The sequence below is a fragment of the Denticeps clupeoides genome, chromosome 3 (assembly GCF_900700375.1).
Source record: "Denticeps clupeoides chromosome 3, fDenClu1.1, whole genome shotgun sequence".
Taxonomy (NCBI): Eukaryota; Metazoa; Chordata; class Actinopteri; order Clupeiformes; family Denticipitidae; genus Denticeps; species Denticeps clupeoides.
In genome coordinates, this window is record NC_041709.1 from 36522508 (window position 1) to 36593534 (window position 71027).

At 50.0% G+C, this 71027-nt stretch overlaps 4 protein-coding genes across 8 annotated transcripts in view; 1 reads left to right on the top strand and 3 right to left on the bottom strand.

Annotated features, from left to right (window-relative positions):
- The first annotated feature begins 4956 nt into the window (after positions 1-4956).
- Positions 4957-42000, top strand: grin2ab (glutamate receptor, ionotropic, N-methyl D-aspartate 2A, b). The gene is given in 16 exon segments (XM_028971981.1): positions 4957-6040; positions 7164-7283; positions 7770-8165; positions 26101-26256; positions 26452-26894; positions 31152-31266; positions 35493-35695; positions 35804-35969; positions 36885-37038; positions 37139-37264; positions 37330-37559; positions 37825-37985; positions 38163-38350; positions 38491-38729; positions 38932-40632; positions 40634-42000. Coding segments are annotated over 14 exon segments (4503 nt in total). The 5' UTR covers positions 4957-6040; positions 7164-7283; positions 7770-7784; the 3' UTR covers positions 40874-42000.
- A 14031-nt stretch (positions 42001-56031) lies between these two features.
- LOC114785843 (UPF0472 protein C16orf72 homolog) lies at positions 56032-60679 on the bottom strand. 2 transcript variants are annotated; one of them, XM_028972476.1, is made up of 4 exons: positions 58750-60679; positions 58355-58438; positions 58012-58272; positions 56032-56812 (listed from the first exon to the last, which is right to left on the bottom strand). In XM_028972476.1, the coding sequence occupies exons 1-4, from the start codon at positions 58943-58945 to the stop codon at positions 56571-56573; spliced, it is 783 nt and encodes a 260-aa protein (XP_028828309.1). In that variant the 5' UTR covers positions 58946-60679; the 3' UTR covers positions 56032-56570. The 2 variants fall into 2 exon arrangements, with proteins under 2 accessions (XP_028828309.1, XP_028828310.1); XM_028972477.1 differs by having other exon boundaries at positions 58355-58537; positions 58624-58889.
- A 3011-nt stretch (positions 60680-63690) lies between these two features.
- fbxl18 (F-box and leucine-rich repeat protein 18) lies at positions 63691-69172 on the bottom strand. 4 transcript variants are annotated; one of them, XM_028972186.1, is made up of 7 exons: positions 69115-69172; positions 68829-69026; positions 67705-68073; positions 66462-67631; positions 65040-65086; positions 64566-64784; positions 63691-64460 (listed from the first exon to the last, which is right to left on the bottom strand). In XM_028972186.1, exons 1-7 carry the CDS (start codon positions 69133-69135, stop codon positions 64301-64303), a joined length of 2184 nt encoding a protein of 727 aa, XP_028828019.1. In that variant the 5' UTR covers positions 69136-69172; the 3' UTR covers positions 63691-64300. The 4 variants fall into 4 exon arrangements, with proteins under 4 accessions (XP_028828019.1, XP_028828020.1, XP_028828018.1 ...); XM_028972187.1 differs by lacking the exon at positions 65040-65086 and having other exon boundaries at positions 63691-64241; positions 64282-64460; positions 66415-67631; XM_028972185.1 differs by lacking the exon at positions 65040-65086 and having other exon boundaries at positions 66415-67631.
- A 522-nt stretch (positions 69173-69694) lies between these two features.
- The window catches only part of actb1 (actin, beta 1), a 2791-nt gene continuing 1458 nt past the window's right edge, over positions 69695-71027 (bottom strand). Inside the window, exons 4-6 of the mRNA XM_028972487.1 lie at positions 70420-70858; positions 70153-70334; positions 69695-70060 (exon numbers count right to left, since the gene is read on the bottom strand). Coding sequence (XP_028828320.1) covers positions 69917-70060; positions 70153-70334; positions 70420-70858 — 765 coding nt within the window. The 3' untranslated portion in view covers positions 69695-69916. The remainder of the gene's footprint in view (positions 70061-70152; positions 70335-70419; positions 70859-71027) is intronic.

Below are 71027 nucleotides of genomic sequence, written 5' to 3' on the forward strand. Positions count from 1 at the left end.
TGCTCGTTCTGTTCCAACATGACGTAGTGCTTATTAGTGGAAAGCTGGTCAGGTGATGTGCAGTGGCGAGTTTTAATGTTAATTACATGTTATTACTGATGTAACGAGTGTATATGTCTGTTGTATGTAATTACACAACAGTACCGATTTTAGTTTTATTTAATGTTTTCTTTATGGACTTCATTTCCCATCATTCCATGCTGTCTATCACTTCCTTCTCTCTCTTCCATTTGTCGTATGGGGTCAGCAGGGGGAGCAGGAGAGTTGTCCAGTGACCGTGACTGTGAACGAAAAAGATAACGCAGAGCATGAGGCACCAGAAGGTCGCTGGTTCGAAACCCGAGGTGCCACCGTCCCCACACACTGCTGTCATGGTGCACTGTCACCAAGGGTGATGGTTAAATACAGAGGACACGTGTCACTGTATTCACTTCACATTTACTCTGTCTGTTTACCACCAGACACAGTCCAAAGAAATGAATTTTATATTCATGTATACATCGAGATTTGACCCCCTGCCAATAAACCAGCATTGTTGTGGACACACCCACCTTCCGATAAATGGATTAACCCCAACATTTCTTAATTAAGATTCCGTTTACCCGAAGAACTAAGAAACTCGTCCGTACTTTGAAGAGGAGAACTGTACAATTTGCACATATCTGTGGTCGTCTAATTTAGGGACACCAATAATCTTTGCCCATTATTATTTCCTGCAGTGCATCTTTCAGCTGGCAATGGGTCTTTGGTCAAGGTGGAGGGACTTGTGGACAGTTATTGGGGCTGTTGCTATAAAGCTGAAGCTAAATGACCCCATGTCTCCATCCAAATCCACCGAAGAATGTTAAACACCAACATTACATACAGTATATGTATTTTATCACTCAATAACTCATACTGTCCTTCATGTGATTGTTGGGCGTTCTGCTCTGCTGTTCTGTACTTTTGCTTGGTGGCTGCCGGAGGGCGGGGAGTCCATGATTGGAGGGACTTGGAGGCCATGTGGGGACAACACATTTCAAGTAAAGAACAACACATTTCACTCGCAAGACTTTTTTTTCCTTTTTTCTGACCTGATTTGCCTTCAGTTTCGTCCGAATTGGCTGAGCTGCACAACTGTAGGTGGCGCCAGCGTTCCAACATGTCACTTTTGCCCATGTTTTTCCATTCTGGACAATGAGGCGGACTAAGTGCGCTGGATGGATTGCCTGGAGCTCAGTCTATCGCTGTTTCTGCAGTTTAATTGGAGTCCAGGCACACGCCCGTCTATATAATGTCCCACAGTGGACAGTTCATGTTAGAGCACAAACCAAGCATTTGGTTACAGAAAATCCATCACCTCCATCGTCTGTAAGTGGAAGAAGTTCAGAAGGTCACATCACCAGGCCAATACCATCCCTGCAGTGAAGCATGGTGGTGGCAGCATCATGCTGTGGGGATGTTTTTCAGTTGCAGGAACTGGGAGACTAGTCGTGATGGAGGAATAGAGAGAAAGATGACTGCAGCAATGTACAGAGACGCTCTGGATGAAAACCTGCTCCTTCAGAGAACTAGACACCAAACAAGTAGGGTGAGGTGTTACAGCGCCACTTAAAGGTGTTGAGGGGGATTAAAACAATGTTCGGGATGTTCTCTGCGTCTCGACATTTCAGATGATGCTCCTGTGTGGACAAAATGTTTAGAAACCAAAAACCTGTTTTAGAGAAAAGCCCTGAGGGACAGCAGTAGAGAGCTTGCGAGGAGCAGATGTGTTCCCTCATCATGTCACCTGATCAGATCTATCCAGAAAACAGGAAGGTGCGTCATTGGGTGCAGAATTATTCTCATGCATGAAACCTGTGCTGCTGATTCTGTTTCCACGTTCAATTCTTCTAAAGGAACAAGTGGAAGGGAAGCCTCCCCAGAAGGAACAATGTGGGATGAGTGCAGGGAAGAGAAGCGGTGCATCTGTTTCATGTCGAGTGAAGTGAAATCCCATCAAAGGACACATACTGTGCTCAGTACGGGATGAGTCTCTTAGTCAAACCAGCTTTTAAACATCACCGGGGATGCTAGTAGGTCAGAAGCCCTAGCAGTGTGAACACGTCTTTTTACCACCGTCTTATCTTAAAGCACGCCAGAGGAGACGTGCAAGTGTGCACAGTGTGGGATGCAGCAGAAAACACACAACTGAGAGAAAGTCGACAAGTGTGATGAGTTTGGGAAGAGGTTTTCACCAGCAGCAGACTTTCCAATTCACCAGAGGACATACTGGAGAGACGCCGTACCAGCGTGTAGTGTGTGGGCCGAGTCTTACAGTAAACGAATCTCTTTAAAAGACCCAGAGGAGACATGCTGGAGAGAAACTCCACAAGTGTGAAGAGTGTGGGAGGAGTTTTTCACAAGATCCACACCAGGTGATTCATGCTGAAGAGAAGCCCTAAATACAGTCATCTGAAGCGCCATTAAAGATCAGAATGGACAGAAGCCCAGGGACAGGGACAATGTCCATGTTGTGAAGTTTTGTGAATCATCCTACATTTGACTAGTGACTTGATTCTGCTGATTCTGCTTGTACAGCCATAGTCTATAGCACGCAGGGGCAGTGGTGGGGCAGTAGTGGGGCAGTAGTGGGGCAGTAGTGGGGCAGTAGTGGGGTAGTAGTGGGGCAGTGGTGGGGCAGTAGTGGGGCAGTAGTGGGGTAGTAGTGGGGCAGTAGTGGGGTAGTAGTGGGGCAGTGGTGGGGCAGTAGTGGGGTAGTAGTGGGGCAGTAGTGGGGCAGTGGTGGGGCAGTGGTGGGGCAGTAGTGGGGTAGTAGTGGGGCAGTGGTGGGGCAGTAGTGGGGTAGTAGTGGGGCAGTAGTGGGGCAGTGGTGGGGCAGTAGTGGGGTAGTAGTGGGGCAGTAGTGGGGCAGTGGTGGGGCAGTAGTGGGGTAGTAGTGGGGCAGTACTGGGGCAGTGGTGTGGTAGTAGTGGGGTAGTAGTGGGGCAGTGGTGGGGTAGTAGTGGGGCAGTGGTGGGGTAGTAGTGGGGTAGTAGTGGGGCAGTGGTGGGGCAGTAGTGGGGTAGTAGTGGGGCAGTACTGGGGCAGTGGTGGGGTAGTAGTGGGGTAGTAGTGGGGCAGTACTGGGGCAGTGGTGGGGCAGTAGTGGGGGCAGTAGTGGGGCAGTGGTGGGGTAGTAGTGGGGTAGTAGTGGGGGCAGTGGTGGGGTAGTAGTGGGGTAGTAGTGGGGCAGTGGTGGGGTAGTAGTGGGGCAGTACTGGGGCAGTGGTGGGGCAGTAGTGGGGCAGTGGTGGGGCAGTAGTGGGGTAGTAGTGGGGCAGTGGTGGGGCAGTGGTGGGGCAGTAGTGGGGTAGTAGTGGGGCAGTAGTGGGGTAGTAGTGGGGCAGTGGTGGGGCAGTAGTGGGGCAGTAGTGGGGCAGTAGTGGGGCAGTGGTGGGGTAGTAGTGGGGCAGTGGTGGGGTAGTGGTGGGGCAGTGGTGGGGCAGTAGTGGGGTAGTAGTGGGGCAGTGGTGGGGCAGTGGTGGGGTAGTAGTGGGGCAGTGGTGGGGTAGTCGTGGGGTAGTAGTGGGGCAGTAGTGGGGTAGTAGTGGGGCAGTAGTGGGGCAGTGGTGGGGCAGTAGTGGGTAGTAGTGGGGCAGTAGTGGGGCAGTGGTGGGGTAGTAGTGGGGCAGTAGTGGGGTAGTGGTGGGGCAGTGGTGGGGCAGTAGTGGGGCAGTGGTTGGGTAGTAGTGGGGCAGTAGTGGGGTAGTAGTGGGGCAGCAGTGGGGTAGTAGTGGGGTAGTAGTGGGGCAGTGGTGGGGTAGTCGTGGGGTAGTAGTGGGGTAGTAGTGGGGCAGTAGTGGGGTAGTAGTGGGGCAGTAGTGGGGTAGTAGTGGGGCAGTGATGGGGTAGTCGTGGGGTAGTAGTGGGGCAGTGGTGGGGTAGTCGTGGGGTAGTAGTGGGGTAGTAGTGGGGGCAGTAGTGGGGTAGTAGTGGGGTAGTAGTGGGGCAGTAGTGGGGCAGTGGTGGGGCAGTAGTGGGGTAGTAGTGGGGCAGTAGTGGGGTAGTAGTGGGGCAGTAGTGGGGCAGTAGTGGGGTAGTAGTGGGGCAGTAGTGGGGTAGTAGTGGGGTAGTAGTGGGGTAGTGGTGGGGTAGTAGTGGGGCAGTAGTGGGGCAGTAGTGGGGCAGTGGTGGGGCAGTGATGGGGTAGTAGTGGGGTAGTGGTGGGGCAGTGGTGGGGCAGTAGTGGGGCAGTAGTGGGGTAGTAGTGGGGCAGTAGTGGGGCAGTAGTGGGGTAGTAGTGGGGCAGTAGTGGGGCAGTAGTGGGGTAGTAGTGGGGCAGTAGTGGGCCAGTAGTGGGGTAGTAGTGGGGCAGTGGTGGGGCAGTAGTGGGGCAGTGGTGGGGCAGTAGTGGGGTAGTAGTGGGGCAGTAGTGGGGCAGTGGTGGCCCAGCGGTTCAGGAGGCGCCACGTCAGAAAGGACGCAGGTGAGATCAGATGATGGGTCAGACTGACAGATAGAAGTAATTCATGATGCACTGAATATTTCAATACGTCACATTTAATGAATTAATAATGATTTTATTTCCAGTTTTTTTATAATTCATGGCACACTGAATTAATTAAGAATGTTTTAATATCCCATTTTGAATAATGAATGACACCTTTGATTATTGAATTATTGATATATTTATCTGTGTAATTTGGACCCTCCCAGCCCTCCACGGTTGCGTTTGGAATGTTCTTGTAAGACGGGTGTATTGCTTCTGCTGGGCCACACGGGGGCGCCGTGAGCTGAGAAGGAAACTCCTGCAGGTGGTGGCAGGAAGTGGTGGCACCTGGATGAGATGGACCACCACCACCCCTCTCTCATTACGCTCCACTCACGTCCGGTTGTCATGTGATTGATAAGTATTGACAGGTTGATGTCCCTGCCTGTCTCGTTCCAGCGTGTAAGTGGACGAGTGTGAAAACACTGGTGTATCCTCTGTGTAAGTGTGTGTGTGTGTGTAAGTACTATATCTGTCTGTGTTTGATAACAAAATTGGTGTCACTCTGAAAAGTGAGTTGCCATGGAGACTGGAATAACCCGTGTGTGCGTGTGTCTGTGTGTGTTGTGTAATCCATCTTCCTTTAATTCCTTCCTCCATCCTTTCATCCGTTTGTTTGTCCGCGTCTCGGATCCAGATTCTCGGCGCCCCTTGATGAGGGTGATCAGGTGACCGTCATGTCTGTGCTGAGATGTGGAGGTGTGACAGGAACAGTGTGTGTGTGTGTGTGTGTGTGTGGCCAGGTTTGCCTGCTTCTCCTGTCTGATGAAAGTTGTAATTAAATAGAATTTATTGCTTTTCGGTCAGTCATTATATAAGCAGCCTGTTTCCCACTTACATAATGACATCTCTGCTCGTTCACACCAGTGTGTGTGTGTGTGTGTGTGTGTGTGCTTGTAGATGATAAAGAGCATCTTCTGTGCACATGTTTAAGGTGTGTATATGAGATGTGTGTTTAATGTGGGGAAGTGACTTGCTCAGGTCAGAAAAGCAGAGGAAGGAGAAGCAGTCCCAGCATGCATCGCTGTTGCTCCTGAGGTGAGAAGGTAGGTGCATTTGGAGGAGTGTGGCAGGGTGAAGGGTGGAGTTCCTCAGGGACCCGTCCTCAGCTCCCTGCGGAACGCTGTGAACGTGTGTGTGTGTGTGTGTGTGCGTGTCCGTGTCCTCCTCTGCTCCTACGTCACCTGGAGATGTTGAGCGCGGACCGCGTGTGAAGTCCCCCCAGAAGTCCTGAGTGGCTGAAGAAGACACTCGGCGTGTCCCCGCGCTGGCGGCGCGTCTCACGCGCATGAAGTAGAAAGCGGAAGTCGCGGGCGCGTGGGAGGCGCGCGCGCTCACAGCTGCGGACGGAGCCGGTGGAGACGGAGCGCCGAGCGGAACCGGCGGAACCGGAGCCGCAGAACCGGAGCAGCCCGCTGCCCGCAGCCCGCCTCGGATGGAGGAGACCGGGGAGAACTGAGCGCGGAGCCGCCCGGCGGCGCGTCACGGACCGCGAGGCTGGATGTTGGAGACGCGGGTCCGGTGCGCAGGGTGAGTGTGTGTGTGTGTGTGTAGGTGTGTGCAAGTAGGTGTGTGTGTAGGTGTGTTTGTGTAGGTATGTGTGTTTAGGTGTGTTTGTGTAGGTATGTGTGTGTAGGTGTGTGTGTAGGTGTGTTTGTGTAGGTATGTGTGTTTAGGTGTGTTTGTGTAGGTATGTGTGTGTAGGTGTGTGTGTGTAGGTGTGTGTGTGTGTGTTGAACTCCTCGTTCTGTTATCAGCGCTGATGCGCAACAGCTGCTGCGCGCGGCGTCCTACATAGGGCGCGCGCGTCCATTCTCACACACACACACACAACACACACACACACAACACACACACACACACACACACACATTCATACACACACTCATACACACACTCACACCCCCCCACACACACACACTCACTCACTCACTCACACTCACATACACACTCACACACGCACTCACTCACACCCTCACACACACTCACTCACTCTCACACACACATTCATACACACACTCACATACACACTCATACACGCACTCACTCACACACACTCACATACACACTCACACCCTCACACACACGCACTCACATACACACACACACGCACTCACATACACACGCACTCTCATACACTCATACACACACACACTCACTCACTCACTCTCACACACACATTCATACACACACTCACATACACACTGATACACGCACTCACTCACACACACTCACATACACACTCACACCCTCACACACACGCACTCTCATACACTCATACACACACACACACTCACATTCATACACACACACACTCACATTCATACACACACACACACACACACATACTCACACACACACACACACACACCAACACACTTACACAAACACACACTCATACACAAATACACACCAAAACACATACACACATTCACAAACCCACTCAAACACACTCACATTCATACACACACTCACTCATATACACACACTCATTTACACACTCACTCATACATACACACACACACACTCACTCATACACTCACACACACACACACACCAACACACTTATACACCTACACACACATTCACAAACCCACTCAAACACACTCACACATACACGTGTGCATGGATCTGAGGTTGTGTGTCTCCACAGCGGAAGTCCCTGAGTTGTCCAGCCGCTCTCGAGCTCAACATCCCAACATGCGAGAAGCTGGACCCTGTAAACAGAAGAACGGAGACACAACATGCACAGTTACTGTCCATAACAACACCGGTACGTAGAACACACCCGCGCCTGGAGAGGAGGAGGAGGAGGAGGTGGAGAGGAGGAGGAGGAGGAGAGTCCATGCAGCAGCAGGGGGCGCTGCTGAGTAACAGGGTTTTCTGTCACGTTGGCTCAACACGTCTTCAGGTGGTGTGTGGGGGTGTTTCTGTGTTTTGGGGGGTTCCTCTCTCACCATGTCACGGTTGTGGTGATGCTTTTTATTAGAAAATGCGTCCTGATGAAGACCTGAAACTCACTGAGATGGCTTTTCAGATCTCTTCAGACCACAGAAACACACTCCTCCTCTCGGGGTTTATTATTTTATTGTTATTTTTATCCACAATTTTGGTGTGAGAGATATCTGGAGATCTTCCTCATCCAGCCTCAAGCTGTCCTCAACCCCACAGGCTCCTACAGGCCACGCAGGAGCAACATCTACTCCAGCTTTATGGTGCCACCACTCTTTGTTCCATCTGGCCTCTTTGCTTTTTGCAGGGGTGGAAGTGAAGCATGCTGGGATTTGTAGTTCCCCACCTGCTGCTGTGTGCCTGCATGTGCCTGGCGGCCGAGCGGCCGTCCACCCTCAACGTGGCGGTGATTCTGAGTCAGACGCGTGAGCTGGCAGAACGCGACCTGCAGCCCGCCCGCGCTGCCGCCGGGGACGGGCGCGTGGAGGCGAAGGTTCTGGGGGTCCACGTCAACGCCACGGACCCCGCCAGCGTGATGACCCACCTGTGCGAGCTGATGTCACGACAGCAGCTTCACGGACTCGTGTTCGGAGATGGAACCGACCAGGAGGCCGTCGCCCAGATGCTGGACTTCATCTCCGCCCAGACGCTCATGCCGATCCTGGGGGTCCACGGGGGCGCGGCCATGACCATGGCAGAGAAGGTGAGCCTGCATCCGCGGGGTGGGCTGTTTTCACCCCATGTTACATCTTACAAGACATCTGATTAAATGTGGTTGTAGATGACGGTCAATAATAAATACTATTAATCTCCTTCATCATCATCATCATCATCCTTTAGCTGCTCCTGTTAGGGGTCACCACATTTCCAGTCATTACCAGACGCCCAGAGCAGTAGTGACAGGGACAGAGTCCCCGGAGACACTGGGGGTGAAGAGTCTTGCTCAGGGACACGATGGTAGTAAGTGGGGTTGGAACCTGGGACTACTAGCACCCCTGCAGTGTTCAACCCTCCCTGTTCTCGCAGGCTGTTCATTTTTATTCGCGTTGATTCCGTCATTGACTAATTCACCACCCACATGAATTCTCATTTTATATCTAATAACTTTATATCTACTGTAACAGAGCACCCCCCTGACTGCTGTTACATCATCAGTATCTGCCTGGTCCGGACGCTCCGCTGTCGTGGCCGTTCCTTCGCTCCCGTTGCACCAGAACATCTCAGCTCAGCCCTAAAACGCATTTGAGGGGAAGAAAGTTGTCCTCATTAGCCATGCCTGTGCACTGGTGCAGTCGGACTCTTTGATGTTCGGAGAAGAAGAATGTCATCCACACTTTCTTTTGTTTACTTGGAAAGGCACGTATAAGCAGAGCTATAAATGATTCATGTTGGAAGGGTGAGAGGGAAGCATCAGCGGCTTTGATTTTCAGTTGTAATCACAGCAGACGGCGGAGAAACGGGGCTGTACAGGGAATCGGACGGTTAGTGCACCCGTGTGCACACTTCAGCAGCGTATCTGATCTCGGAATAACGCCACGTTTCACCCGTTCTTACCGTGTCCACAGGATGGTGGACAGAATTCTTTGAAATGGATTTAGGGTTTTTTTCAGCAGAGACTTGAAACACAATTTGCATTCAATCAATTTTTATTTATATGTCGCTTTTTACAATGTACATCGCACCTAATAAAAAGCACCGAACTCTGTCCCACCAAGGTGCCACCAAAGTGCCACTGTTCAGTGTCTTGCTCAAGGACACAATGATAGTAACTGGGGTTTGAACCTGGGATGCCAATGTCGGTATGCGGTACGTTGTGTGGTTTAGAATGAACCGTGACGTGTTTTGATGTCGGTGTGCGGTACGTCGTGCGGTTTAGAACGGACCGTGACGTATTTGATGTTAATATACGTTGTGTGGTTTAGAATGATTTGTGGCGTATTTTCATGTCCGTGTGCGGTACGTCGTGCGGTTTTAGAATGAACCATGACGTGTTTCGATGTCGGTGTGCGGTACGTTGTGCGGTTTACAGCGGAACGTGACTTATTTGATGTTAATATACACTGTGTTGTGTGGTGTAGAATGAATTGTGACCTGTTTTGATGTCAGTGTGCGGTACATCGCACAGTTTAGAATGAATCGTGATGTATTTTGATATCGGTGTGCGGTACGTCGTGCGGTTTAGAATGATTTGTGGCGTATTTTGATGTCCGTGTGCGGTACGTCGTGCGGTTTAGAACGAACCGTGACTTATTTGATGTTAATATACGTTGTGTTGTGTATAATGAATTGTGGCGTATTTTGATGTCCGTGTGCGGTACGTCGTGTGGTTTAGAACGAACCGTGACGTATTTGATGTTAATATACGGTGTGTTGTGTGGTGTAGAATGATTAGTGGCGTATTTTGATGTCGGTGTGCGGTACGTCGTTCGGTTTAGAATGGACCGTGACGTATTAGATGCTAATATACGTTGTGTAGAATGAATCGTGGCGGATTTTGATGTCCGTGTGCGGTACATCGGGTGGTTTAGAATGAATCGTGACGTATTTTGACGTTGGTGTGCGGTACGTTGTGCGGTTTAGAACGGACCGTGACATATTTGATGTTAATATACGTCGTGCGGTTTAGAATGAATCGTGACGTATTTTGATGTTAATATACGTTGTGTTGTGTGGTTTAGAATGATTAGTGGCGTATTTTGATGTCGGTATGCGGTACGTCGTGCGGTTTAGAATGAATCGTGACGTATTTTGATGTCGGTGTGCGGTACGTCGTTCGGTTTAGAATGGACCGTGACGTATTTGATGCTAATATACGTTGTGTAGAATGAATCGTGGCGGATTTTGATGTCCGTGTGCGGTACATCGGGTGGTTTAGAATGAATCGTGACGTATTTTGATGTTGGTGTGCGGTACGTCGTGCGGTTTAGAACGGAACGTGACGTATTTTGATGTTAATATACGTTGTGTTGTGTGGTTTAGAATGATTAGTGGCGTATTTTGATGTCTGTATGCGGTACGTCGTGCGGTTTAGAACGGAACGTGGCATGTTTTGATGTTAATATACATTGTGTTGTGTGGTATAGAAGGAATCGTGACGTATTTTGATGGTGTGCGGTACGTCGTGCGGTTTAGAATGGATCGTGACATGTTTTGACGTTGGTGTGCGGTACGTCGTGCGATTTAAAATGAATCGTGGCGTATTTTGATGTTAATATACGTTGTGTTGTGTGGTTTAGAATGAATCGTGACGTGTTTTGATGTTGGTGTGCGGTACGTCGTGCGATTTAAAATGAATCGTGACGTATTTGATGCTAATATACGTTGTGTAGAATGAATCGTGGCGTATTTTGATGTTTATATACGTTGTGTTGTGTGGTTTAGAATGAATCGTGACGTGTTTTGATGTTGGTGTGCGGTACGTCGTGCGGTTTAGAATGGATCGTGACATGTTTTGACGTTGGTGTGCGGTACGTCGTGCAATTTTGAATGAATCGTGACGTATTTTTATGTTGGCGTGTGGTACGTTGTGCAGTTTAGAATGGACCGTGACATATTTGATGCTAATATACGTTGTGTATAATGAATCGTGGCGTATTTTGATGTCCGGGTGTGGTACGTCGTGTGGTTTAGAATGAATCGTGGCGTGTTTTGATGTTAATATACGTTGTGTTGTGTGGTATAGAATGAATTGTGACGTATTTTGATGGTGTGCGGTACGTCGTGCGGTTTAGAATGAATCGTGACGTATTTTGATGTTGGTGTGCGGTACGTTGTGCAGTTTAGAATGGACCGTGACGTATTTGATGCTAATATACATTGTGTATAATGAATCGTGGCGGATTTTGATGTCCGGGTGTGGTACGTCGTGTGGTTTAGAATGAATCGTGGCGTGTTTTGATGTTAATATACGTTGTGTTGTGTGGTATAGAATGAATCGTGATGTATTTTGATGGTGTGCGGTACGTTGTGCAGTTTAGAATGGACCGTGACGTATTTGATGCTAATATACATTGTGTATAATGAATCGTGGCGTATTTTTATGTCCGTTTGTGGTACGTCGTGTGGTTTAGAATGAATCGTGGCGTGTTTTGATGTTAATATACGTTGTGTTGTGTGGTTTAGAATGATTCGTGACGTGTTTTGATGTTAATATACGTTGTGTTGTGTGGTTTAGAATGATTCGTGACGTATTTTGATGGTGTGCGGTACGTCGTGCGGTTTAGAATGGATCGTGACATGTTTTGACGTTGGTGTGCGGTACGTCGTGCGATTTTTAAAATGAATCGTGAAGTATTTGATGCTAATATACGTTGTGTAGAATGAATCGTGGCGTATTTTGATGTTAATATACGTTGTGTTGTTTAGAATGAATCGTGACGTGTTTTGATGTCGGTGTGCGGTACGTCTTGCGGTTTAGAATGGATCGTGACGTATTTGATGTCGGTATGCGGTACGTGGTGCGGTTTAGAATGAACCGTTTCAAATTTGATGTTGGTATGCGGTACGTGGTGCGGTTTAGAATGAACCGTGACGTAGTTTATGTTGATATATGTTACGTTGTGTTGGGATTTGATGGTTTTTGAGGGCCGCTGACTATACTCATTTCCTGATCTCTGACGTTCTACATCAGATTCGCCATGTTGCGGTGGTACAGGAGAGTTTTGGTAGGGCCATGGCACAGGAGAGTGTTGGTAGGGCCGTGGTACAGGAGAGTTTTGGTAGGGCCGTGGCACTGGAGAGTTTTGGTTGGCTGTGGTACAGGAGAGTTTTGGTTGGCTGTGGTACAGGAGAGCTTTGGTAGGGCCGTGGTACAGGAGAGCTTTGGTAGGGCCGTGGTACAGGAGAGTTTTGGTAGGGCCGTGGCACAGGAGAGTGTTGGTAGGGCCGCGGTACAGGAGAGTTTTGGTAGGGCCGCGGTACAGGAGAGTTTTGGTAGGGCCGTGGTACAGGAGAGTTTTGGTAGGGCCGTGGCACTGGAGAGTTTTGGTTGGCTGTGGTACAGGAGAGCTTTGGTAGGGCCGTGGTACAGGAAAGCTTTGGTAGGGCCGTGGCACAGGAGAGTTTTGGTAGGGCCGTGGCACAGGAGAGTTTTGGTAGGGCCGTGGCACTGGAGAGTTTTGGTTGGCTCGTGGCACTGGAGAGTTTTGGTTGGCTCGTGGCACAGGAGAGTTTTGGTAGGGCCGCGGCACAGGAGAGTTTTGGTAGGGCCGCGGCACAGGAGAGTGTTGGTAGGGCCGCGGCACAGGAGAGTTTTGGTAGGGCCGCGGCACAGGAGAGTTTTGGTAGGGCCGCGGCACTGGAGCGTTTTGGTAGGGCCGCGGCACTGGAGAGTTTTGGTTGGCTCGTGGCACTGGAGAGTTTTGGTTGGCTGTGGTACAGGAGAGCTTTGTTAGGGCCGTGGTACAGGAGAGTTTTGGTAGGGCCGTGGCACAGGAGAGTTTTGGTAGGGCCGCGGCACAGGAGAGTTTTGGTAGGGCCGCGGCACAGGAGAGTTTTGGTAGGGCCGCGGCACAGGAGAGTTTTGGTAGGGCCGCGGCACAGGAGAGTTTTGGTTGGCTCGTGGCACTGGAGAGTTTTGGTTGACTGTGGTACAGGAGAGCTTTGGTAGGGCCGCGGCACAGGAGAGTTTTGGTAGGGCCGCGGTACTGGAGAGTTTTGGTTGGCTCGTGGCACTGGAGAGTTTTGGTTGGCTCGTGGCACTGGAGAGTTTTGGTTGGCTCGTGGCACTGGAGAGTTTTGGTTGGCTCGTGGCACTGGAGAGTTTTGGTTGGCTGTGGTACTGGAGAGTTTTGGTAGGGCCGTGGTACAGGAGAGTTTTGGTAGGGCCGTGGCACAGGAGAGTTTTGGTTGGCTCGTGGCATAGGAGAGTTTTGGTTGGCTGTGGTACAGGAGAGTTTTGGTTGGCTCGTGGCACAGGAGAGTTTTGGTTGGCTGTGGTACAGGAGAGTTTTGGTAAGGCCGTGGTACAGGAGAGCTTTGGTAGGGCCGTGGTACAGGAGAGCTTTGGTTGGCCCGTGCCAGAATGTCTGTTCTGTTTAAGTATTTTAGATCTTTCTAGATGCATTTCATGAGCTGTTAGTGGAAGAGCTTCATTTAGTTTTATTTTGTGATGCTGTTACTCAGTATGTAACATGTATTGCTATGTATAGTGTTTTCCATAATTAAAGTCAAAATTGAAAGTGAAGTGATTGTCATTGTGAAACACAGCAGCACAGCACACGGTGCACACGGTGAAATGTGTCCTCTGTATTTAACCATCACCCTTGGTGAGCAGTGGGCACCATGACAGGCACCTGGGGAGCAGCGTGTGGGGACGGGACCTTGTGGCACGTTGGCGGTTTGGGATTTGAACCCACAACCTTGCTGCCATAGCAGGTAGAAATTATTATTTCTGCACCAGCAGAACGTTCAGAAACTGAGAAATGATCCTGATGTCAGTCACTCTTGAACGTATTTTACAGTGTGTACGAGTCGCCAGATGCTTGAACGACTGAGACGTTCCTGATAGATGAAGAGTTTACAGCTTGTGGGGTGAAGGTGCAGCCGTGAATGAAGGGCTGAAGAGCCTCTGAAAGCCACAGCTTGTTTAATCGCTTATGAAACTATGAAAAGCAGGAGCGCTTGGTGAACTATATGTGCATTAGCCATGATACTAATGCTCATTATCCCGCAGAGCTTTTCATCGAGGCCTTAACACACGATGCGATTTGGCCCTGATTTCCAGCATGGTGCTGCGTTGGGGCTGCGGTTTGGAAGTGTGAAGTAGGATCGAGGATTTAAACGGCTGGTAGGTTCATTTGCTGTTGATGTCTAAGTATAGCCCGGCTCTGTTCTGCAGTTGTGACTCAGACGAGGGGGAGTCTTTTTTTTGGATTCTCTCTGTACCACGGCGTCCACGCAACGTTCCGAACCTGGACAACAGCGGAGAACCAGTACGTTAAACTGCGACTGGGCGTGGCGCAGTCAGGTACATGCCCGGTGGAGGCTGTACATCGTCAGGGATCCGGTAATTGGCTCAATTACAGTTGCTCTGTACAGTCTGAAGTGCTTACAGGTTCTTTTATGAAAAATAACGTAAAAAAAGGTAGAAGTGCGTAGACTGAGAATATGATGAGTATATCCGACCTTTGGTTCTGTATTTTAGTGCAGTGCGTTTTTATTGGTCCTTATGTACGTCGTTTGCTGTTGTATAAAAGCTCTCTCTCTCTCTCTCTCTCTCTCTCTCCCTCAAATATATATATTTTTCTCCCCCTCCCTCTGTATCTCTCTTGCTCCGTCTCTCCCTCTCTTATGAAATATAAAGGACATCAAACACTTTCTGTTTTGTGCCATAAGGGAGCTGAGCTATGTTCAGGGAGCTTACACACACACACACACACACACCCTCCAACCAACCCATCCTGACTTCTCTCTTTCTCACTCAAAATACACACTTACGCGCACAGACGCACACACTTGTACCCTGAAGAAGGAAGGAGCAGATTGTGTGTGTGTGTGTGTGTGTTCCTGCCTCTGCGGGGACACCGATGACGGACAGAAGCTGCCCTTCTCCGGCCCCTGTCAGTAAAGACGCCAAGGAACACCAGCCCAGTTTAGAAGTTGGCATTGTGTCTCATCTTCTGCGGACCAGGTGGGGCGAGGTGGTGGGCGGGGCGGTTGTGATATCAGGTGGGCGTGGCCTGTGTACGAACAGGCCTGTGTTTCGGCAGTAACCAGATCAGCTCGGTGTGGAGGATTTCTTCAGGAACGGCGCTGGAGAGTAAATCCTTTGAGCAGCAGGCAGCGTGTGTGAAGGACGTCGCACGGTTCTGGACAGGAGGTGTTGCTGGAGATCAGTCTGAGACATTGTGCTCCACTTCATGTTTTATTTTTGGCTTGTCCTCTTATAAAATGTGCATAAAATCTGGCCAGTGTCACTGTTTGCTGGCACTGATGCTGCTCATGAAAGTCCAGGACGAAATTTCCACTCTGAATGAGAATTTTGTCCCTATGGCGTCCAGGTGACACCACCTCCTGACACCTCGGGATTTGGGGACTGTTGAAGTGTCCCATAGTGAAAGTGGATCTGATCCCTCTAAGGTGGCGGTGAATCTGGCGGAGGTTGGCAGCCGTGTGTGTGTGTGTGTGTGTGTGTGTGTGACCGTGTTATGTCAGAATCTCTGCCTCTCTGGGCTCTTTGTCCAGTCGAAGCCCCTCACTGGCCCACTACACTAAAAGGCTGTAAAGAAAGGCTGTCTGCTCCCGACCGAACCCCCAACTCATTCACTTTGCTTAGAAAGAAGTCGTCTGGGTGGAGGGAACGTGTGTTTTTATAGAAATCTATTAAAGTACGAATAAGTGGAATTCAAAGCAGCTTTCAGGCAGGGATATGTCTAGAAAGCTCGTTCTCTTTCTGTGTGTGTGTGTGTGTGTGTGTGTGTTTGTGTACTCATGATGAATATTGTATACACTGGTAGACATGGCCTTAATGCACAAGGAGCCCATTTTCAACCTCCTGAGTTGTGTTTTTCCCCTCTGGTTAATGTGTGAGTGTGTGAGAGAGAGAGAGAGAGAGAGAGAGACGGGGGGGGGGGGGGGGGGGGTGGACGCACTGTGCGTCTCGAACTGAAGCTGCAGGTCAGGTTTACCTCCCCATATAAAGGTCAGCAGAATCCACCACGTCCACTCATCGTTCGTTACTTACTTTTATTTCTGTTTCCTGGTTGGTGCGGAATTTGTTAGGAGGGCGGAGCCTCAGGTTTCTCAGGTTGCACAATTCTCTTCTGAAGTTCATGATCATCCTGCTTGTTCTGGTGTTGTTCATTTGCATCCTTGCGACGCAGCTGGAAGTGCAGGTCGATGCGGTGGTGAAATGAGAACCATTCAAATTCAGCCATGCCCTCACCCAATCAGCGAAAATTTGGTCACATGGCAGGGCAGAATCGCTGAATAATGCTGCGTTACTTATCATTAACCACTTAATACTGGTCACCAAACAATGAAATGGACATGGACCGAGCTAAGCTAAGAGCAAGCTAAATAAATAGGGCGAATAATAAAAATAAAAGGGGACGGGGCGTTATTGAACAAATGGAAGATCAGGTCCAAGTGGATTTACACTGATAGACATCTAAATGCAGGAGAAGATAAAGCCCGCCCCTGAGTGGGACAGGTGACATGTTCCACCTTCATGGTTCTCCATGAGGAAATGACGTCTGTGTACTGAGTGTGTGTGTGTGTGTGTGAGAGAGAGAGAGAGAGTGAGACGTAGAGAGTGGGACCATTGACCCATTGAGGGTAAGAGATGTGGGTGTCGACGGCTGCAGCTCTAGATAACATTCTTCATTCTGCACTGTCTGTGTGTGTGTGTGTGTGTGTGTCCGTTTTGAGCTCCTTCTCTGTCTGTTGGGGGAAAATTGTACATTTCAGGCTGAAGAGAAGATGGAAAACGTGTCTCTTTGTGTGAAGTTGGAGGGATGTTGGGAGGGATGGAGGGAAAGGTGAAGCCCACTTATGCGAGTCAGAGTCCCAGTGCAGTGCAGCGTGGGAGGAGCAGTGCATCGTGGGTAGAACTCAGTATAAATAACACACGAAGACTTAAACTGGGGCACGCTGGATTTTGTCTGGGGGAGCTGGGACTGGGAGAACCTTAACTTGTTCAATCAGGTTGGTGCAACCATCAATAACATCACATTTACATTTACAGCATTTACCAGACGTCCTTATCCAGAGCGACTTACAGGGTAGTTACAGGGACAGTCCCCCCCTGGAGACACTCAGTAGTAAGTAGTAAGTGGAGTTTGAACCTGGGTCTTCTGGTTCATAGGCAAGTGTGTTACACACCAGGATACCACCACCACCAATAATACCACAACAAGCAGAACACAACAGCATCACATTACATATTAATACATATATTTTAATGTGAAAAATAACATTAACACTGATCATGCTGTGACATGAAACATATTTTCCTAAAAAGGTAAGGTGGAGAAAACAGAGTAGATGTGGAGCTGCTTTGGAGGTAGCGGAGTAGATGTGGAGCTGCTTTGGAGGTAGCGGAGTAGATGTGGAGCGGCTTTGGAGGTAGCAGAGTAGATGTGGAGCTGGACGTACGTGTTGGTAGGAGGAGTAGACGTGGAGCAGGACGTACGTGGAGGTAGGAGGAGTAGATGTGGAGCAGGACGTACGTGGAGGTAGAGTAGATGTGGAGCAGGACGTACGTGGTGGTAGGAGGAGTAGATGTGGAGCAGGACGTACGTGGTGGTAGGAGGAGTAGATGTGGAGCAGGACGTACGTGGTGGTAGGAGGAGTAGATGTGGAGCAGGACGTACGTGGTGGTAGGAGGAGTAGATGTGGAGCAGGACGTACGTGGAGGTAGGAGGAGTAGATGTGGAGCAGGACGTACATGGAGGTAGAGTAGATGTGGAGCAGGACGTACGTGGTGGTAGGAGGAGTAGATGTGGAGCAGGACATACGTGGTGGTAGGAGGAGTAGACGTGGAGCAGGACGTACGTGGAGGTAGAGTAGACGTGGAGCAGGACATACGTGGTGGTAGGAGGAGTAGACATGGAGCAGGACGTACGTGGAGGTAGAGTAGATGTGGAGCAGGACTTACGTGGTGGTAGAGTAGATGTGGAGCAGGACGTACGTGGAGGTAGGAGGAGTAGATGTGGAGCAGGACGTACGTGGAGGTAGGAGGAGTAGATGTGGAGCAGGACGTACGTGGAGGTAGGAGGAGTAGATGTGGAGCAGGACATACGTGGTGGTAGGAGGAGTAGATATGGAGCAGGACGTACGTGGAGGTAGAGTAGATGTGGAGCAGGACGTACGTGGAGGTAGAGTAGATGTGGAGCAGGACGTACGTGGTGGTAGGAGGAGTAGATGTGGAGCAGGACGTACGTGGAGGTAGGAGGAGTAGATGTGGAGCAGGATGTACGTGGAGGTAGGAGAAGTAGATGTGGAGCAGGACGTACGTGGAGGTAGAGTAGATGTGGAGCAGGACGTACGTGGAGGTAGAGTAGATGTGGAACAGGACGTACGTGGAGGTAGAGTACATGTGGAGCAGGACGTACGTGGAGGTAGGAGGAGTAGATGTGGAGCAGGACGTACGTGGAGGTAGGAGGAGTAGATGTGGAGCAGGACGTACATGGAGGTAGAGTAGATGTGGAGCAGGACGTACGTGGTGGTAGGAGGAGTAGATGTGGAGCAGGACGTACGTGGAGGTAGGAGGAGTAGATGTGGAGCAGGATGTACGTGGAGGTAGGAGAAGTAGATGTGGAGCAGGACGTACGTGGAGGTAGAGTAGATGTGGAGCAGGACGTACGTGGAGGTAGAGTAGATGTGGAACAGGACGTACGTGGAGGTAGAGTACATGTGGAGCAGGACGTACGTGGAGGTAGGAGGAGTAGATGTGGAGCGGGACGTACGTGGAGGTAGGAGGAGTAGATGTGGAGCAGGACGTACATGGAGGTAGAGTAGATGTGGAGCAGGACGTACGTGGTGGTAGGAGGAGTAGATGTGGAGCAGGACGTACGTGGAGGTAGGAGGAGTAGATGTGGAGCAGGATGTACGTGGAGGTAGGAGAAGTAGATGTGGAGCAGGACGTACGTGGAGGTAGAGTAGATGTGGAGCAGGACGTACGTGGAGGTAGAGTAGATGTGGAACAGGACGTACGTGGAGGTAGAGTACATGTGGAGCAGGACGTACGTGGAGGTAGGAGGAGTAGATGTGGAGCGGGACGTACGTGGAGGTAGGAGGAGTAGATGTGGAGCAGGACGTACGTGGAGGTAGGAGGAGTAGATGTGGAGCAGGACGTACGTGGAGGTAGAGTAGATGTGGAGCAGGACGTACGTGGTGGTAGGGAGGAGTAGATGTGGAGCAGGACGTACGTGGAGGTAGAGTAGATGTGGAGCAGGACGTACGTGGTGGTAGGAGGAGTAGATGTGGAGCAGGACGTACGTGGAGGTAGGAGGAGTAGATGTGGAGCAGGATGTACGTGGAGGTAGGAGAAGTAGATGTGGGAGCAGGACGTACGTGGAGGTAGAGTAGATGTGGAGCAGGACGTACGTGGAGGTAGAGTAGATGTGGAACAGGACGTACGTGGAGGTAGAGTACATGTGGAGCAGGACGTACGTGGAGGTAGGAGGAGTAGATGTGGAGCGGGACGTACGTGGAGGTAGGAGGAGTAGATGTGGAGCAGGACGTACGTGGAGGTAGAGTAGATGTGGAGCAGGACGTACGTGGAGGTAGAGTAGATGTGGAGCAGGACGTACGTGGAGGCAGAGTAGATGTGGAGCAGGACGTAGGAGGAGTAGATGTGGAGCAGGACGTACGTGGAGGTAGGAGGAGTAGATGTGGAGTTAACGATCGCATCGGTTGACCGAAGTTGGTGCTACACTCCAGCAGGCCTGACATTGTGCTTCTGCTTCGCTGGGGCGTTCTTATGCCTTCAATCAGCCGTTTAACGTTCCATCTTCTGTCTTGCGCTCCTTCGTTTTCTATCACACATACTGCAGAGTGTGTGTGTGTGTGTGTGTGTGTGTGTGTGTGTGTGAGTGTGTAATTGTGTAATTAGTGTACATAATGTGACAGGATGTAAAATATGTAGCCAGGCGCTTCATTCACTTCATTTACTGTTGTGAGACACACGTAACGCGGCGAGAAGAACGGCGAGAAGAACGGCGAGAAGAACGGCGAGGAGGAGGAGGGCGACGACCGAAGAAAGGAGATGGAGGAGGAGGAGGAGAGAGAAAGATGAATAATCTCTGCCAACCAGTTGCGTGAGCTCTGTGTCAAACGGCTCTGTTGCCATGGTGTCACCACGGTGTTGCTATGGTGACCACAGTGTTACTAATGTGTTGCCACGGTTACTGTAGTGTTGCCACACTGTTACCTGCATTTGAAGGTTTTCAGGCAGAAGCAGCAAATTTTAGAAGTGTGGAGATGAGTGTTTCCCTGTGGTCAGTGTGTGTGAGTGTGTACATGTCAGGGTGTGTGTGATTGAATGTGTGTGTGAGTGTGCATGAGTGTGTTTTTATGAGTGAGTGTGTGTTTGCATGTGAGTGTGTGTGTGAGTGAGGGGTGGTGGTGGCCTAGTTGGTACCACACTCGACTATGAACTAGAAGACCCAGGTTCAAACCCCACTTACTACCATCGTGTCCCTGAGCAGGACACTTAACCCTGAGTGTCTCCAGGGGGGGACTGTCCCTGTAACTACTGACTGTAAGTCTCTCTGGATAAGGACGTCTGGTAAATACTGTAAATGTAAATGAGTGTGTGCGTGTGAGTGTGTGTGTGTGTGTGAGGGTGTGTATTCAGGGAAGCTCAGCAGTAATTACATGTTCTGGGGGTTGTTCTGATGTTTCACCAGCACCTTCTTCAGCTCCACCCACCTGTCTGTCTAAGATTTTAAGCACATCTGTTGCTCTTCACCGTTCATCACCAGCCATCTTCTGACCAGAGCTGGTTATATTGTCAGGTGGGCAGAGCTCGGGGGCGTGGCCCGTTGTCTTCAATCTTCCCGCTGACTCCGGGAGGAGCAGCTTTTTCTTATTGTTACAGTGCATGAACATTAGAGAGAGAGATCTTCAGATGGACCAATATGGACACTATGGACCAAGACACTGGACTATATCCTGCTCTGCACTGTCCAGCACCTCCAAATATGGACAGATCCTTTCTCCATGTTGGACTGTTTAATCCCAACCCTGCTCAGATACCTACTGTCCCTCTCTCACTCACTCCTTCACAAGGTTCCTCGCGTTTATTCCACCTGAGTTTTTTTTAGTGGGCAGTGGTGGCCTCGCAGTTAATGAAGTGGCCCTATAATCAGAAGGTTGGGGGTTCGAATCCCGAACCGCCAAGGTGCCACTGAGGTCCCCTTAATGAAGGTCCCGTCCCCACACGCTGCACCACGTACGCCCTGTCATGGTGCCCACTGCTCACCAAGAGTGATGGTTTCATGGTGTCACCGTGTGCTGTGCTGCAGTGTCTCACAATGACAATCACGTCACTTTACTTTTTCACTTAGTTTTCCTTGAGCAGAAAGGGTCCAAGTTTGTTGGGTGTCAACTGAAGCGCCTGTGAAACCCATCAAGACAAAACTACATGTGATTTTGGGCTCAATCAGAAATAAATCTTGTTGTACATTACAGTGTGAGTGTGTGTGTTACAGTGTGTGTGTTAGTATGTGCGTATTACAGTGTGAGTGTGTGTGTTACAGTGTGTGTGTTAGTATGTGCGTATTACAGTGTGAGTGTGTGTGTTACAGTGTGTGTGTGTTAGTATGTCCGTATTACAGTGTGTGTGTGTGTGTGTGTGTTACAGTGTGTGTGTGTGTGTGTTACAGTGTGTGTGTTAGTATGTGCGTATTACAGTGTGTGTGTGTGTGTGTGTGATACAGTGTGTGTGTTAGTATGTGCGTATTACAGTGTGTGTGTGTGTGTGTGTTACAGTGTGTGTGTTAGTATGTGCTTATTACAGTGTGTGTGTGTATGTGTGTTACAGTGTGTGTGTGTGTGTTACAGTGTGTGTGTTAGTATGTGCGTATTACAGTGTGAGTGTGTGTGTTACAGTGTGTGTGTTAGTATGTGCGTATTACAGTGTGAGTGTGTGTGTTACAGTGTGTGTGTTAGTATGTGCGTATTACAGTGTGTGTGTGTGTTACAGTGTGTGTGTTAGTATGTGCGTATTACAGTGTGTGTGTGTGTTACAGTGTGTGTGTTAGTATGTGCGTATTACAGTGTGTGTGTGTGTTACAGTGTGTGTGTTACAGTGTGTGTGTTAGTATGTGCGTATTACAGTGTGAGTGTGTGTGTTACAGTGTGTGTGTTAGTATGTGCGTATTACAGTGTGTGTGTGTGTGTGTGTGTTACAATGTGTGTGTTAGTATGTGCGTATTACGGTGTGTGTGTGTGTGTGTGTGTGTTAGTATGTCCGTATTACAGTGTGAGTGTGTGTGTTACAGTGTGTGTGTGTTAGTATGTGCGTATTACGGTGTGTGTGTGTGTGTGTGTGTTACAGTGTGTGTGTTAGTATGTGCGTATTACAGTGTGTGTGTGTGTTACAGTGTGTGTGTTAGTATGTGCGTATTACAGTGTGTGTGTGTGTGTTACAGTGTGTGTGTTACAGTGTGTGTGTTAGTATGTGCGTATTACAGTGTGAGTGTGTGTGTTACAGTGTGTGTGTGTTAGTATGTGCGTATTACGGTGTGTGTGTGTGTGTGTGTGTTACAGTGTGTGTGTTAGTATGTGCGTATTACGGTGTGTGTGTGTGTGTGTGTTAGTATGTCCGTATTACAGTGTGAGTGTGTGTGTTACAGTGTGTGTGTGTTAGTATGTGCGTATTACAGTGTGTGTGTGTGTGTGTGTTAGTATGTGCGTATTACGGTGTGTGTGTGTGTGTGTGTGTGTGTGTTAGTATGTGCGTATTACAGTGTGTGTGTGTGTGTGTGTGTTAGTATGTGCGTATTACGGTGTGTGTGTGTGTGTGTGTTAGTATGTGCGTATTACTGTGTGTGTGTGTGTGTGTGTGTGATCTGCTGCCAACTGAAAGGTAATTTTTGAGTGAAGGGAAAGTGATCCACCGCAGCGCAGCACACAGTGAATCAGTGCACCTTATTTTACGAGTCCCCCACAGTGGGGTCACCCTGGAGAACATGGTCCTCTGAAGTGAACTCTGTTCAGGTGTACTCTCTCGTGATGGACTGCCTAGCATTGTGTGTGTGTTACAGTGTGTGTGTGTGTGTGTGTGTTCGCATGACTTGATGTGTTTATTTTGGGAGCGCCGCACGTCTCCTCCTCCTCTCTGATTGGCTGAGAGTCACACACCTGTACCTGGAGCTGAACTGGCTGGATTTCTGAGATGCTGCCAGAACGCTGTAACCCAGGCGACGGGAGGAGAGGGTGTCTCCTGACAGCACTAAGGATGCGGCATGTGGGATGATGGTGACACACACACACACACACACACACACATCATGTAGAAGTGTGTAGATTTGTGTTATATGTAGATATCTGTTGTTAGAACTGTGGTGATATGACAGCGCTGTGTGTTCGTTATTTATTACTTTATTCATCTTGTCTCCACTTTTTTTTTTTTGGGGCAGTGGTGGCCTAGCAGTTAAGGAAGCGGCCCCGTAATCAGAAGGTTGCCGGTTCGAATCCCGATCCGCCAAGGTGCCACTGAGGTGCCACTGAGCAAAGCACCGTCCCCACACACTGCTCCCCGGGCGCCTGTCATGGCTGCCCACTGCTCACTCAGGGTGATGGGTTAAATGCAGAGGACAAATTTCACTGTGTGCACCGTGTGCTGTGCTGCTGTGCATCACATGTGACAATCACTTCACTTTATTATTATTTTATTACTTTTCTCTGGTCACTCCCATCTGAAATCTGCTGAGACCCATCACATCATGACGTGTGTGTGTGTGTGTGTGTGTGTGTGTGTGTGCTCTAGGCTGGTCTGGGCGGATGATGACTTTTTAGTTATGTCTTATGTACGAATGTTATGGGTTCAGTGGAGCATCATGACAGAGGGCGTGTCCCCCAGAAACAGGAAACTACAATCCACATTTCACCTGAGACCAGGTTCTGCAGGGTTCTGCAGGTTCTGCGCTGGGAGAACCGCGTGAAGTGGCACTAGAGAAGAGCGAAATGGCTGAAAATGAAGCCACAGTCCTGCTTTTATACCGTAATAAACTGGTTGTTATCGCCGGTGTCTTTGCTCTCCATCTGGCATCAGAAGAACCGACGGAACCGTATATTGTGTCACCCAGCTCCGGGTACAGACGTGTGCACACATACACAGGACTATTTCATGCGTGTATCATAGTGAGGAGCAGGTGTGAAAGGTGTGTAACATGCAGCTGTGTAACTTATCTCTACTGTGTGTGTGTGTGTGAGAGAGAGAGAGAGAGATGAGAGGGAGGAGAGTAGAGTTTTGGCCTCAGGCTGCTCTGCTATAAAAATCCATCTTTATTTCTTTGATATGTGTGTGTGTGTGTGTGTGTGTGTGTGTGTGTTCGGGAAGGGGGTACCCACCCCACAATCTTCTGATTTCCCTTTTTTCTTTTCAACTTTCACTCTGTTCAGTCTTTTAACACACACACACACACACCCCTCTCTCTCTCTCTCGCTCACTCCGTCACTGAAGCGTCTGCTCCTGCGTGGGCAACCAAGTCAAATCATCTGATTATTCTCTCCTCCTCATCCTCCTCTTCCTCTCTCGCGTTCTGGACAGAAGATGGCGGGTAGAGAGGCGCGATGTGACGTGTGTTTGATAGAGAAGGTGTGTATCAGACAGGAGTGTGTGAGGAGATACGAATCAGTCAGGATTCAGTCAGCCTCTGTGGTTCTCTAATGATGTGTGTGTGTGTGTGTGTGTGTGTAACTTGTGCATCACAGCTGCAGCTACTAACTATCTGATCTCATTATTCTTTATTAAAGACCACCATCATCTACATGTTCTAATCTATACAGTGGTTTTAGTTTCCCAGGGGTTAAAGGTCAAACTTGACTCCACTATTGCATTAATACCTCAGCTGCCTCTGTGATCCTGGTCACCTTCTCATGCTTCTCAAGCCACTTCTGCCCCTTGGCGCCTCCTGCCACTTGATCCTGGTGACTGGTCCACCGCTGTGGCTCACGGGTACTAAAACCCAGATGGAGACCTGGGGAGCTCTGTCAGGTCCACCACGAGCGAACAGCAAACATGGACCTGAAGAAGATCAGAGAATCTGTTCATTAAACAGAAATGAAGATGATAACACACACACAGCCTGCAGTCCATGATGGAGAGAATGTGAGATGGTCTGGGTTGCCATGGCTGACTTCACACTCCCATCACAGACTGACCACGTCCAGCCTGTTCTTCACAATAATGCACTATAATATCACTAATGTAATAGAATAGAAGTGTGTGTGTGTGTGTGTGTGTGTGTGTGAGAAGAGAGAGGAATCTGCTGGTCAATAGCCAGTCAGACCTGAACTTGACCCAGTGCAGGTGATGACCTGGTCGAAAGAGGAACCTTCTGAACGTGGTGAGATGTTAGGGATGAAATGTCACAAATGTTCATATTTTTCTATATAAGGAAGCGACAGAGTGTTCCTTTCTGATGGATGTGTGTGTGAGATGTTTGTCATGATTAACATGGAGAACAGTAAGAAGAAAATCGCCACTTTGCACATGACCCGCACAACGTGAGCGCAGGAACATTCCAGAAGCATCTGACAGCAGTCCTTCTTTTCCAACATGCACCACATGTTCAGAATTCCGGAGCTGTATGTTGCCTTCATGTCTGCTGAGAGCAGAAGTGCATCAGTGTGCGTCGTGTTAAATGCATTATGTACAAGGTTCTCCATAGTTAATGACCCATCATGCACAATTTCATGTTTGCTGTGTAATGACCGCTACATCTCCAGCATGATGTCACTCTGCCAGGGTCCCGCCAGGCCCACCTCATCACAAACTCATTTCGCCTGCTGAGGGTCCCTGGGCGCTCAGAACATTCTAGATGGTCCTGCTGAAATGTTGGTCCTCAGCTCTCCTCATGCTCCATTTCCATTATTCTGAACATGGTCCACGTTTCTCTCCCTGAGCTGTGAAGGTCTCGTTCTGGTGTCTGATTCTGTCCGTCTGTGTTTCTGCTCCTGGACAGGATGCAAAGTCGTCGTTCTTCCAGTTCTCCGCCTCGCTGCAGCAGGAGGCGCTGCTGATGCTGGCCATAATGGAGGAGTACGACTGGCACGTCTTCTCCATCGTTACCAGCAAGTTCCCGGGCCACCAGGAGTTCATCACCACCCTCCGCACCACGGTTGGTCTCCAACGTCCAACTTCTGGCTTCAAGTCCGTTTATAGTGCAGATGATCTGTGTGTGTCTTCTAATAATAATCATCATCATCATCATCATGATCAGCATTACGCACGATACACAGTGTAGGTGGTGTAGAAGGTTGTGAATCGAGAAAGTAAGATAAGTATCTTCGCTCTGGTTTCTCCTCCTGTGCAGGTGGACCACAGCTTTGTGCGCTGGGACCTGCAGAGCGTGGTCACTCTGGAAGGGACGGACGCGGACGCCAAGGCGCACGTCCAGCTGAAGCGCATCCAGTCCCCCGTCATCCTGCTGTACAGCTCGAAGGACGAGGCGGAGGACATCCTGGAGGAGGCGCGCTCGCTCGGCCTCACCGGCGCCGGCTACGTCTGGATCGTCCCCAGCCTGACCACCGGGAACACGGAGTGGACCCCGGACGTCTTCCTGCCGGGCATGATCTCTGTGTCGTACGACGACTGGGACTACCCGCTGGAGACCAGGGTGAGGGACGGCGTGGGAGTCCTCCTGTCCGCCGCCGCCGCCATGCACCGCGAGCAGGGACGCGTCCCAGACGCTACAGCCAGCTGCAACACGCCGCCGGACGCGGAGACACCCAAACTCCCGCCCAGCACCCTCCGCAGGTGAGCTGCTGGGCTGGTTGTGGAGATAAGGAGATGGGGTTGAAGGTGAACTTGAATGTGGAGCTCAAGTTGGAGCTGAAGGTGGGGCTGAAGATGGGGCTGAAGGTGGGGTTGAACGTGGATCTGAAGATGGGGCTGAGGATGGGGCTGAGGATGGGGTTGAAGGTGGGGTTGAACGTGGAGCTGAAGGTGGATCTGAAGATGGGGCTGAAGGTGGGGTTGAACGTGGATCTGAAGATGGGGCTGAGGATGGGGTTGAAGGTGGGGTTGAACGTGGAGCTGAAGGTGGATCTGAAGATGGGGCTGAAGGTGGGGTTGAACGTGGATCTGAAGATGGGGCTGAGGATGGGGCTGAGGATGGGGTTGAAGGTGGGGTTGAACGTGGAGCTGAAGGTGGATCTGAAGATGGGGCTGAGGGTGGAGCTGATGATGGGGTTGAAGGTGGGGTTGAACGTGGAGCTGAAGGTGGGGCTGAGGGTGGAGCTGATGATGGGGCTGAGGATGGGGTTGAACGTGGATCTGAAGATGGGGCTGAGGATGGGGTTGAAGGTGGGGTTGAACGTGGAGCTGAAGGTGGATCTGAAGATGGGGCTGAGGGTGGAGCTGAGGATGGGGTTGAAGGTGGGGTTGAACATGGAGCTGGAGGTGGATCTGAAGATGGGGCTGAGGGTGGAGCTGAGGATGGGGTTGAGTGTGGAGTTGTGTTTTCATCAAAAAAAAATATTACAAAATATCTTCAACAAAGCTTTTTGGCGTGATAAGGGCGGGGCGGGGCGAGACGAGACGTGAATGCTGGTCATGTGATGATAACAATAACAAAATGCATCATGTAACAAGACTAAATATGGTGTCAAAAATAAAAAATAGGCTAAAACGTTACAACAAATTCCCAGCACATACAGCGACAGCTTGTCTGCTGTTCGAGAACGTTGCCCAGATACGTATTCAATGCTGAGTGCAACCTGGTCACATCGAGTAGTTTTATTTCGTTATCGCAGGATGACTGACATTGTTAACCAAACACGCTCATTCAGATGGTGCTGATGGTGGAGCTGAGGATGGGGTTGAGGGTGGAGTTGAAGATGGGGCTGATGGTGGAGCTGAGGATTAGGGTGGAAGTAGCCTAGTGGGAAACACACTCGCCTATGAACCAGAAGACCCAGGTTCAAATCCCAAATCCCTGTAACTACTGATTGTAAGTCCCTCTGGATAAGGGCCTCTGGTAAATGCTGTAAATGTAAGATGGGCCTGAGCATGGTGCTGAGTGTGGAGCTGAAGATTAGGCTGATGGTGGAGCAGATGGAGGAGATGAGGGTGGACCTGAGGATAGAGCTGAGGATGGGGATGAGCATGGAGTTGAGGTTTGAATGAAGAACCTCTGGACGTTTTGATGATAAGGGTCCGCTGAGGCTTCTCCCTTTCCTGTAGATGTTTGTGTTGAAGTTGGGAATAATGTTCTAGTCCAATCAACATTGTTTCTGCTGCTTGAGTGAACCTTTCTGGAACAGTTTCTGTACATGATGGTTTTATCTCATCTTCACGTGAAGGACTGAGGTGGGACCAGATCAGTGGTGTTTGTTCTGTCTCTGCTCTGTGTGCTCTGTACCCTTCCCCACCCATTTCCCAGAATGCACTCTTCTAAAGTTGTTCTCTGAAAGCACTTTGCTCAGAACCAGAATTTCGCTGAACGAGTTTCTTTTTTTCCATCTGCTAACAGCCAGCGCTCATGGCGGTGACCAAATGTGGCCCATTCAGTGCAGGGGAGCAGACGCCAACCTGCCACCAACACCGCCACCGCCGCCGTGACCTGCTGCTGAATTTTTTATTACACAGACTCGCAACATGTCGCCAGAACGTATGGCGATCAATTCACGTCCTTTTTCGAATGCTGCCTCCCTCAGGACCGCAGTGATGAACATGAAGCGCCCCGCCCGCTTTTATACCTCCAATCTGTCATTTCTTAATGACATCATACTGAAATGGGCTTTACTGCCCAGTCGGTTTCGGGCCGTTTCTCTTATTCTCTCCCCTCGTCGCTGGATTGGTTAGTCGCTTTGGATAAAAGCGTCTGCAAAGTAAAAGTAAAGTAAAAGTAAAGTAATAGTAAAGTATTTGTGTTGTCGCAGTGGGACAATAAGGAATCTAGAAAGTTCTCCTGCTCTTTGCATGATTTTTGGAGATATTTCGGGCTTTGTTTTCACACCCTTTTCCTGTTCAGGAAATGTGGACGTGTGTTAAGATCATATCACGTCTGGGGAGGTGATATGGAGGTGGGCGTGTCGTTCTGGGCGGGGCCATAAAAGTTCATCATCTCATGACAAACAGCATGACCACATGTGGATGGATCCACCATTACACCCCGATCCGCTACACCCGGTTTCCACATCACACAAACACACACTGGGGGAGGCATGTTGTGGTAACCATAGTGACTGTGGGTTGAGGTGGTAGCTGTGGTGACCGTGGGTCGTTGCTGTAACCATGGTAACTGTGGAATTGAGTTAGAGGAATCAGAATGGATGATGTAAGGAACACACACAAACACAGCGGTGTAGAGAGACCTGATTTCTAGTTTCTGAAACTAAACTCCATTTCGCTGTGCATGGTCCAGAACATCGATTCATTCCGTCTCTGTCACACACACACACACACACACACACATACACACACATACACACATTTATATATATCACACATGAGAAAAAAACACAAGAGATGATCAAAAAGGCGCGCACACACACGCACAAACACTCACACAGTCATGCTGGCCCACACTTGAAATGCATACAGCACAAATACTCATTAGCAGGAGGAATACTACTACTAATATTAATACTAATTCTACTTTTACTACAACAATTACTAATACTTCTGTTACCATTACTACTACTACTACTACCAATACTAATTCTACTTTTACCGGTAAAATTACTACATCTACAATTACTAATACTTCTGTTACCATTACTACAGCTGCTACTAGCAATACTAATTCTACTTTTACTGTTAAAATTACTACTACAACAATTACTAATACTTCTGTTACCATTACTACTACTACTACTACCAATACTAATTCTACTTTTACCGGTAAAATTACTACATCTACAATTACTAATACTTCTGTTACCATTACTACAGCTGCTACTAGCAATACTAATTCTACTTTTACTGTTAAAATTACTACTACAACAATTACTAATACTTCTGTTACCATTACTACTACTACCAATATTAATTCTGCTTTTACTGTTAAAATTACTACTACAACAATTACTAATACTTCTGTTACCATTACTACTACTACCAATATTAATTCTGCTTTTACTGTTAAAATTACTACACAAAAAATTACTAATAGTTCTGTTACCATTACTACTACTACCAATATTAATTCTGCTTTTACTGTTAAAATTACTACTACTACAATTACTAATACTTCTGTTACCATTAATACTACTACCACTACCAATACTAATTCTATGTTTATGGTTTAAATTACTACTACTACAATTACTAATGCTTCTGTCACCACTACTACTACTACTACCAATACTAATTCTACTTTTACTGTTAAAATTACTACTACTACAATTACTAATACTTCTGTTACCGTTACTACTACTACCACTACCAATACTAATTCTACGTTTATGGTTAAAATTACTACTACTACTATTACTAATGCTTCTGTCACCATTACTACTGCTGCTACTACCAATACTAATTCTACTTTTACTGTTAAAATTACTGCAACAACAACAATTACTAATGCGACTGTTAAAATTATTATTGCTATTTCTACTACTACTACTTATATTATAACTTATACTACTACTTGTACTATTACTTCTACTACCACTACTACTATTAGCAAAACATCTGCCATTGATTGGCATGACTGCTTGAATGTTACATGTAAATTAGATGAGATGGTCCCATAGTCCAGCAGTGGAACATATTCTGTGGAACAATCATGGACATCAGGAGAGAAGCTTTGATGGTGTGATGAACCAAGCCCCCCAATGTGCAGTCACACAGTCATTCCAACATGAAACAGATTTCAGAACCCACAGGACTGAGTGGGGACCTCAACTGGGACATGTTCTCGAGTTACTGAATGGATAAAGAGAGGATACAGACTGACACTGTTTCTCTACTGTTCTTGCTCCTCTCGCAGTCTACTCTTCATCACTGCATTCTATTTTCCATCTCTTCTGCTCCAGAAAATTAGAAAGGTGTTGGTGTGTGTTTCAGGTACATGATGGGTGTATCTCTGGAAGGCCGTGACCTGTCCTTTACAGATGATGGATACCAGAACAACCCCAAACTGGTGGTCCTCGTACTCAACACTGACAGAGAGTGGGAGAAGGTAAAAATTCATCAAGACTCATTTTCATTTACAGCCCTTATCCAGAGTATCTTACAATCAGTAGTAAGAAGGACAGTCCCCCTGGAGACACTCAGGGTTAAATGTCTTGCTCAGGGACACACATTTGGGATTTCAAACCTGGACTTTGACCACATCACCTGCATAGCTCATAACTTTACACCGACCACGTCACCCGCACAGCTCATAACTTTACACCGACCACGTCACCCGCACAGTTTATAACTTTACACCGACCACGTCACCCGCACAGCTCATAACTTTACACCGACCACGTCACCCGCACAGCTCATAACTTTACACCGACCACGTCACCCGCACAGTTTATAACTTTACACCGACCACGTCACTCGCACAGCTCATAACTTTACACCGACCACGTCACCCGCACACTTTATAACTTTACACCGACCACGTCACCCGCACACTTTATAACTTTACACCGACCACGTCACCCGCACAGTTTATAACTTTACACCGACCACGTCACCCGCACAGCTCATAACTTTACACCGACCACGTCACCCGCACAGTTTATAACTTTACACCGACCACGGTCACCCGCACAGTTATAACTTTACACCGACCACGTCACCCGCACAGTTATAACTTTACACCGACCACGTCACCCCGCACAGTTTATAACTTTACAACCGACCACGTCACCCCGCACAGTTTATAACTTTACACCGACCACGTCACCCGCACAGTTTATAAACTTTACACCGACCACGTCACCCCGCACAGTTTATAACTTTACACCCGACCACGTCACCCGCACAGTTTATAACTTTACACCGACCACGTCACCCAGCACAGTTTATAACTTTACACCGACCACGTCACCCGCACAGTTATAAACTTTACCACCGACCACGTCACCCGCACAGTTTATAACTTTACACCGACCACGTCACCCCGCACAGTTATAACTTTACACCGACCACGTCACCCCGCACAGTTTATAACTTTACACCGACCACGTCACCCGCACAGTTTATAACTTTACACCGACCACGTCACCCGCACAGTTTATAACTTTACACCGACCACGTCACCCGCACAGTTTATAACTTTACACCGACCACGTCACCCGCACAGTTTATAACTTTACACCGACCACGTCACCCGCACAGTTTATAACTTTACACCGACCACGTCACTCGCACAGCTCATAACTTTACACCGACCACGTCACCCGCACAGCTCATAACTTTACACCGACAACGTCACCCGCACAGTTTATACCTTTTCCACCGACCACGTCACCCGCCACAGCTCATAACTTTACACCGACCACGTCACTCGCACAGCTCATAACTTTACACCGACACGTCACCCGCACAGCTCATAACTTTACACCGACCACGTCACCCGCACAGTTTATAACTTTACACCGACCACGTCACCCGCACAGCTCATAACTTTACACCGACCACGTCACCCGCACAGCTCATAACTTTACACCGACCACGTCACCCGCACAGTTTATAACTTTACACCGACCACGTCACCCGCACAGCTCATAACTTTACACCGACCACGTCACCCGCACAGCTCATAACTTTACACCGACCACGTCACCCGCACAGCTCATAACTTTACACCGACCACGTCACCCGCACAGCTCATAACTTTACACCGACCACGTCACCCGCACAGCTCATAACTTTACACCGACCACGTCACCCGCACAGCTCATAACTTTACACCGACCACGTCACCCGCACAGCTCATAACTTTACACCGACCACGTCACCCGCACAGCTTCATAACTTTACACCGACCACGTCACCCGCACAGTTTATAACTTTACACCGACCACGTCACCCGCACAGTTTATAACTTTACACCGACCACGTCACCCGCACAGCTTATAACTTTACACCGACCACGTCACCCGCACAGCTCATAACTTTACACCGACCACGTCACCCGCACAGCTCATAACTTTACACCGACCACGGTCACCCGCACAGTTATAACTTTACACCGACCACGTCACCCGCACAAGCTCATAACTTTACACCGACCACGTCACCCGCCACAGCTATAACTTTACACCGACCACGTCACTCGCACAGCTCATAACTTTACACCGACCACGTCACCCGCCACAGCTCATAACTTTACACCGACCACCGTCACCCGCACAGTTTCTAACTTTACACCGACCACGTCACCCGCACAGCTCATAACTTTACACCGACCACGTCACCCGCACAGCTCATAACTTTACACCGACCACGTCACCCGCACAGTTTATAACTTTACACCGACCACGTCACCCGCACAGCTCATAACTTTACACCGACCACGTCACCCGCACAGCTCATAACTTTACACCGACAACGTCACCCGCACAGCTCATAACTTTACACCGACCACGTCACCCGCACAGCTCATAACTTTACACCGACCACGTCACCCGCACAGCTCATAACTTTACACCGACCACGTCACCCGCACAGCTCATAACTTTACACCGACCACGTCACCCGCACAGCTCATAACTTTACACCGACCACGTCACCCTCACAGCTCATAACTTTACACCGACCACGTCACCCGCACAGCTCATAACTTTACACCGACCACGTCACCCGCACAGCTCATAACTTTACACCGACCACGTCACCCGCACAGCTCATAACTTTACACCGACAACGTCACCCGCACAGTTTATAACTTTACACCGACCACGTCACCCGCACAGTTTATAACTTTACACCGACCACGTCACCCGCACAGCTCATAACTTTACACCGACCACGTCACCCGCACAGCTCATAACTTTACACCGACCACGTCACCCGCACAGCTCATAACTTTACACCGACCACGTCACCCGCACAGCTCATAACTCTGGTTGGGCATTGGTTCCTTGTCGGGGGAATCTCAGGAGGTTCTCAGCTGTTAAGTCCTCACTAGAATCTTTTAAACAGCACAAGTGGCTTTAAAACTGCAAATCAGGGTCCAGGAGAAATGTGTCCAGTTATCACTTGAGTTTTCACCTGAGTAACAACCAGTTGAGTTCTGCATGGGTCCCATTTATTAAACCTATGCCCACCTGTACCCACCTGTTCCATGGCACAATGGCAATCCTCCATCTGACCTTTTGTCCAGAAGCAGTCCTTCTGTCCTGTGTGCGCATGAACCTTGCTGGTGCTTATGGTGTTTCACAACAATTTTTAGTGAGGAAGTGGAAAGAATTGCTTAAAGACCCTATTTGTAACAATTTATAATTCATTGTTTACATTTTCAGGAGTGAAATTACCACAGTAAGTGCTATAATTCATAATGAATGCATCATAATGGATTATGCATTTCCATTCACTGCATTATGGATGCAGACATTACTGTCTGTGGTCTCGATCTGGAGAGCCCTTCCTTACCCGAGTCTTATAGGCATCATTTCAACCATAATGAAGCTGGGATTGGTCTCGTCTTGTGAACTGAGCATTGGTTTATTGGTGCTGAGCAGTTGTGTGGAAGGGGGGGTCAAGGTTTCTTCTGACATGGCATGTTTGGGAGCTCCAACCCTTCATCCTTCATCCCTCGTCACAGCCAGTTCTCATTTACTGTGTATTCGCTTGTTTTCTTAATGAGCCACAACTGCGTCTGCGCCCCCTCCCTCCCAACACTCACACACACACACACACACACACACACACCCTCCCAACACACACACACTCACACACACACACACCGAAACTGTGTGACTTTAATAATCTCACACTTCAAATCGATGAAGAAGTAACGTGTCAAACGGGTATTAACACACCCCACTGAGAAAACACCAGTGTGCACACACACTCACTCACACACATGCTAAACTGGTTGCTTCCTTGTGTTCAACAGAATCATTATTATAATAACATACATATTATCTCTTTGTCAGTAATGTGTACACACACACACTCACAAACACACACACACACACACACACTGTCTATCTCACACCTCCCCCTCTTGCAGTGGAAGAGCTGGCAGCTGCAGATTAGACTGCTGTGATCGTGACTCAAACCCAAGAGAACGTAATTACACACAAACACACACACTTCCATACACACACATAAAGCACACAGAGTAATTACACCCATTTCCACTGTGTCATCAAGCTTCTGTTAATTCAATTAGAGGCGGCAAGCAGCTCCGCTGAACACCACTTTTAATCGTGTGTGTGTGTGTGTGTGTGGTGTGTGTAGATGGGCCACTGGGAAAACCAGTCCCTGGTCCTGAAGTTCCCGGTGTGGCCACGCTACAACTCGTTTGGAGACACGGAGTCGGATGAGAACCACCTCAGCATTGTGACTCTAGAGGAGAAGCCCTTCGTCATCGTGGACGACGTGGACATCCTCACTGGGACCTGCATGCGCAACTCGGTTCCCTGCAGGAAGCACATCAAGGAGTGAGGACCTCATCCAGAACACTGCAGGTGTTCACATGAGCTTGATATTACTGGTGCTGTGGTGCGAATGAAAGTCTCTTTCCTGCGTTGTTCTCGTTTCTGTGGCAGCAACACCACAGGAGGCTCCTACGTTAAGCAGTGCTGCAAAGGCTTCTGCATCGACATCCTGAAGAAGATTGCCCGCAACGTCAAGTTCACCTACGACCTCTACCTAGTGACCAACGGCAAGCATGGCAAGAAGATCAACAACGTATGGAATGGCATGGTGGGGGAGGTGAGGCTCCTGGATTTCAACATAACAATATTTCACTGTATGTGTCATTTTACATTCTGGTTTAAATGACCTTTTTCACCATATTTCCATTTTTCAAGATGCTCGAGTCTATTCCCGTTATTCAGGATGTTCTCCAGAAGCAGCTTCATCCCACAGGCCATCAGACACCTGTCACACACACGCTACCGGTTTTATACTTCATCATCTATTATTGCACAGCAATATTTGCACTCTTTTTTACATTATTCATGTCACTAGTTGTCTGTCTGTCTGTCTTCTTGTTGTCTCCGTGTTTGGTTTGCCTGAAATGTTTGTACTTCATGGAGCCAGTTTGTCTGTGTCGCACGGTTACTTTATGTCAGTACGTAACGTTGTTTAAACGTTACATGTAGCACCAGGTGGTTCGTTTCACTACGTACCGTATAACATGCATGTAGCTGAAATGACAATAAAGCTCTGTAACTTCTGTAATACTGCCTTACTGTAATATTGTAAAATATGAGGTAGAAATTTGTCTTTATTGTAGTTTATTGTAAACTTTGGGGAATAAAACAATTTTTTTATCACTATTAATTTTTATCATTTTTTTACGCCAGCTGCAATGTAGTAATTCAGGATTCATGGATCCATTTTTAAAAGATGACAAGTGTAAGGAAGGTCACTGGTTTCATGCTAATCGGAACGAGAAGATCCAGTTGTGCGTTGATGGACATTCTGCCGGTTTGAATGCTGACCAGTCGTTGCTTCTGTGGAGTAAACAGGCGTCTCCAGCAGGGAACATCTGGTGCTTCCCTCACGGGATCCAGGGTCCCTTTGGCAGAGTCACTAATCACTTAATTCCACCTAATTAGAGGTACCGAGGAGCCAGGTTGACCCCTGGGGATTAACCGTGGCCGTTTTGCGTCTTCGTCTTAGGTCGTCTACAAGAAGGCCATCATGGCTGTTGGTTCTCTTACCATAAACGAGGAAAGGTCAGAGGTCATAGACTTCTCCGTGCCATTTGTCGAGACGGGAATCAGCGTGATGGTGTCCCGTAGCAACGGGACTGTTTCGCCCTCTGCGTTTCTGGGTAAGATGTTTTTCTGGTGTCGTTTCTCTCGGGAACTCGACCTCACACTCGGTTTCTTTAACTCTCTCTCTCTCTCTCTCTCTCTCTCATCTCCTCCCAGAGCCCTTCAGTGCTTCGGTCTGGGTGATGATGTTTGTCATGCTGCTGATCGTAACGGCCATTTCTGTCTTCCTGTTCGAGTTCATCAGTCCTCTGGGCTTCAACCGAAACCTCGCTCAGGGCAAAGGTACCGTTTGCGCCATGAGCAGAAGATCGAGGCGGGCCTCCTTACACCATGCCCTGTGCTTTCAGACCCTCATGGCCCATCCTTCACCATTGGCAAGGCGGTTTGGCTACTCTGGGGCCTGGTGTTCAACAACTCCGTGCCGGTGCAGAACCCCCGTGGCACCACCAGTAAGTTCATCGTCTCGGTGTGGGCCTTCTTCGCGGTCATCTTCCTCGCCAGCTACACCGCTAACCTCGCCGCCTTCATGATCCAGGAGGAGTTTGTGGACCAAGTGACCGGCCTCAGTGACAAAAAGGTCTGTGGTTCCCACCCTCCCCTCAGCCAGGTTTCCATCTTCTGCTGGTTGGGAGGTTCTCCAGAATTGAGTCTTCACAGGCAGTAAATCGTCCTGACACCGCAGAGATTGATAAATATTTGAAGGAATACGATGCTCTTCTGCAGACTGTCAGATAGCTTCATGAAGAGTGGCAGGACTGGCCTTTAAGTTCATAATTCAGGGGGGAGAAGCCCAGAAAGTCGCTCGTACTTCTGCTGCCTGATGTCCGGCTCTCCTCCCACAGTTCCAGAGCCCGTACTCCTTCTCCCCTCCGTTCCGCTTCGGGACCGTTCCGAACGGCAGCACCGAGCGGAACATTCGGAAGAACTACCCGGACATGCACCAGTACATGGTGAAGTACCACCAGACGGGGGTGCAGGACGCGCTCGTCAGCCTGAAGACCGGGTGAGTCCCGTTTCAGGAGATGTTGTTGGTGTATTTAGAAGGCATTTCAAATCTGGGTTCTGCAACGTTCCTCCAGATATACAAGTTTAGTACAATTTACTGATGCTTATAATGATGCTGCCACATGAGCCACTTTTTCTCATCAGCTCTGTTACACCATGCTCCTCCTGTTTGCAGGAAGCTGGACGCGTTCATCTACGACGCGGCTGTGCTGAACTACATGGCGGGCCGGGACGACGGCTGCAAGCTCGTCACCATCGGCAGCGGCTACGTCTTCGCCACCACCGGATATGGCATCGCCTTACAGAAGGGCTCCTACTGGAAGCGGCACGTGGACCTGGCCATTCTGAGCATCATCGGAGACGGTATCTCGCGTCTTCTTGGTTCTCTTTCACTGCTCCACAGTGGTGGCAGGTTGATGTCTGCAGGCCAGTTATCTTCTGCTTCATATTGTAAGGATATCTGAGGCCAGGTTGAATCCATGTTCCAATCCGTGTGTCTCCAGGAGAGATGGAGGAGCTGGAAGCCCAGTGGCTGACGGGAATCTGTCACCACGAGAAGAATGAAGTGATGAGCTCCCAACTGGATGTGGATAACATGGCCGGGGTTTTCTACATGCTGGCTGCAGCCATGGCTCTCTCCCTCATCACCTTCATCTGGGAGCACCTCTTCTACTGGAGGCTGCGCTACTGCTTCACCGGCCTCTGCTCCGGGCGGCCTGGCCTGCTCTTCACCATCAGCAGGGTGAGTTCCAGCCATCATGTCACGATGTTCACGCAGTCTAACTAATGTCTAGTGGAAATACCGCATGGAACCCAGTCAGACGCCAGTGAATATAGAGGAGGCTCTAGGTAGGATAAGGAGATTTGTTCAGACCACGTCCTCCACCGGCCCACCCCCCACTACTCTACTTGGTCTATTTATCTCCCTCTGCGTCTGTCTGTAGGGCATATGGAGCTGCATCCACGGGGTTCACATTGAGATGAAGAAAAAGCCTCCTGAGCTGGACTTCAGCCCCCAGGCCAACATGCTGCACCTGCTGAAGTCAGCTAAAGAGATCACCAACCTGGGAGGGGGAGGCAGCAAGCTCACGTCCCCGAACCGACCCACTTCCACCGGCCTGCTGCCCCACACCACCGGCCTTCTGGAGCTCATGGGAGGAGGAGCCAAGGCCAACAGCCTGGTGCCCAAAGACCCCGTCTACAGCAACACTGGCAGTTTGCTGAGCAACCGACACAAGGACCTGCTGAACAACGCGACGCTGCTGTCCGGCCAACGGACCCTCAGCATCAGCAACGCCCCTCACAGCTCTGCGTCGGGTGGAGATGGAGCTGGGACGGACAGCTCCTCCCGGAACTCCACCGCCTCAAAGCCCCGTGCCTTGTGGAAGAAGTCGGTAGAGACGCTGCGTCAGGGCCCGGTGCCGGGTCCTGGTGATGACACCTCGCCTATAACGTCAGCCCCGCCCCTGGAACCTCGTCTACAAATGAAGAGTCAGCGTTACTTGCCTGAGGAGGCTCCTCCCCGTCCTGACCTCTCATCTGACATGGAGGCCAAAGGTCACATGAACAAGGCAAAAGAAACCCTTCGCAAGCGCAGTCGCCTTCCACGCGACCTCAGTGACCTGGACATCTCCACACTTCGCAGCCAGCAAAGCGGGAGCATCCAGAGCAACCACAGCGGTAACCATGGCGCCCACCACCAGATGATCAGCCAGAGCAGCCAAGGGAGCCAGGGCGGTGTCTACACCATCAACTCCTCCCTGGACCAGGACCAGCCTGGTCTGCATTACCCCGACATCTTCAGCGACCACCACCACAAAAACCGCTCCGGCGAGCCGCCACCCCCCCAGCAGCAGCAGCAGCAGCAGCAGCAGCCAGTTTTGCAGCTCAACAGCAGCCTGCTTCTGAGCCCTCCCCATTCTCAGGACCAGCCACACCCTGACGTCATGGCGGCGGCAGCAGCTAAGGAGAAGAAGTACAACACCTACAGCAAGCCTGGTGCATCTTCGGGCTTGGGCTCCGGAGGTCCCGCTGGGACGGGTGGACCCTTGGGGACAAGTCAGGACCACCGACAGACGCACTGCCGCAGCTGCCTGTCCAAAGTGTCCAGCTACTCGGGCCTGTACACCGTGCGCTCCCCTCAGTATCGCTGCGATGCCTGCCTGCACTCCGCCAACCTCTACGACATCAGTGAAGACCATTTCCTGCACCCAGAGCCCCAGGGTGGCCTCGCCGCCCCCCAGGCAGGAGCATTCAGCTCCTACATCCCCGCGCCCGACTCCCCGTCCTTCATGGCCTACCTTCCCCAGAGCGACCTGTCCCACGCCCAGGAAGGAGACGGCCTGATCAGCCACTACCTGCCCCAGAGCGAGGGCCTGGTCCACCGGCAGCACTCGTACGAGAACCTTCCTCAGAAGGCCGGCTCTCGCCGGGTCAGTCTGCAGGACAGCGGCGGCCCCTACGCCAACCTCCAGAGCCTGGATGGAGGCGGGGGGGGCAAGGCCACGCAGCAGGCAGCCACGCCGGTGTCGCCTCACCTTAACCACACTTTGGCGGGTGTGGGCGTCAGTGGACTCGGGGTGGGCAGGAGGAGCAAGTCCCTGTACCCCGACCGGCCCACCGAGAACCCGTTCCTCCAGACCTCTGAGGGACGACCAGCGGCTGGCCCACGGACGGAGCTCCACAGACATCTACAAGCAGCTGGTGCCACTCACATTAGGCTCACATCCGCTCAACTCCAACCTCCTGTACTCCGAGCATGTGATGCCTTATGTAGCGCCGCCTCCAGCCACGCCCACCGCTACCTACCCGGCCCCACGGGCCATGAGTGCGGGAGGGGCCCGCAGGGTCTACAAGAGAATGCCCAGCATCGAGTCTGACGTCTAACCAGAGCGGGATGGAGCGAGACGTCCAATTTCCTTTTCTCTTCTAGAATTGTCCATGGAACACCACTAGAGCAGCATCGCCGCGCCCAAAGCTGCGGGGGGCGGGGAGCTCATCAAAGGATCGGTCCATTCCTCCCACCTCTCGGAACTGTGCAGTGGTGACCACGTCAGCAGCCGAGGAAAAGTTCACATCAGGTCACCGCCGACCAGTGGCTCTGTGTCTTCCACAATAATCAAAAGGTCAAAAAACAAAGTCGCTGTAAGGAGCCGTGACTCTGCAAACGCTTCCAAAGAGACCATGGACACACAGACCAGCCGTCCTTTATTTTTATTCATTTCTAACTTGCACTAAACACGTTTTCTTATTGTAACCGATCATGCGGGTGGAGGAGTGTGGTTCCTTCCATCTTCCTCCTCCTCCTCTCCTGACGTTTTTGTGCTCCATCCATTAGGACCTGCATGCAATGAGTAAGAATCAGGGGGGGGCGGGGTTTAAACCAAGTTAAAGCACAAATCCACCACAAGGAAACCGGACACACGGTCCAAGTCACCGGTGTCTAAATTTTACTACCTAATGTTGTTTTCTAGAGTCATTCACTCTCTGAGCCAAGCACTTTGTACACAGTTTCCTACACTGCCAAAAAACCGCGGCGCTGGAACGAACGAGACCAGGCGGCGGCGTCCCCACCCACCAACAGCCAGCCCGCGGACGGGACTCGCACTCCCAGGGTGCACCGCGGCAGCGGAAGGGACTTATGCACAGTGTCGGGCCGCAATATAAACCCTGACGTATGAAAATCAGTAGTTTTGCTAGGATCGAGTCCTCATTTGTACACATGGAATTATTTATTTTTAAATGTAATTGACAAAAAAACGCGTTAATGGCATGTTAACTGGAATCGTGTGGTGACACTTTCTCGAATTTTCTCTTTGGTTTTTGTGAGCATCCACAAAGTTGTTGTACGGGAGTAAACGTCTCACACTGGACCCGGGTCGGAGGTCCACGTCCGTGTATGCTTCTGTGAGACGGCTTTCCAGAGTGTGTGTAACGGCAAAGGGTTCACGGGGGCCGTGTTGTACCCTGGATTTAACTGCTCTTCAACCATTAAAGTGTGGTATCTCCAACACGTTTCTGCACCACCACCGTTGCTTTCTTCACAAACACGTTCCACTAAGTGTTGACCGTTTAATTGGGGGACCCTGAACGCCATTTTACATTCTTCCTCGATCACCGGGGCCGCCGCGACTGGCCAATTCGCTGATGGAGCGATTCCTGGTGAGGCCGGGTTTGTGGAAGTGATCCTGCGGCGGTCGGACGGTGTGTGTGTGTGTGTGTGTGTGTGTGTGGGGACTGGCCTGCTTTTCGGAGCTGTGCTGTTATTTCGGGAGCTTTGCAGGGTGAGCCTGCAGCAGCGGGAATGCGGTCAGCCGGAATGTCGGACTCTCGGCTCTCCTCGGGGCCTCGGTGGGATGAGTTTCTTCACCAGAGACACACAACCTGCAAAGCAGCTGCCTGTCTGCTGCCTGTAACACACCTGGAGCCAGCACAGCTTTAATTACAGTCTGTGTGTGTGTGTGTGTGTGTGTGTGTGTGTGTGTGTGTGTGTCCGTATTTAACTTTCACAGTGTCGCTTATCCCATAAAGTCTCCAGATATCTCACAGTCCTACATTTCAGTGACATGGTGGAGTGAGAAGAGAAGGGGATGCCACAGAAGATGGAAGGAAGAGAGGAGATAGAAATGCTGCAGATGAAACAGAAACATACAGATGACTAACAGGATGAGGTGAGAGGGATGAAGGAAAGAGGATGAGAAGAAATTGAGGGATGAAGCAGAAAATGAATGAGATGGAGAGAAGGGACAGGAGGAGAATGAAAGTGACAGAAGAAAATCTTACAGCTTTTCTCTTTGTTAGGGTTTAAGGCACATCTGTAAGTGTGTCTGATAACTCTGTGCCCCAGTTTTGCACATTTATACTCTCTCTCTCACACACACACGCACACACACACACACACACACACACACACCAACAGCATCCTTATGCTTGTGACTGTGGATGTCCTAATTTGCAGTGACACACTCCATATGCAACATTTTAATGACCAAAGCACAGAGATAAACATCTTCACATCTGTCCTGCACACGGACACACACACACACACACACACACACACCATTCTTTTATCTTTCAACTCTTACAGAACACACATGAAGAAGCCCTTTCTATCCTTTTACAATTATGCGTAATGATTTACACAGACACACAGATGGACCATATGCATATCCCATAGGGCAACTGCTGTTCCTTTTATTACAGCTCTAGAACCATAGAAATGCCCCTGTAGTTCTGCGGTGTTTGTGTGTCTTTATTAATTATGTAGTTAAAAAGTCATTTAACTTTCAGATATTCCAGCATGAAGCCTGGGAATAAGAAATGTCAGTCAGCATCGAGCATAAAGGGCATCATCACCCCAACCCTCACTAAAACACACACACACAACCATACAATCCCTACACTGCACAAGACCTCCCAAAAACATCAAAAACTAAACCCATCAACATTTACAGACATCAAACCCAAACAGATCTAAACCCCTCAAAACCAACACATCGAAATCCATCAAAACCACCAAACAAACACATCAAACCCCCTCAAAATCACCAAACCCAACACAACAAGACCTCTCAAAAACATAAAAAAACTAAACCATCAACATTTACAGACATCAAACCCAAACAGATCTAAACCCCTCAAAACCAACACATCCAAATCCATCAAAACCACCAAACAAACACATCAAACCCCCTCAAAATCACCAAACCCAACACAACAAGACCTCTCAAAAACATAAAAAAACTAAACCCATCAACATTTACAGACATCAAACCCAAACAGATCTAAACCCCTCAAAACCAACACAGCAAAAGTTCTCAAAAACATAAAAACCTAAACCCATCAACATTTATAGACATCAAACCTGACACAACTAAAGCCAACAAATCAAAACCACCAAACCCAACACAAGACCTCTCAAAAACATAAAAAAACTAAACCCATCAACATTTACAGACATCAAACCCAAACAGATCTAAACCCCTCAAAACCAACACATCCAAATCCATCAAAACCACCAAACAAACACATCAAACCCCCTCAAAATCACCAAACCCAACACAACAAGACCTCTCAAAAACATAAAAAAACTAAACCCATCAACATTTACAGACATCAAACCCAAACAGATCTAAACCCCTCAAAACAAACACATCGAAATCCATCAAAACCACCAAACAAACACATCAAACCCCCTCAAAATCACCAAACCCAACACAACAAGACCTCTCAAAAACATAAAAAAACTAAACCCATCAACATTTACAGACATCAAACCCAAACAGATCTAAACCCCTCAAAACCAACACAGCAAAAGTTCTCAAAAACATAAAAACCTAAACCCATCAACATTTATAGACATCAAACCTGACACAACTAAAGCCAACAAATCAAAACCACCAAACCCAACACAAGACCTCTCAAAAACATAAAACAACTAAACCCATCAACATTTACAGACATCAAACCCAAACAGATCTAAACCCCTCAAAACCAACACAGCAAAAGTTCTCAAAAACATATAAAACCTAAACCCATCAACATTTATAGACATCAAACCTGACACAACTAAAGCCAACAAATCAAAACCACCAAACCCAACACAAGACCTCTCAAAAACATAAAAAAAATGAAACCCATCAAACCCAACACATCAAAACCACCAAATCAACACAGAAAAACCTCTCAAAACATAAAAAACAAACCCATCAACCGTTACAGACTACAAACCTGACAGAACTAAACCCATCAAACCCAACACGTCTTCAAATTTTGAAGACAAAGAAGTTTGAATTTTGAACTGGGAAGCTGATTTGTTTAAATGAATTACATTACAAACCAAAAAGCTCCTGAGCAAATAAAGGCCAGAAATGTAAAAAAACGGAGCTATGGCGAGCAGTCAGGATGTGTATGGTGGTGCGTGTCATTTATGACAGGGCGGGAAAGAGTGTACGTGTGTATAAGAGACAGAGAACGTGTGTGTGTGTGTGTTTTCCAAAGCAGAAGCCAGAGCAACACTCATCCCACACAGAGGGAATCAGCCATGAAAATTCATAACAGGAGCCTCCTACTCATCCACGCTAAAAATATCACTCATCAAATATATAGAAACACAGTATTCTAGTCTATAGGCAACTCTATAGCACAGCAGTACAGACCAAGACATGTGAAGTTCTCGTAAGGTAGAGGTGGCCTGGTGTTTGAGACAGTGGCCCCATTACTGGGAGGGAACAGCCTGGTGCTGCAGAGGTACCTGAGCAACACAACATTTCCACGTCTCCTACACACGATGGATTAAATGCATTTCTACAAGGACAATAAATTCTTTTCTTTGCAACGTAAACGAGGCGGTGCGCCGTCACGGCTCATGGAAACCCTGGAAAAAATGGACATAGCATGCAGAGATCATGTTGCATTGTGTGGACTGTTTTGTGGTGTTTCACCATGACTAATAATCACCTTCACTTGACCTTCACTTCAAACACTCCCCCACACTGCAGAACATGGCCAGTTCAGGTGCTGGCTGTTTGGTGGATGTGAAATAATGACCTGAAGCATTTTAACACATTTATATATATATTCTTTGTACTTACTTCAAAATGTGTAATTCATCTGGGACAGAAGGAATTCTTTTTCACGTTGTCTAGGTGTGAAGGTCCATGCTTTGAACCCAGAAAAAATCCCACATCCCCCTGACAACTACAGACAGGAAAATTGGTGTTTGTGTCGGTGAGTGTGTGTGTGTATTAGTGTGTGTGTCGGTGAGTGTGTGTGTTGGTGTCTGTGTGTGAGTGTGTGTGTCGGTGAGTGTGTGTGTCGGTGAGTGTGTGTCAGTGTGTGTGTGTGTTGGTGTTTGTGTCGGTGTGTGAGTGTGTGTGTGAGTGTGTTGGTGTTTGTGTCGGTGAGTGTGTGTGTTGGTGTGTGTGTATTGGTGTGTGTGTCGGTGAGTGTGTGTTGGTGAGGGTGTGTGTGTGTGTGGTGTGTCGGTGAGTGTGTGTGTTGGTGTGTGTGTCGGTGAGTGTGTGTGTGTGTGTTGGTGTTTGTGTCAGTGAGTGTGTGTGTATTGTGTGTGTGTCGGTGAGTGTGTGTTGGTGAGTGTGTGTGTGTGTGTGTCGGTGAGTGTGTGTCAGTGTGTGTGTGTGTTGGTGTTTGTGTCGGTGAGTGTGTGTTGGTGAGTGTGTGTGTGTGTGTGTATTAGTGTGTGTGTCGGTGAGTGTGTGTGTTGGTGTCTGTGTGTGAGTGTGTGTGTCGGTGAGTGTGTGTCAGTGTGTGTGTGTGTTGGTGTTTGTGTCGGTGTGTGAGTGTGTTGGTGTTTGTGTCGGTGAGTGTGTGTTGGTGAGTGTGTGTGTGTGTGTGTTGGTGTGTGTGTGTGTGTGTTGGTGTTTGTGTCGGTGAGTGTGTGTGTATTGGTGTGTGTCGGTGAGTGTGTGTGTTGGTGTGTTGGTGTTTGTGTCGGTGTGTGAGTGTGTGTTGGTGTGTGTGTCGGTGAGTGTGTGTGTGTGTGTTGGTGTTTGTGTCGGTGTGTGAGTGTGTGTTGGTGTGTGTGTCGGTGAGTGTGTGTGTGTCGGTGAGTGTGTTGGTGTGTGTGTCGGTGAGTGTGTGTGTTGGTGTTTGTGTCGGTGAGTGTGTGTGTGTGTGTGTGTTTTAAAGTAGGCTCCATGTTCTGCAACGTTCCTGAGGGATCCAACGTTTTTACCTGATCTGGGTAACTCTGGACTGATTTACTGGACACTAGACACTGGTCTAATGAAGTGGACAGAACATCGTAGGGTGGAAGTAGCCTAGTGGGACACACTCGCCTGTGAACCAGAAGACCCAGGTTCAAATCACTCATGATGGGCAGAGCCTTTCAAGACTTTCAGTCCGAAAACTTGTGTAACAGAAGTGAAGTGAATGACTGGGACTTAAAAACTCCATTAGCCATATCATTATCACCCCACATTTTTACAGGCAAATCATGGATGTCAGTGGACCTCTGAAGGCATCTGCTCTGGAATCTGGTACCAAGGATCACTTCTTGGACTTCTTGGTTAAGATGGATATGTAGTATCTGTTCTTACCAGTTGTCCAGGTTTTTAAAGGGGTCGTGTGGTGACTTGGTATGGAAAAACAATGAAAGAAGGTGAAAAAGTAGATCAGCCTCGTCCACACAGACACCCTCTGAATGCCGTACGTGTTGTTCTTGCGCTTTGAAGCTTCGTTCGATAGCCGTTTCTCTGGAGTTCACTCGTTGCTTTTTAATGCTTCTCAAGTCAACTGTATTTCTAAAGGACTTTTATCAACAGTTCCACGTAAGAAGAACACAGTAAAATAAAACAGGCCAAAAGTCTGGACACCTTCTCATTCAACGTGTTTTCTTTATCTTCATGACCATTTACGTTGGTAGATTCTCACTGAAGGCATCAAAACTATGAATGAACACATTTGGAGTTCTGTACTTATCAAAAATTGGAGACCTGACCTCCACAGTCACCGGACCTGAACCCAGTCCAGATGGTTTGGGGTGAGCTGGACCAACAAGTGCTAAACACCTCTGGGAACTCCTTCAAGACTGTTGGAGAAGCATTTCAGGTGACGACCTCTTGAAGCCCATCGAGAGAATGCCAAGAGTGTGTAAAGCAGTAACCAGAGCAAAGAAACTAGAATATAAAACATGTTTTCACTTATTTCACCTTTTTTTGTCAAGTACAGAACTCCACATGTGTTCATTCATAGTTTTGATGCCTTCAGTGAGAATCTACCAACGTAAATGGTCATGAAGATAAAGAAAACACGTTGATGAGAAGGTGTCCAGACTTTTGACCCGTACTGTATACGGACAACAAATAGGGATAAATTAAAAGTAAGTCAATAAATAAGTAAATAAAAATGGGGGGCTGAAGAAAATACCATAAAAGTATAATAATAGGATTAAAATGTAAAAGTTCTGGAGGGCTGAAGAGGACAATATAAAACACATCGAGGGACGTCTGCGAAAGATAAAGAAAACGCACGAGTTTTAAGCCTGTTTAATGTTCGCTGGGATTCCGATTCGCAGCGTGCAGCATTTATTTGCCTCTAACAGCACCAGTGACTGAACACGCTCACCTGACGCCACTAACGCCAGAACAACCATGTGAATGAGGTCTTAACTCTCATCGTATTTGAAGACATAATGCGAAGTAAAGTAGAAAAATTGATGAATAATCGTAAACGAGTCGAATTGTGAGACCAGTGAAGGTCCACACTTCTACTTGGTCTGCTGGGAGAACATTGTTTGATGGTCAACCTCACTGTCCTGGCTAACATTCTTGTAAGTGTCCAGCTTGTGCAGGAATTTTGAGGGGACAATCACACCTGTCCTCACTATTGGCATCGGAGCCAAGGTTTGGTACCATTGCGGCTCTTCAAGGAACTGGTATGACGAAGAGGACAGGTACACCAAAGAAGAAGTGAAGTTATTGTCACTTGTGATGCACAGCACACGGTGCACACAGTGAAACGTGTCCTCTGCATTTAACCATCACCCTTGGTGAGCAGTGGGCACCATGACAGGCGCCCGGGGAGCAGTGTGTGGGGACGGGGACGGTTCCTTAACCGCTAGGCCACCACTGTTGCTTTTGGTAGCATTGAGAATGCATCTCAGGTAGGATTCGAACCCGGGTCGTCTGCACCAAGGAGCAGTTCCATAAGCACGTGGCCTCCAGAAAGGAGAAAGAATCATCTGTAATTTCTCCACCAGTAGACATTTGTGACATATTGACTGTAGAACATCTTCACCCCCGAGATGACATTTTGTTGGAGTTTATTGGCTTTTGCTGAACAGGTGTAAAGTGTACACCGTATTTGCCGATTTAAAAGGGTATCCAGGTTTAGGGGTAATATGGGATTTATGGGGACTGTGGGGTTTATTTTCCACACGTGATGCATGCAATTAGAACTACAGATGATGTCTGTAATTTAGTACGTTTCTTTTTACATGTTTGAATGGCACTTTTTAGATTTTATATTTCGGGAATAAAGGGGGAAAAATCTGGTACCAAGCTGTCAGCAGCAGATCTTTTTTTTACTCGTGTGCGTTGTGAGACGGTGTCTCCGCGGAGCAGAAATGTTACCTGATTTAGACTGTGATCTGGAGAATCTGGGGGACAAATCAACACCTCCACCTCACTGCTGAGCTCTTTGAAACCTTCCAGAAGCATCTCTGCAGTGTGGCAGGGCGCATTATCCTGCTGAAGGGACAACAAGCCCAGATCCGGATCCACCAATAATCACCTCCAAAAGGTGAGGGGTTGTGAGACACTGCAGCGCAGCACACGGTGACGCGGTCAAACGTGTCCTCTGTATTTAACCATCACCCTTGGTGACAGTGGGCACCATGACAGGCACCGGGGAGCAGTGTGGGGGGACGGGACCTTCATCAAGGGGACCTTGATGGTGGCCTATGGAGGCCTAGTGGGGTAACCCACTCGCCTCTGAACCAGAAGACCCAGGTTCAAACCTCACTTACTACTGTCGTGTCCCTGAGCAGGACACTTAACCCTGAGTGTCTCCAGGGGGGGACTGTCCCTGTAACTACTGATTGTAAGTTGCTCTGGATAAGGACGTCTGGTAAATGCTGGAAATGCTTGATTACGAACTCCAGATATTATTCTGAGGTACAAGATCAGAACTGTGGCAACACCTAAACTTGCTAGTTGAATAGTTTGGAGGTCCTGCAAGATCTAACATCACATTCACCAGGTCACGTCCTGATCATCTGGTGTCGAAAGGACAACAACTTGCAGATTCTAGGTGGACAGAACACTGAAGTTTTGGAGTATCGCTGATGTCCAACAAAGTCACGTCCATCATCTGAGATGCCACTCGCCTCCTGAATGCAGAATATCTGTTATTAGATCTTCCATCGCTGAGGAGGACCAGCGCGTGTCTGAGCGTGAGCTGCAAGGCCCCCAATTATGCGCCACAATCTCTCAAGCAGAACCGGGGCTGTTTATGCAAATGAGGATTTTGGGTGGAATTCCCGCGGGAGCCGGGAGGGAGATCAGAGTCTGGAACGTTTGGTCGTGCGAGTGCGAGGAGAATAAAACCCTCCTCAGATGCCTACAGTGCTGCGCAGCTTCTCCGGTGGTGTGCCGTGGGATTCTGGCCGGGGAAACATCTGCAGGACTTTCATCGTGGGACCTGGCAGGACCGCCGGGACGTAAAATCCGGTGAACTTTTCTTGATCATCAGGAGGATGGAGATGGTCGCGCGCCTTTTTTCTTCTGGCGCCGTTTTGTTGTCTTCATTCCGTTTCCTTCATAAAACATGAAGCTGCACTCTGTCCCCTCTGGGGAGCGCTCTTCTCCGTCCGCGGTGGGCGGGGCCGCCCCTCCTTACGGCTCATCACTAATTAAGCGCCTCCGTTATAAATTCATCTCCTCCATGTGGGGCGGTTGCGCTGAATTTTTAAAGGCCGCTTGCCTGGTGGACCCGTCCACGAGGAGCAGCTCCGCCTGAGCGGTGAGGACGCTGGTCCTGAGAGGACGTTCCACCAACTTCCACCAGACGGGCTGAAATACGCCGATTTATACGGGACATTTTACTGTAGTCACCATGTGAAAGTGAAAGTGAAGTGATTGTCACACGTGATACACAGCAGCACAGCACACAGTGCACACAGTGAAATTTGTCCTCTGCATTTAACCCATCACCCTGAGTGAGCAGTGGGCAGCCATGAAAAGCGCCCGGGGAGCAGTGTGTGGGGACGGTGCTTTGCTCAGTGGCACCTCAGTGGTACCTTAGCAGATCGGGATTCGAACCGGCAACCTTCTGATTACGGGGCCGCTTCCTTAACCACTAGGCCACCCCTGCCGTGTGGAACGGAACTGTGATCAGGTGTCTAATGAAGTGGACAGAACATCGTAGGGTGGAAGTAGCCTAGTGGGACACACTCGCCTGTGAACCAGAAGACCCAGGTTCAAAGGGACAGTCCCCCCCTGGAGACACTCAGGGTTAAGTGTCTTGTCCCCGTAACTACTGACTGTAAGTTGCTCTGAATAAGGGCGTCTAGTAAATATGGTAAATGTAAACATCGTGGACCACGCCCGGTTCCACACACACTCACTCAGTCTCGCAGTCGGATATTTAGACGGACGGAGGGACGGAGGGACGGAGGGAACGTGTCCGGGGAACAAACTGAGGAACGTTTTCTAGTGTCCAGTAAATTAGTCCAGAGTTACCCAGATCAGGTAAAAACTTTGGATCCCTCAGGAACGTTGCAGAACATGGAGCCTACTTTAAAACACACACACACACACTCACCGACACACACACCAACACATACACACCAACACACACACAACGACACACACTCACCGACACCCCCCCCAAACACCAACAAACACGCACACAACACACCACCACTCCACCGACACACACACCAATCCACACACACTCACCGACACACCCACCAATACACACACACTCACACACACCGACACCACACACACACACTCACCGACACACAGACTCACCGACACAAACACCAATACACACACACACACACCGACACCAACACACACACTCACCGACACACAGACTCACCGACACAAACACCAATACACACACACACACACACCGACAAACACACACACACACACCAACACACACACTCACCGACACACACTCACACACTCACCGACACAAACACTCACCGACACACACACACAATACACACACCAACACACACACTCACCGACACAAACACCAATACACACACACACTCACCGACACACACACTCAGACACCAACACACACACACACCGACACACACACTCACCGACACAAACACCAACACACTCACACACACACACCGACACACACACTCACACACCGACACCAACACACATACTCACAAACACACACACACACCGACACACACTCACCGACACACACACTCACACACAGACAACAACACACACACACAGACAACAACACACACACACAACGACACACACACTCACCGACACAAACTCCAACACACTCACACACACACACTCACACACAGACACCAACACACACTCACCGACACACACACTCACCGACACAAACACCAACCAACACACACACCAACACACACACTCACCGACACACCACCAATACACACACACACACACACCAACACACACCACCGACACAAACACCAATACACACACACTCACCGACACAAACACCAATACACACACACACTCACCGACACCAACACACACACTCACCGACACCAACACACACACCGACACCAACACACACACCAATACACACACACCGACACAAACACCAATACACACACACACTCACCGACACAAACACCAATACACACACACACTCACCGACACCAACACACACTCACCGACACAAACACCAACACACACACACAAACTCACCGACACAAACACCAACACACACACACAAACTCACCGACACCAACACACACACACACAAACTCACCGACACCAACACATACACACACACAAACTCACCGACACCAACACACACACACACACGCACACACTGACACAAACACACACACTCACCGACAGAAACACCGACACACAAACATATACTCACCGACACAAACACCGACACACACACACACCAACAGACATACACAAACACCGACTCACTCACACACCGACACACATACTCACCGACACACACTCACAGACACACACACTCACACACACAAACACCGACACACACACACTCACCGACACACACACACTCACACACTCACCGAAGGATCGTACCACTTCACATGCTGTTTTCATCACGGTAAATTCTGATTGGTTGACATTAAGTCTCATGACTGTAAACATAATTCCACAGTCTGGACCACAGTCACCAGTCAGCTGGTGCTGCTGCTCCTCAGATGAGAAGATGCAGGACGTTCAGGACGTGTCACATTTACATTCATGGTATTTGTCCATAGCGATGGAGATCAGTGCTTTGTTGGACCGTATCTGATCTTCGTACCTGTACCATCACAAGACCGGAGAAGAAGGATCAGCTGAGAGAAGTTCGGCCCTTTTTCTAAACCTTCCTCCGAGTAGAAAGTTTTGATTTTAACGGCACTGAGCCACAGCGCCACCAGGTGGCGGCCCGTCGGGACTGCAGGCCAATACTGCGCCAACTGCAGAGGGGCGGAGGGCTGAACTGAAGCTGCTACGGCGTGTGGATGCATGTAGGAGGAGATGTAACATGTTGCTATGGTGATGCGATCCTGCTATTTGTGCCGAGGAGGGAGGCACGGGGACCAGAACCATCTTTAGGTTCCTCCTGGTTTCTTTTTTTTTTTTTTTCAATGCAGACACATGACTAGAGGACAGGACACAGAGTGGGTGGTGCTGGCGCTAGGGGCGGAGTCTGGAGACCAACCTGAACTCCAGAAGCTCGGCGAAGCACGTGGACTGATCACAGGCCGTCTAAGCTGCAAAACTGTGCCGCCAAGCGTTTAGGCCATGTATGGCGCGCACACACACACACACACACACACACACACACACACACACACAGCTACTCAGTATGCAGGATCCGTCGGCTCGCCATCGTCGTCACTCCATGCTGCTGCTGCAAGGATCAAAGGCTCATTTGGTGGAGCTTCCTGATGAAATATTCAGCGAGCTCACACTCTGCTACACAGAAGTGATGTTCCGAGTTGGAGAGTAGAACCTCCATCAGCCAGACCCCGACCTTCAGACCTGACACCTGGCCCTTCATGTGGAACATGTGCACTGAGAAGATGCAGTGTGGTGTTTGGAAAATGGAGTTTCGCCAACAGCAACTCCTCCACCTTAACTTCTGCTGATCCAGAGCATCTGACCAGGCATGTTCTCCTCGTGATCCCATTCTGCTCAGCGTTGGCTCTCTCTTTCAGCTGGTGAATACCGTGTTTGGTGGTGGACCAACCCCGTCCCTATCCTGTTCCTGTCCCCATTCTAATTATGATCTTACATTGCATTACACTGGAGCTCATGTGACTTCTACCAAGAAGACCATGACCTGACCACACCATGACACAGAGCTGGTCCAGCGCAAAGTTCATTGATTTTTTTCTTTTCCTTCAAGTCGGGTGCTAAATGGTGCTGCTGTGTGTTTTATGGTGCCATCCAGGTACAATTAGAATTGAGTTTCAAAGCTGGTCTGTGGTACATCAGTCTGAAAAATTGGTTCTATATGTTCCAACAGATGCTTCTGAATGGTCCATCTCTCTAAAATACTGGTCCTGTAAGTTCCACCAGATGCTCCCAGATCTTTTGAATGGTCCGTCTGTCTGAGATACTGGTCCTGTATGTTCCACCAGATGCTCCCAGATCTTCTGGATGGTCTGTCTGTCTGAGATACTGGTCCATTACATTACCAGATCTTCTGGAGTACTGCTGTGGGTTGTTCCAAGGTGTGAAATGTAAGATTAAGTCTCCTTTTTAACAGAATTTCACACATTCAAAACCAAGACTCAAGATTGAACTGCTTTTCCGTTGAATAGTGACATTATCACTTATATTTTATATCATGCTGTTGAAATTTGATTAGAAAATGACTTGGCATCATTTTGACAGTAAATATTTTTTTTTAACCCAGATTGTCATGTTGTCAAAGGTTTCTGTAAGATCCAACATCTGTAGGCTTAATTAATATTTTATATCAAAATTTATTAATATTGCCACACTGGTACAACACAGTTCACCTTTTCTATTATTATTATGTATTTTCGAAGATTAATTTAATCTTTGCTCTTTCTTCAAATGGGACAGCGGCGCCACTTAGTGGTGGTCAGCGATTGTGACGTTAACGTGTTGAGCCAGGAGAGTCCCACGCGTTATAATAATACAAATATCATCAGAAATATCATCAGTCCCACCAAAACTGAACCAATATTCATTCCAGCAGGTTCTTCACCACATCAGGATCTTGCTATTTACCTGGACAACTCGCGGCTCTCTCCTTCTGCAACAGCCCGCAACCTTGGGGTAACAATAGACCAACAACCAACTCTCCTTCTCAACTCACATCAGCAATCTTTCCTGCTCATGTAGATTCCTTCTCTACAATATCAGACGAATCCGCCCTTATCTGGTCAACCCAGGCCACCCAGATCCTGGTTCAGTCCTTAGTAACCTCACTACTGGACTACTGTAACTCCCTTCTAGCTGGTCTACCACTATGTACCATCCAACCTCTACAACTCATACAAAATGCAGCAGCACGACTGATCTTCAACCTTCCCAAGTTCTCCACACCGCCCCTCTACTACGTTCCTCCACCGGCTCCCAGTAGCTGCACGCATCAGGTTCAAAATACTGATGCTGGCCTACAAAGCCAAACATGGAGTAGCACCATCCTACCTCACAGCCCTCATTACACCTCGCACTGCACCTGGTATACTCCGAGCCTCCAGTACTGCTCGCCTGGTCCCTCCATCTCTGAAGGTAAAAGGAAGACGTTCATCTAGACTCTTCTCCATCTTGGCCCCTCGGTGGTGGAATGAACTTCCAGCTCAGTCACTGAGCACCTTCACACGGCAGCTCAACACCTTCCTCTATAGAGAAGATTTAGATGAACTTGGAACCTTCTTCTTGTCTGACTTCTGTATAGAAACTAGAACAGAGTGAATAAAAAGATTGTATTCATAGTTGGGGGTCCTAGTGAACCAGAACTGACCACTTCATCCATGGTGACATGGAAGCACGTTGTAAGTCGCTCTGGATCAGGGCGTCTGGTAAATGGCACAAATATAAATGTAGAAACGCAGAAAAACTTCCTGTTTCCATCCTAAATGCTGCAGTACCTGACATACCTGGGCCAGCGGTGTCCTAGCGGAAATGAAGTAGCCTCGTAATCAGAAGGTTGCCGGTTCGAATCCTGAGTCGCCAAGGTGCCACTGAGGTCCCCTTGACGAAGGTCCCGTGCCTTTCTGGCTCAGTATCAAAGTCATTATTTTCTGTATAACAACTATAAAATGATTAAATCCTTTTTCATATACTTGATTCAGAGTTTATATGTTATTAATAAAAATAAAAACCAGGTTCTTTTAAAAGCAGAGTTTGTTTTTTAATGCAAGAATCATCATTATTTTACAATTACATGAAGAGTTCTCATCTTTTATACAATATGTAGCACTTCATCGTTCTGCCCACTACCGTATTTACACCGTACGAGGTTCACGCGACCCAAAATGCACAAGGTGTGTGTGGAGAGGGCGGGGTCACAGACAGGAAGTCACATCCACCCTGATGGACAACAGAAGACACGAGGACGTTCCTTTCTCTCTTCACACAGAGTCCTGGAGGTTCTACATAGCAAGAGGGTCACCAGTCTGTCCGAAGCCACGCCCCTTTTGATAGAACCCAGGCCCGGTTCTCACCGGATCAGGAAGGAACCCCTCACAGGACTGAAAGGCAACTGAAGAAGAAGAGCAGAGAAGGCTGGAGAACCACCTGGCAGTCGGAACCTCCAGGACATCTTCTCTCAGACACTGAGATGGCGTTATGGTATCCGGGCCGACGCTGCAGTAAGAATGGCAGGAGGACCTCAGTGGGACCACCCGTTGGCGAGACGCGCCCAATCAGACCACCCGGTTCCGCTTGTGGGTGGGCGAGTCTGTGATGACGTCGCCGCACTGGGAGGAGCCTCGTTTCCGGGCGCCGTTGTCCAGGTGACGGGCCATCTCCTCGGAGATGAAGGTGTTGAGGTCCACGTCGTGAAGGCCGTTCCGGCGACGCCCCGAGGTGGGGCCGGCGGTCAGGTGAGTCGGGGACCCGGGCGCCCCAGAACGCATGCTGATACTCGCCATGGCGCCGCTCAGTCCTGTACGGGCAGGAGAACATGGTCACGCTAATCCAGATGTTCAGATCTTCAACAATTCTAATAACAACACTGATGATAACAGAATTATCAGAAGAATTAATCACTTATAAACACTGACGTCCCCAACCGGGTCGTTTCATTAAAACATCTCAACGTTGGCCTTCACTGGGCTTCCGGAGGTTCCTCAGATCTGCAGCACCCCGGCTGCACTTGAGGCCGAAAGGTCTGAAAATGACGTTGTGGACCCAAGATCCCGATGTTCTGGGCACCTTAGTTCTGACTTTGGCCTGAAAAAGGCCTCGTTCTGTTGGCACGAGACAGGACTGATGGTAGATCTCCCCATTTCTTCAGAGAAATCAGAGTAACTGGATAACATCAGTCTGTCCATGATGTTCTTCCTGGAGAGAAGTGGCTTCTTTGCTGCTCTTCTTCACACCAGGTCATCTTCCACACATCTTCACCTCACTGTAGATTGAGCCTTCACATTCCTCAGCAACTCTGCATTGGTGACATCCCGATCCTGGCGCACACCTGAAGCCTGCTTCACAACACCAGTTCTTCTCTCCTTGAACTTTTTATGCAACGTGATGATGACGGAAAGTGTTTCTGGGATTAAGTTCATTTTCATGGCAAAGTTGGACTTTGCAGATCATCTGATCATCTTCATAACAGTCTGGAATATATGCAAATTAATCATAACAAAAACAGAAGCAGCAAACTGTGTGAAAACCACTTATGTGTCATTCTCCAAACATCTGGTCACAACTGGACAACATAAAAAAAAACGTCCCAACCAGGAGAGGAACGTCCTCCATACCAAACCGAGTACGAAAAAGAGGGGGAGAGAGCGAGAGAAAAAAGAGAGAGAAGGGGGGGAGAGAAGAGAGGGAGAGAGAGAGAAGGGGGGAGAGAGAGAAGGGGGGGGGAGAGAGAGAGAGAGAAGAGGGGGAGAGAGGGAGAGAGAGAAGGGGGGGGAAGAGAGGGAGAGGGAGAGAGAGAAGGGGGGGAGAGAGAGAAGAGGGGGGAGAAGAGAGGGAGAGGGAGAGAGAGAAGAGAGAGAAGAGGGGGGGGAGGGAGAGAGAGAAGGGTGGGAGAGAGATGGGGGGGGAGGGAGAGAGAGAGAGAGAGAGAGAGAGGGGGGGGAGAGGGAGAGAGAGAGAAGAGGGGGGAAGGGGAGAGAAGGGGGAGAGAGGCAGTACCATGCAGGGCGATGGCTTCTCGGAACGGCTGTAGGTCGGTCTCCACGGACGAGCTGGTCTCGGCCGAGGACACCACGGTGAGTCTGGGCGTGGTCCTGGCGCTGCGTGGGGGCGGAGTCTTGCCACACAGGAAGCTGATGAGGTCCTCCCGGCGAATGTTGCGCCGCCGCTTCTTCACCCAGGCCAGCACGTCCTTGTTCCTCCGCTGGTGTCCCAGCTGGACGCCCAGGTCGTAGCTGCGCTGGTGGGCGTCCACGCTCTCTACACCAGGGACAAGTTACACCCTCCTCAGTAAAGCCCAGTAAAATGAACGTTATAAGGCGGCGCGGCGCGGCCTGCTCACCCTTGTACAGGTTGGTGACGGCCGTCGCCGCGTTCTGGAACGGGACCCACAGCGACAGGCCCTGCTGCTGCTGACACACGCGATCTGGGGGACAGAGGGACACGTCAGGCACCGAGCGACATCTGACCCGCCGCGCCATTTTGTCTCTCGGCACACGGAGGGACGCGGGCGGCTTCTGTCCGGCCCGGGGCCGCTGCGGGACGCCCGGGTGGACGCGGGGGCTCCGCCGGCGGGCGGCCCGTCGGCTCCGGGCCGGACAGAAGCGCCGGAATTCCGGCCAGACGCCGCCGCCGCAGCCCGCTACGCGGCGGACGCGCCGACCGACAAAATGGCGCAGCCGCGGGGCGGAGCTGCAGCCCGGAGCCGAGCTCCGCGACCTTTCCCCGGATAAGAACCTTTATAGAGCTGCGCCACCGCCGCGGCCGAGTTCTGGAAGAGCGGCCACAGCTTCTGGCGGCCCTGCTCGGCGTCCTCCTCGCCCTGCTCCTCCTGCTCGGCCGCGGCCAGGCACTGGCGCTCCCACTTGGAGAACCAGTGCTCCGGGCCGTGCTCCTGGATCTCCGACTCGGCCTCTGGCTTCTTGTCCTCCATCGTAAACAGCGCTGCGCAGCGCTACGCGGGCATGGCGGAGCGGCCGCGTCCGTCCGTCGCTCCGTCCGTCTCCACAAGATTACAAACGAAAACACCGAGGCGTGCTAGTCGCCAAGCCCCGCCCGCCGCCGCCGCCGATTGGACGGGGAGCCGAAGGGGGCGGTCCATGGACGTTTCTTCAACGTTTCATTGGACGTGAATGAACGCGCACCCGAATATGCTGTTGTTGCCACGACCGCTGCCTTTAAGCGAGTTTGCGCTTTCTTCTTGGTCGTAAAGTCAGTGGCTGGTGACGTTTATCTTTCATGCGAGGTGTTAATGTTCGAAGATTTATACCCGGATAATGGTTGACTGGGCAAAAATGATTTAATATTTGAGAATATTTAAGAGGTACCACAGAGAAACAGAAAAAAGTTCGGTTCAGAGTTGAGGTTGTTTACGTCCAGCAGGGTGCGCTGTTCTCATATTATAAAGCGACATTTTCTCAATCCCAGAGAAGCAGACCAACAATAATGAAGAAACCGCAAGGTTTTGTACTACAACTCTACACGTTTCAGGGTGTAAAGATACAACTGGACTATAAATTACACTTTTCACTGTGTAACACACGACTGGACTATAAATCTACACGTTTCAAGGTGTAACACACGACTGGACTATGAATTACACTGTTCAAGGTGTAACAGACGACTGGACTGTAAATCTACACGTTTCAGGGTGTAACACACGACTGGACTATAAATCTACAAGTTTCAGGGTGTAACACACGACTGGAGTATAAATTACACATTTCAAGGTGTAACACACTACTGGACTATAAATCTACACGTTTCAGGGTGTAACACACGACTGGAGTATAAATTACACTTTTCACGATGTAACACACGGCTGGACTATAAATCTACATGTTTCACGATGTAACAGATGACTGGACTATAAATCTACACGTTTCAGGGTGTAACACACGACTGGACTATAAATCTACACTTTTCAGGGTGTAACACACGACTGGACTATAAATCTACACGTTTCAGGGTGTAACACACAACTGGACTATAAATCTACACGTTTCAGGGTGTAACACACGACTGGACTATAAATCTACACGTTTCAGGGTGTAACACACGACTGGAGTATAAATTACACTTTTCACGATGTAACACACAACTGGACTAAAAATCTACAAGTTTCAGGGTGTAACACGACTGGAGTATAAATTACACTTTTCACGATGTAACACACAACTGGACTAAAAATCTACAAGTTTCAGGGTGTAACACGACTGGACTATAAATCTACACTTTTCAGGGTGTAACACATGATTGTACTATAAATCTACACATTTCCCGGTGTAACACACAACTGGACTGTAAATCTACACGTTTCAGGGTGTAACACACGACTGGAGTATAAATTACACTTTTCACGATGTAACACACAAATGGAGTATAAATTACACTTTTCACAATGTAACAGACGACTGGACTATACATCTACACGATTCAGGGTGTAACAGACAACTGGACTATAAATCTACACGATTCAGGGTGTAACACACGACTGGACTATAAATCTACACGTTTCAGGGTGTAACACACGACTGGAGTATAAATTACACTTTTCACGATGTAACACACAAATGGAGTATAAATTACACTTTTCACAATGTAACAGACGACTGGACTATACATCTACACGATTCAGGGTGTAACAGACGACTGGACTATAAATCTACAAGATTCAGGGTGTAACACACGACTGGAGTATAAATTACACTTTTCACAATGTAACAGACGACTGGACTATACATCTACACGTTTCAGGGTGTAACACACGACTGGAGTAAAAATTACACTTTTCACGATGTAACACAAGACTGGACTATAAATCATTTACATTTACATTACGGCATTTGGCAGATGCCCTTATCCAGAGCAACTTACAACATGCTTAAGTTACCATCGATGAAGAGATCAGTTCTGGTTCACTAGGACCCCAACTATGAAAACATCTTTAAAGAGGAAGGTCTTGAGCTGCCGTGTGAAGGTGCTCAGTGACTGAGCTGGAAGTTCATTCCACCACCGAGGGGCCAAGACGGAGAAGAGTCTAGATGAGCGTCTTCCTTTTACCTTCAGAGATGGAGGGACCAGGCGAGCAGTACTGGAGGCTCGGAGTATACAAGGTGCAGTGCGAGGTGTAATAAGGGCTGTGAGGTAGGATGGTGCTACTCCATGTTTGGCTTTGTAGGCCAGCATCAGTATTTTGAACCTGATGCGTGCAGCTACTGGGAGCCGGTGGAGGGAACGTAGCAGAGCGGCGGTGTGGAGAACTTGGGAAGGTTGAAGATCAGTCGTGCTGCTGCATTTTGTATGAGTTGTAGAGGTCGGATGGTACATAGTGGTAGACCAGCTAGAAGGGAGTTACAGTAGTCCAGTTGTGAGATTACTAAGGACTGAATCGGTAGTTGGATGGCCTGGGTTGACAGATAAGGACGGATTCAGGGTGTAACACACGACTGGACTATAAATCTATACACTGAGACTGAGTCTGAGTCCCGGACACGTTCCACAACTGCGGAGCTCTATATGAGAAGGATCTGCTCCCAGCTGTGACCTTCTGTACTTTTGGTACCAGTAGTGACCCCGCACCCATTGATGGAAGGAGGCGTGGCGGTTCGTTAAGAACCAAAAGTTCACTCAGGTATTGAGGGCGAGGGCTTTATAGGTCAAAAGTAGGATTTTGTAGTCAATCCTAAATTTGATGGGTAACCAGTGCAGTGATTGTAAGACTGGGGTGATGTGGTCAGATTTCCTAGTTCTAGTTAGTTCTAGCTAGTTCTGAGTTTCCTCATGTACCTACTCACAGTGCACCTTTCACAACTGTCAAAAGGGTTATGACTCTTGACTGATTTCAGGTACGCCCTTGAAGGAGCATCACACTCGAGCATCAGACACTCATGCTTTTATATGTACAGAATACAGCTGAAAGTGACGTGATCGTCATTGTGATACACAGCAGCACAGCACAGGGTGAAACGTGTCCTCTGCATTTAACCATCACCCTTGGTGAGCATGGTGCCCATGGTGTGTGGGGACGGGACCTTCATCACGGGAATCTCAGAGGCATCTTGGCGGATCGGGATTTGAACAGGCAACCTTCTGATTATGGGGCCGCTTCCTTAACCGCTAGGCCATGGCCATTTTGCAGCTTAAGATGTTTGTTCTCGCACAAAAAATCGGTGAGATCCTCCTCAAGAAACATGGGCTTCTTCCTCACCGCTACTATATACCACTGCTAGTAAAAAGTGGAACCCCATCGATGTTAATGTCAAGATGTACACTATTGCACCTTGTACTTGTCACCACATTTTGCCTGTGCTAATGGTCCTTGTGGTGTAGCTAACAGTGTCCTGGCATCTTCTGGCTAATTCTTCTGTCTTAAGTCATCTTCAGATTCACCATGAGTTTGTTCCGAGTCTGCAGGATAACCGTCCACATCTGTCCCTCAGTGACATCGCTGTCACTAAGTAGTGCAGTGCAGTCAGCAGACCTTGTCAGTGTCCAGCTCAGGTGAAAACGGCCAGAATCTTGAAGAATGTGGTCCACAAGTACGCCATGTTGAACACAACTACGCTATTTACACCGAGGAACGCTGAATGTGAGAGTCTCTACAGCCAATCCTGTAAAAAGTCATAAATACGTAATCTCAGCACAAACAAAACCATCGTTTCCTTCATTAATCTCTGTCAAAATGCAGGATACTGTAACTCTACGCTGAAGTAAACCCGAATTAAACCGCTAGCGGGGCCTTAACTTCCAACATTTACACCATACGAGTCGAACCCTGCATGACTGAAGGTAACGCAATTTCATAATTAATAATAGTTAATAATAGTGAATATTTAGGCAGCTAGCTGGCTTTGTTCCCTCAGTCACGAGCAACTGGTTTTGCTGAACAAGCTGTATAACGGATGTGAAAAGTGAACATTCACAAATGTATGAAGTTAGTTCGTCTAACGCTAACCTCATGGCACCAAAATGAAGTAACTCGCTAAAATTGGTTCTTTAAAAAAAGAATCATTCCACTTCCTGCTAAAGGAACACAGACACGCGTAACGTAGAGTAGAATTCAGCCTGTTAACCAGAGTGGGAGCAGGACCACAACTGCGGTCTGGTACATATGGTTCCGTTTCTCCAGGACCAGCGTTGTGTAGCATCTGTACCATGTGAAGTCGTGGCCAAATACAGGACGGTGATGCCAGAAGTCATTCTTCTGCCTCGGTTAACCATGTTTACCTGCAAGGAAACGCTTTCGGAGCGTTCACCTGGTGTCAAGAAGGAGCTGTGGTGGCCTAGCGGTTAAGGAAGTGGACCCGTAAATCAGAAGGTCGAATCCCGATCCGCCAAGGTGCCACTGAGCAAAGCACCGTCCCCACACACTGCTCCCCAGGCGCCTGTCATGGTGCCCACTGCTCACTCAGGGTGATGGTTAAATGCAGAGGACAAATTTCACTGTGTGCACCCTGAGTGAGCAGTGGGCACCATGACAGGTGCCCGGGGAGCAGTGTGTGAGGACGGTGCTTTGCTCAGTGGCACCTTGGCAGATCGGGATTTGAACCGGCAACCTTCTGATTACGGGGCCGCTTCCTTAACCGCTAGGCCACCACGGCCCCAGAAGGAACAGAATGGCGGGATGTTCTTTTTTCACCGTTTAGCGAGGTTGGTGGACATGGAGGACTCGACTCGTTTAGTGCAACAAATTTATTTCATTTTGGTTTTGGTCGGGTGCAATGCTGAAGCAGACGGCGCGCCCGGCCTGGAACCTCAGCAGACGACGCCTCCAGATGCTTGGAGGAGGAGCCAATCCGACCAGGCTGCTGGAGGAAGTGGGAAGAAACGACTCTGATGCCGAGGGACCACCGGACGGGCCGAGGGACCTACGGACGGGCCGAGGGACCACCGGACGGGCCGAGGGACCTCCGGACGGGCCGAGGGACCACCGGACGGGCCGAGTGACCACCGGACGGGCCGAGGGACCTCCGGACGGGCCGAGGGACCTCCGGACGGGCCGAGGGACCACCGGACGGGCCGAGGGACCTCCGGACGGGCCGAGGGACCACCGGACGGGCCGAGGGACCTCCGGACGGGCCGAGGGACCTCCGGACGGGCCGAGTGACCACCGGACGGGCCGAGGGACCTCCGGACGGGCCGAGGGACCTCCGGACGGGCCGAGGGACCACCGGACGGGCCGAGGGACCTCCGGACGGGCCGAGTGACCACCGGACGGGCCGAGGGACCTCCGGACGGGCCGAGGGACCACCGGACGGGCCGAGGGACCTCCGGCTCCGGCCGGGTTTTAATGCGTAGCGTGGCCCGGCGGCTGCTCGGCCACGCGACTCTTGAACAGCGTGATCTCCTCCAGGTGGCGCAGCGGCGTCTCCCGCATCACCTGCGCCAGCTCCTCGTGCAGCAGCGGGTAGACCAGCACGCTGAGCGCAGGCCGCGCCCCCTCCAGACTGCAGGGGGACAAGTTATATCTATTCAGCTTGCAGCGTGAGAATAAATCCAACGTCTCACCATCTTCTCAGTAGGAACGGTTGGGAAGAATGTTGAAAACCCACCTCTCCAGCAGGCTCTTCTGAAGTGTTCTGCAGGAGACCAGCGTCCCGCCAGTGAACAGGTGACACACGACCACGTTTTCAGAGCGCTGCATGAAGTTGGTCACGGCGACTGGCTGAAAGCTCCCGTTTCGCGAAACGATGCACAGACGCTGCAGATTCTGACAGTGACTCAGTGCGTCGAAGAAGTGCGCATTGGCGCTGAAGTAGGGCTGCTCCAACCTACACACACACACACACACACACACAGCTGGTGAAACAGGTCCTTCAGTGTGGGACAGAACGGGGACCTAAACTAACTAAACTATCATTTCCCAAACCCACACACAACATCTCAACACTAATGGTGTATGTGTATTCGCTGTGTTGTGTGTAATGGTGTGTATATTTTTGTCGTGTGTAATGGTGTATGTGTATTCGGCGTGTATATGTGTGTATTCGGTGTGTTGTGTGTATTCGGCGTGTATACGTGTGAACCGGAAGTCCCGCAGCTGGCCGCAGTGTCGGAGCGTCTCCAGAAGTGCCTGTGTGTAATGGTGTGTATATTTTTGTCGTGTGTATTTTTGTCGTGTGTATCGGTGTGTATATGTGTGTATTCGGTGTGTTGTGCGTATTCGGTGTGTATACGTGTGTACCAGAAGTCCCGCAGCTGGCCACAGTGTCAGAGCGTCTCCAGAAGTGCCTGTGTGTAATTGACGTTTTGTAAGGACCCCAGGTTGGCGAGGGTTAGCGCCCGCAGGTCCCTGCATCGCTGCGTGTATTCGGTGTGTATATGTGTGTATTCGGTGTGTTGTGTGTATTCGGCGTGTATACGTGTGTATTCGGTGTGTAATTGACGTTTTGTAAGGACCCCAGGTTGGCGAGGGTTAGCGCCCGCAGGTCCCTGCATCGCTGTGTGTATTCGGTGTGTATATGTGTGTATTCGGTGTGTTGTGTGTATTCGGCGTGTGTACGTGTGTACCGGAAGTCCCGCAGCTGGCCGCAGTGTCGGAGCGTCTCCAGAAGTGCCTGTGTGTAATTGACGTTTTGTAAGGACCACAGGTTGGCGAGGGTTAGCGCCCGCAGGTCCCTGCATCGCTGCGTGTATTCGGTGTGTATATGTGTGTATTCGGTGTGTTGTGTGTATTCGGCGTGTATACGTGTGTATTCGGTGTGTAATTGACGTTTTGTAAGGACCCCAGGTTGGCGAGGGTTAGCGCCCACAGGTCCCTGCATCGCTGTGTGTATTTGGTGTGTATATGTGTGTATTCGGTGTGTTGTGTGTATTCGGCGTGTGTACGTGTGTACCGGAAGTCCCGCAGCTGGCCGCAGTGTCGGAGCGTCTCCAGAAGTGCCTGTGTGTAATTGACGTTTTGTAAGGACCCCAGGTTGGCGAGGGTTAGCGCCCGCAGGTCCCTGCATCGCTGCGTGTATTCGGTGTGTATATTTTTGTCGTGTGTAATGGTGTATTCGGTGTGTTGTGTGTATTCGGCGTGTATACGTGTGTATTCGGTGTGTAATTGACGTTTTGTAAGGACCCCAGGTTGGCGAGGGTTAGCGCCCGCAGGTCCCTGCATCGCTGTGTGTATTCGGTGTGTATATGTGTGTATTCGGTGTGTTGTGTGTATTCGGCGTGTATACGTGTGTACCGGAAGTCCCGCAGCTGGCCGCAGTGTCGGAGCGTCTCCAGAAGTGCCTGTGTGTAATGGTGTGTATATTTTTGTCGTGTGTATTTTTGTCGTGTGTATCGGTGTGTATATGTGTGTATTCGGTGTGTTGTGCGTATTCAGCGTGTATATGTGTGTATTTGGTGTGTATATTTTTGCCGTGTGTAATGGTGTGTTGTGCGTATTCGGCGTGTGTACGTGTGTACCGGAAGTCCCGCAGCTGGCCGCAGTGTCGGAGCGTCTCCAGAAGTGCCTGTGTGTAATTGACGTTTTGTAAGGACCCCAGGTTGGCGAGGGTTAGCGCCCGCAGGTCCCTGCATCGCTGTGCCAGCGCCACCAGGCCGCTCCCGGTGAGGACCCCGGGAAGGCTGGCCAGCGTCAGCCTGCGCAGAAACGGCAGGCGCCCCAGCGCAGCGAGGTGGGCGTCGCCGACGTTCCGCGCCCAGGGGCACGCGGGCGGGTCTTTCCGGATGGCGGGTTCGTTGCGGGGCATGGCGGAGCAGAACCCCGCCCCCAGCAGTTCCAGTTCGGTCAGGTTTCGGCAGCCCTGCAGGAGCACGTGCAGGTGAGCGCATGACTCCGCCCCCGCCCCGGGCCGGGGCACTCCCACGCGACGAAGCTTCCGGAGGCCAAGGAGCGGGGAGTCGGAGGCTCTTCTGTCCTCCAGCGCTGTGGAGATGTCTCCTGGACCTTCTGACCTGGCTTCTGGGGTAGTGACCGATGGGTCTGGTGCAGGAGGTCCACTGATTGGTCCGTTGGCTGTGAAGGTTTCTGGGCTCTGGCTCCCCCTCTCAGCGATGGCGCATACGGGCAGGGCGAGTGACCTCAGATGCTTCATTCTGCCCAGGATACCACACAGGTGTGTGTCTGTAGACACACCTCCGTTGCCATGGTGATAATGGGTGCCTGACAGGTTGAGGTGCTGGAGCTTAGGACAACCCTCAGCCAGAGTCCTCAGCCAATCAGAGTCCAACTCCTTGCCACTCCCGCTCAAGTTGAGGCTGCACAGAGGTCGGAGGTCAGAGGTCACAATCCCAGGGGCAGAGCAGCGGGACAGGTTGAGGTAGGTGGGGCAACCGTGGAGCAGGACACGGCTCAAACTTGTCCCGTCCAACCAGGAGCGAGGCAGCTGCAAGGCTGTGACCACGCCCTCTCCCGACTGGGACAGTCCCGCACCGAGGCTGTCCATCAGCGCATCAGCAGCAGCCGGCCGTGCAGGGGCGGAGCCAGGAACAGCGAGAACCAATCCAGCGAGGCGTTCCGGGACCCTGGCGCTGAACCCCGCCAGGAAGAGGGACAGCAGGGTCCGGTTGACCTCGCCCGGTGCCAGGTGCACGGAGAACCAGCGCAGACTCTGGTAGTGCGGGACGCTGCTCTGTCCCACCGCCAGCTGGACGCAGCCCTCGACCCCCGCCTCGCTCACCTGCAGAGAGAGAAACAGCCGACAGCGCCGGTGCCACGCCCACAACCCCGGTGGAGCCGCCGGCGCAACCAACCTCCAGAACCAGCGCCAGCCTGCAGAGGGCGGGGCAGCAGGGCACCACGCCGTACGACGGCACCAGCAGCGTCTGTCTCAGCTCCACCAGCTGCGCCAGCGTCCGCGCGCCCTCCGCGCCCAGCTGCTGCAGGCTGAAGCCCCGCCCCACGTCCAGCGCCAGCGCCCGGAGGCCGCGCAGCGCCGGCAGCAGCCGGGACAGGCGGCCGCACGTCACCCGGCAGCCCGACAGGTCCAGCCGCACCAGGGACCGGCAGCGGGTCACCTGATCCACCGTGGGGCCCGACAGCCAGTAGCAGCCGCTCAGGTCCAGCGAGGTCACGTCGCCGCGGACCCGCCTCAGCAGCAGCCGGACCGCCTCGTCGCCCGCCTGCAGGACCCCCAACATTCCCGTCACTCACAGTCCACCACCTGGGAACCCCTAGTTCTGTAGGTGCACAACTACAGCCACTCGGATCCAGACCCACAGTGAGGTTTAAATGCTAATGAGGAGGACAGCGGCCTATAGAAGTTGAGGGGGTGGAGATAAGGCTTTAGGGGCGGGGCGCTGCACTCTTTACACCCATTTCTAGGCACCGCAGGACAAATTACAAGAACATTATGAAATGATTTAAAGAAGACATTGTCAAGCACTGCAGCGCAGCACACGGTGACGCGGTGAAACGTGTCCTCTGTATTTAACCATCACCCAGACAGCAGTGTGTGGGGAAGGGACCTTCATCAAGGGGACCTCAGTGGGCACCATGACAGGCGCCCGGGGACCTCGGCAGTTCGGAATTTGAACCCGATTACAGGGGCCGCTTTCTTAAGAGCTAAACCACCACTGGCCAGTGTGATTAGTGTGAGAACGATGTGAACGTGGACGGTGAGGAGGTGACACGGATGCTGACAACAAAAAGCAAAGTTTGGGGTCAATTTCGAGCATGAATAAATGATGTTAGATGTATAAACTACATATTCTTGATAAACAACGTTCGTTCTGGCTGAACTAAGAGCTGGTGGGCGGAGTCAACAGTACGACACGCCCACGTTTGAACTTCCTGACGAATGAGAAGGAAACCCCGACATCTCAGCTTCTTTCCCTCCAGGTGAAGGCAGTGTTTGAAGGCCGTGTTCGGTGCTTACCGAGTACTCCTGGGTCAGGTCGATGTGCGCCACCAGGCTCTTGTCCAGACACAGAGAAGCCAGCTTCCTGCAGACGCGGCTGACGTGGTGCAGCAGGTCGTGTCTCGGCACGAAGCGCAGGATGTTCAGCAAAATCTCGTCCGAGAACTCCGAGATCCCGACGCGGCTGTGCGGAGAACCGTCCGGAGCGCTCTCCTCCTGGACAAAGTGGACGTCAGCACAGAACATCTACCAGAAGAACCTGCGGGACACCGGGCGCGGAGCCACCGCCGCCGACTCCACTCACCGCGATCTCCTGCGCGTCCATCTTCTCCTCAGCGGCGTCGGGAACTGAGGCACGACGCTTTACGACATTTCGCGACGACGGGCGGCCGACGCGCCGTAAACCGGTGGGAGGTGTCGCGACGTCACCAGTCCTGGACGTGTTCCGAGGACTCGGTCAGGGTTTAAAGACTGTCATAGGCAGTCTAAAGGTTCTCAAAAACTATAGGTTCTCCAGACAAGCAGAAAAAATAAATACTGGAACGAGAGTTTATAGTGGAGAAGTTAGTGCACAAAAAAAAAAAAAAAAAAAACCCCCTTGATAACTCTTGAACCACACATAGCTAGTAGGACCCCACCTCCAGAAAGGAAAAGAGCAGGACTTGAACCATGTGCATTTTATTGCATGTTTCAGTGTACAGAAGATCCATCAGGGCGTTTCTAGTACACACCCAACCAGCCCTGGTCCAACCCCGAGGGACACTTTACTCAAATGAAACAGTAAAGCTGTTTGCATAACCATAAAGAACATAACTAAACAGTATTTAAGGCTGCAAGTACAAAAACATAATTTACATAAGCAAAATAAAGATGGAACAGATGAGCATGGTGAACAGATGGTGCTGCGCCAGGCCCACAGCAAACACCCAACAACCTTTATTTGGAATGACTGAAGAGAACAATGTACATTTAAATGTCCTGCATTGTCCATCCTGGTGGGACTTGTCCTCAGACCACGGCGCTCGGGTGAGGAGGCCAGTGCTGCGGCGTCTGGGGGGGGAGGGGATGGATGGAAGGAAATGGCCGTATGCCGCGTTGGTGTGGGTTTAGAAGCACTTGCGGTGCACAATGGAAGGACCAGACTCATCATACTCCTGCTTGCTGATCCACATCTGCTGGAACGTGGAGAGGGAGGCCAGGATGGAGCCACCAATCCAGACGGAGTACTTGCGCTCAGGTGGCGCAATGATCTATGGGAGAAAGAGACATAGGGAAGGATCAATATGAGCCAGTGGAACCAATCAGCTCTGCAGCCAGATGAGGGGTGTGGCCAGAACCCTACCTTGATCTTCATGGTGGACGGGGCGAGGGACGTGATCTCCTTCTGCATACGGTCGGCGATGCCGGGGTACATGGTGGTGCCACCGGACAGCACGGTGTTGGCGTACAGGTCCTTACGGATGTCCACGTCACACTTCATGATAGAGTTGAAGGTGGTCTCGTGGATGCCGCAGGATTCCATACCTGTAGGAGACATGGGTGAAGCACGTTAGAACCGCGTGCAAGGCTGAAAAACCTCATTTTCTCGTTAAGCGTGGTCTCCACCCACCCAGGAAGGAGGGCTGGAACAGGGCCTCGGGGCAGCGGAAACGCTCGTTGCCGATGGTGATGACCTGGCCATCAGGCAGCTCATAGCTCTTCTCCAGGGACGAGGAGGAGGCCGCCGTGCCCATCTCCTGCTCGAAGTCAAGAGCCACGTAGCAGAGCTTCTCCTTGATGTCACGGACAATCTCACGCTCGGCCGTGGTGGTGAAGCTGTAGCCACGCTCGGTCAGGATCTTCATGAGGTAGTCTGTGAGGTCACGACCAGCCAGGTCCAGACGCAGGATGGCGTGGGGCAAGGCGTAACCCTCGTAGATGGGCACGGTGTGGGTGACGCCATCTCCAGAGTCCATGACAATACCGGTGGTACGACCAGAGGCGTAGAGGGACAGCACAGCCTGGATGGCCACATACATGGCGGGGGTGTTGAAGGTCTCAAACATGATCTGCAAAAAGGGGGGAGAAAAAAAATAAAATATAGTTCTCAGCACCGAGGTGCTCAAATCACAACATGCTGGAAGGTCCTTTATTTTGCAGGCGCTTTTATCCAAAGCGACTTACAGGAGGACACCAGCAGTTCTCATTCGGTTTCTAGAGATTGAGTTTACAAAAACT

Coding starts and splice junctions, on each gene's coding strand:
- fbxl18 (XM_028972186.1), bottom strand. CDS start 69,135: ATGGACGCGCAGGAGATCGCG. Junction 65,087..66,461: donor AAAACGTCAATTACACACAG/GCACTTCTGGAG, acceptor CATTACACACAG/GCACTTCTGGAGACGCTCCG. Junction 64,785..65,039: donor GGCCAGCTGCGGGACTTCCG/GTTCACACGTAT, acceptor GTGTGTGTGTAG/GTTGGAGCAGCCCTACTTCA.
- LOC114785843 (XM_028972476.1), bottom strand. CDS start 58,945: ATGGAGGACAAGAAGCCAGAGGCCGAGTCGGAGATCCAGGAGCACGGC. Junction 58,439..58,749: donor GGTGGCGCAGCTCTATAAAG/GTTCTTATCCGG, acceptor TCTGTCCCCCAG/ATCGCGTGTGTCAGCAGCAG. Junction 58,273..58,354: donor CGTCACCAACCTGTACAAGG/GTGAGCAGGCCG, acceptor TCCCTGGTGTAG/AGAGCGTGGACGCCCACCAG.